Source organism: Brassica oleracea, chromosome C2 (assembly GCF_000695525.1).
Source record: "Brassica oleracea var. oleracea cultivar TO1000 chromosome C2, BOL, whole genome shotgun sequence".
Taxonomy (NCBI): domain Eukaryota; kingdom Viridiplantae; phylum Streptophyta; class Magnoliopsida; order Brassicales; family Brassicaceae; genus Brassica; species Brassica oleracea.
This window is the reverse complement of record NC_027749.1, coordinates 19,816,585-19,884,641: the sequence shown is the minus strand read 5'-3', so window position 1 is coordinate 19,884,641 and position 68,057 is coordinate 19,816,585. Positions and strand designations below refer to the sequence as shown.

Here is a 68,057-nt window from a genome sequence, read left to right as displayed (position 1 = left end):
GTGGGTACCCTTGTCCCTTATAAAAATATTAATTTCCCCCTCTAAACCGGATTTGTCGTCGTCTCGCAATTAGCATTTCTCTTAAGCTTCGCTCTCTCTCGGTTACGGTAAGCGTTCATGATCTGGATCTGAGCTTCTGCATTCTCCATTATAGATTTCGCGTAGATCTGAGTATGTGATTTGCTCCGGATCCGTTTCGATGGTTTGAGAATTGATTCCGTTTAGGCTGATTGATTATATTCTGATACGATAGCCTCTAAGATAGCGTGGATCTGTTATAATCTCTATTCACTTCCGATTAGTAGACGATCTGATCATGAAGCCTGGGGGCACGTTTCAACCTCTAAGATAGTGTGGATCTGTTAAAATCTATATTCGATTCTCGTTGTAATTGTTTCTGATAGCTTCCGATCATGAAGCCTGGGGGGGCAGATTTCAACCTCTGCCTCATATAGAATGTGGATGAAGTTTTTATACTCTTTTCTTATACGTCCTTGTGGTTTGTGTGCAGTAAAAGAGCACAAGATGGGGTTGAGTTTCGCGAAGCTGTTTAGCAGGCTCTTTGCAAAGAAGGAGATGAGGATTCTGATGGTTGGTCTTGATGCTGCTGGTAAGACCACTATTCTCTACAAGCTCAAGCTCGGAGAGATTGTCACCACCATCCCCACTATTGGTAATGCTTCACAGTACACACCATAATAATAATAGTACTGGTTTGCTTCTAGTTTGTGAATGTGTATGATAAACTCTAGGATCTTTCTTGCAGGTTTCAATGTGGAAACTGTGGAGTACAAGAACATCAGTTTCACTGTGTGGGATGTCGGGGGTCAGGACAAGGTATGTGATTATCCACTTCTTTCACAACAACATCCTGATGATTCTCTATCTTCCACACCAAGTAAACTAATCTTTTGGCTTCTTTTCAGATTCGTCCCTTGTGGAGGCATTACTTCCAGAACACTCAGGGTCTGATCTTTGTCGTGGACAGCAACGACCGAGACCGTGTTGTTGAGGCTCGAGATGAACTGCACAGGATGCTCAATGAGGTCCATTTCGATTGCTGCTATCCAAGATTAATTTTCTTCTTCTTTTTCTTAATCATATAATTCATTCAGGAAAGGCATTTATACTTGATAAATCCTTGGTTTCTTTTTTTTTTTTTTTGTGTAGGACGAGCTGCGTGATGCTGTGCTGCTTGTGTTTGCCAACAAGCAAGATCTTCCAAATGCGATGAATGCAGCTGAAATCACAGATAAGCTTGGCCTTCACTCCCTCCGTCAGCGTCACTGGTGAATAATGAAAAAAAACCTCGACAAGTCTCTGAAAATCAAAAGCCTTTCTTTTGTTCTAAATTTCTTGTCTTTGTTGCAATCTACCAGGTACATTCAGAGCACATGCGCCACTTCAGGTGAAGGACTTTACGAAGGTCTGGACTGGCTGTCCAACAACATCGCTGGCAAGGTAACTTCAGTTTCAAAAACACCCAATCTAACAAAAGATGGTTTCTTTCTTTCTTTTTTACGATGCTTATTTTATTGTCCTCGTGTTACTACTCTTTACGCAGGCTTGATGAGGGTGAGTTGCATTTGCATCGAGATGGTTCTATCCTCTGTGATGCAAGAAACAATTATAAATATTATCTGAACCTTTTTGATATTGGGTATGGGAATGTTTTGATTGTGCAAGTAGATGTCTTGTCTCTAAAACTTATTTTGCTTTCGTGTCTGAACCCGGGTTTTCAATAGTGGCCTTGTCCATTTATGTCTTGCACAGTATAAGGCAGTGTAACAGTCAAATGGTATCATGTTTAGAAAAGCTCAGCTTGTTCATCAGAAACAACAACAGTGAACACGAGCTCAAGCTAATTCAGTCATTAAGAAAAATAAACAAAAGTTATAAAAAAACCGACAATCCTCACCCAAATCGATGACCAATGACTTATCTAGCGTAGGATAGATTTGTATAGGGGTCCAAGCGTAAGGAAGCTTTTTGTTGGTGTTTGGTCACACAGAGCGTACAGGCGCTCTTCCATGGAATGAGAAGACAAATCATCCAGCCTTTAAATCCCAATGCGACGGTCCTAGAGTGACACCTTCTCACTTTGTATAGACAAAAGAGTTGAAGCCTTGAGAAACAAGATTCCCACGTGTCGTTTTCTAGTTAAAATTTGGGCAGGAAAAAGAAGGTTTCTAGCCACTGTTTCTCGAACTGCGTGCTGTTTTGGTGAAAACGATGGCTCCTTTTTGCTCCACTGTAAATGAAATTACTTTAGTTTCTCCCGTTCCTTTTCTAAATAGCTTTTCTGAGCTCCAGTAAGTTGGACCAAGTTCTTTCTAAAGATCTTATGATTCTTTTTTTCTTCTTCTGTATATGATTAATGTAGAGAGTAAGATTACACAGAAGTGAAACAAAGTACAAATCACACAAAATATATAACAAATTTTAACAATCAAAACATTTCTGTTAGTGAAAAATGGTAATAAGTCCAGTTGCGGAAGCGGCCCATTATGATGAACGCTTTCACGAACCTCTCCAGCTAAACCGGTTTCAGAGCACCTAACGAAAAGATATTGAACAAATACAGAAGCAAACCTCGAAGACGTGTTTAAAATTGGTTGTACACTTATCCTGGATAAATCAATTTTATCGTAACGGTAAACTCATTTTAAATATTCACTTATGCGATGTTTAGCAAAATTTTTGTAATTCTTCGGCTCATCAAGAGCCTTAAAGAACATATCATGCAAGGAATATTTTTCTTTCTTGGTGAAAAAGAAAAGCAAACAAAGAATCAAAATTCAAGGTCTAAAGTCTAAAGGTGTTCCCATTATGCCTCAAGAAGATATCATTGTAAACATTACAAGAAGATAGCATTCAAAGAGACATAAAGTTTGAAAGAAATATGGAAAAAGGAAAAGAAGAAAACAAATATCTGCGTGAAAGAACTCAAAATGTGCTCTGCACTAATCCCTATGTTGAATACATTCCAATTACACTCTCTTTTGTGGAACCCCACTCTAAACCTACAATTTAAAGTTGATAAATCCAGTTAGAAATTCACTAGAAAATTTAAAGTTAACACTATAGAAAATTTGATGGTGTATAAGTATTAAAGTATACTATTATGCAAAACTAGTGGATCCATATTCTCACCTTAAAAAAAACAGTTTTTTTTCTCCTGATATTTAGCAAACTTTATAACAATTATAAAGATTTGTATCATTAAAATATACACCTGCAGGTCCAGCACTAGGGAATTGAAAATTGGAGACTGAAGAACAGTGAAGAGGTGTATGAATTAATGGGTAATGGGAATTCAATAGAGTAGAGTCAATGATTGGTAAAGCAGCATCCGCACTCATCAAATCTTTTAATTAATCTTTATTGGAAACAATGTATTGTGTTTCATCTAAAATACTTCGCCACAGTCTCACTTTCTCTTCTTACAAAGCAATCAGAAAATATTCTAAAGTGCACCTCTTAAATAAACCCATATTGTTGATGACAAGCAAACAAGACAACCCACAGTATCTTTTCTTATAAAAATAAAGTTGCGCAACAAACAAACTGGCAATTTCCACAAAAGCAAGCAATATGTAACTTTATTTCAAAAACAGCACCATGTCTACCATAAACTTTATTTATAAATACTGATACTATTAATACATTGGCCAAATTTCAGATGAAGATGGCATAAACTGAAGTGATCTTCAACACCACAGAGTTCCCAGAATCACAATCAAAACCAAACCCACCCAAAATGGCAGATCAACCGCAACAGTTCCAGCAACCTCGCATTGTGTATCCATCATCATCTTCCTCATATGCACCGCCCTCGTCCTCTGGTTCAAGTGGCTCATTCGGTACAGCGTTCATAGTTCTAGCAGCCATCCTTATCCTGGCAGCACTGGCTTGTGTATTCGGAAGGCTATGCAACCGGGGCCGCAAGGACCACAAAAACAACAACAAAGCTTCAAAGCATGAGAAACCGTCTTCAAAGAAGAGCCGTGAGATCAGACCTGTGGAGCGTGAGCCGAGACAGAGAGGTGATGATTTGGAGCTTGGGTTCGATATAAAGCGTCCTGGTCCAATGAGCAAACCCTCTGGTCGAAACGGAGGAGACATTGAGTTTGGGTTTGATAACAAGAAAGGAGGAGGAAAGAAAGGACCAGCTCCTGTTACTAAACATGGCGTAAGGTCTAAGTAATCGAAAAAAGGAGTATGACTTCAGACACTGGTGGTTCCATCTTCAAGCTCCGGTTAGGACAATGATCTAAATAAGACAAGAGACTTACTCAAGCTTGTTTAACTTTATTTATTTATGTTTGTCGTTTTTCTTGTTTTGGATCAAGTTATTTATGAAAGCGAACAAAGAAAGAAGATAAGTAACATTACAAGCTCAATCTGTAAAAAAAAAAGTTACATATCTGAAGATGGAGTTCTTCATTATCCTCATCACACTCAGAAAAATAATCTGAAACCAAACACAGAGAAACAAAAAGCAAAACTAAACGGTAGCTATGCAAGAAAATGCATCTCCCAAAAAAAAATACAAAGAGCATAAATGCTGTACAGGGAGCTCAAACATGAGGTATGATAACATCACTTGTATTTGTATCAGAACCGCCGGTTATTGAAGTTTCTGTTCTCAGATTCACTCCTTGTGAACTCAGTAGATTCTCCATTGGATCCTTTCCTGGAGCTTCGGACAGAGTAGTCTCCACTGTGCATCCCTGAATCTGAACTATCGTCAAAACCAAAAGCCATTTTCCTGTCGTCTGAGTTATACTGACAAGAGTCATAAGCATTGTTATGTCCCACTTTGGATCCGTTGCTGATATCTCCCATGTCCCCTTCACTGTCCAATGCTCTCACAACCTAATTTCAACCAAGTTATATATGTTTAAGAAGATAAGTTTTCAAATTTGACCAACTAAAAACCGTGAGATGTGTAGAATTGTTAACTGTATTTTAATATTTTAACATTTTCAATATATATATATTAAATAAATTTCCAGTTTTACCATTTTTAATTTATTAATTAACAAGATCAAATACGAATAAAATTACTAGTTTCCTTAACCACATATGAAATAACTTTAAACTGACACTTACTATGAAACGAAGAAAGTAATATAAAAGATCAAATACAAGTAAAACATAAATTACTAGTTTCCTTAATCACATATGAAATAATTTTAAAGTGACACTTATTATGAAACGGAGAAAGTAATATAAAAGATCAAATACAAGTAAAACAGAAATTACTAGTTTCCTTAATCACATGTGAAATAACTTTAAAAAACGGAGAAAGTAATATAAAAAACAGCCATAGGCACATAAAGAAAGCTTCTCATTCATAAGGAGCTTATCAGAAAGTGTTATAAGAAAGTTACCTGAGCCATGCGTGGACGTTTTGGACCGGAATGTCTAATACATGCAGCAGCTGTTTCAATCATTCTGAAAACTTCATTCTCCACGTAATGTTTTTCGAGCCGTCTATCAACCAGATCGCTGAAATCACCGGTCTCAATGGCTTTATGAAGCAGTGGACGAGCCTGTGAGTTTTTTTATGGATTAGTAACTATAGCCAACCATACATAAGTGTAACTGAAGAATGTTAAGATGTCAAAAGACAGGAATGTTTGCAGATTTTAGTATTTACTTACCCATTCGACCAAACTCTCTTCTCCCAAAGGCATGTACTGATCAACTGGTTTGCGTCCAGTTATAAGTTCTAAGAGAACAACCCCAAAGGAGAAAACATCTGATCTATCTGTTAGTTTCCCGCTTTGTGCATATTCTGGTGCCAAGTACCTGAAAACAAAACCCAAATAACATAGAGGCTTATGTAACTTTGAACATCTTAAATGTTGTTGATTGTTAGCAAGAAAACATTTCAAACTTCTAACATATATCCCTATATAAACAAATTAGTTCATAATTTTCAGATCTAGAAGTTCAAGGACCTAAAACTACAAAAGACTGTTCTTCTCAAATTCTTACCCAAAGGTTCCCATAACGCGAGTTGATACATGGGTTTGTGTTGAATCACTGAGTTTTGCAAGGCCAAAGTCAGCAACCTAAACACCAAGAAGCATGAAAAGTAAGAACAAATCAAAGTTTCATCAACTAAGGACACAAGTGTTGAAAACAAGGATGATTGTCTTTATTGCCTGAGCTTCAAACTCATCGTCCAGCAGTATGTTTGCCGACTTTATGTCCCTGTGAATGATTTTTGGGTGGCCTATAAAACAAAACACAGAGATACACTCAGCTTACCTTTGTACTTTTAAGCTTTGCTTTCACACTTATAAAAGGAACTTACAGTCTTCATGCAAATACGCCAAACCCTTGGCAGAACCTATAGCGATTCGGACTCTCCTAGCCCAGTCTAGGACTGGCCTTCCCTTCCCTGTCCAAAAAAACACAAACCCCATGTAAGTAAAAAACAAAGCCACATGTCAGCCAATGAATGGAAGTGGTAAATGAACCTCACCATGCAAATGATGCTCCAAGGTTTGGTTTGGAACATACTCATAGATAAGCAACCTCTGGACATCCGAGATACAATAACCAACCAGAGAAACCAAATGACGATGGTGAACACGGCTAATGATCTCAACCTCTGCTTTAAACTCGCGGTCACCTTGTCCACTCCCAACCTTAAGCTGCTTCACAGCAACTAGTTTCCCGTCGTGTAGTTTACCTTTGTAGACACACCCGAACCCACCTTCTCCGAGTATGTTTTGCTTAGCGAATCCTTGCGTTATCTCCATTAGCTCTTCGTAGGCGAAATGCGTTTGACCACTTCCCATCACAGCTGAATCAGGTGTACTCCCTGACTGCGTATAACCTCTTTGGCTCCCAAAGCTGTTTCCTGTATTGGATTGTTGTTGTTGTGTATTGTAGCCACCAGGACCAGAGTACCCTCCTTTTGTCGTATTCTGTCCGTATAAAAATCCATCTGCATGATTTCAAAAGGGTAAAGATTTATGTTTTTAAGACAGAACACAAAGACGAGAGATTGATCAAGATCTGACCGTACAAAAAAAATACATCTGCATGATTTTAAAAATGGTTAAAATTTATATTTTTTAAGGCAGAACACAAAGACGAGAGATTGATCAAGATCTGACCGTACAAATAAATACATCTGTATGTTGTTTCACCTGACTTGATGGAGAAGTTAGAAGGAGGCAAGTACTGGGAGTCAGTATATACATCTACGTTTCTCTTTTTCTTTCTTCTGACTAAGAACACGACGGCGATTAAGGCGATGATTGCGAATCCGGCGACTGCCATTCCGGCCATAGTCTTGCCTTGATAGCCACCGTCATTGCTGGTTGGAGGAGGTGGCGGGAAGCTGGGGACGCCGCGAGAAGGGGATTTGAGAGGTCCTCCTGCACCGGTGGACTTGGGTGGTAGTGCGTGAGAAGGCGCATTTGGAGGAGCCGGAGGAGAATTGGTTGGTGGTGGTGATTTTTTCGGTTTTTTGGATCCTCCCTTTGGTGAAGGCGCCTGAGGAGGTGATTGTTCCGGAGGTGAAGGAGGAGAGGTGTTGTCTTCATTCGGCGGAGGCGGTGGAGATTCAAATTCCTCAGGAGGAGGAGGTGAGTTTGTGGGCTCTGGTGGTGGAGAACCGGAGTCAACCGGTGGTAGAGGATCAGATGGAGGTGGAGCATCCGGGGGAGGAGGGGGTGGGGAATCAGGCGGTGGAGGCGGGGGATTGGATTCCGGAGGAGGAGTCGCTGGCGGTGGAGATGGGATACTCGGCGGCGGTGCTGAGTCAGCCGGTGGGGAAGGAGGTGGTGAGGAATCAGTAGGTGGAGGAGCAGAACCACCGGTGGAGTTATCTGGCGGCGGACTGGAGTCGGCGGAGGGTGCGGGTGGGGAAGAAGTCGGCGAGTCAGACATTTTCTTGTTCTGATTCTGATTCTGATTCTTCCCCAGAAACACCACTCAGAAAGTCTCTAATGAATGAAACTATCAATCGATACAGAAGAACTATACCAGATACAGTTGAATAATCAGATGAAAATAAATTATATTTCCACTCTGCAACTGGAAACAACTAATAATTCAAAATCTGAAAATGGATCCCAATTTACAGAATAATAATAATAATAATTACAATAAGTCAGAGTTTATGAAAGCTAGGGCCTGGAAATAAGCTGGAGAGAGAGGAGAAATGCATTCCATTACGGACTTATAAATCTGACAATGTCAAATGTTAAAATAAAACGATAATGGAGGTCCTCTCTCTCTCTCTCTCTCTCTCTCTGTGCAATGTCAAATGTTTTCCAGGGAAAATAAAATAAAAAAGGAAAAAGAAAAATGGAAGGAATGTTGAGTATAAGAGGGTCTCCATGATCTTTCTTTCTTTTCTTTTTTCTGAATTTCTAGCGAGAGAGTTGAAGGCACGTCTTGTGTACCGTTTGATCTTCTCTCCTATTATATTATTTGTTTCCTTTTTCTGAGAGTTTGAGAGAGTCTCTCTCTCCTTTATACCCGGGTTACCGCGCAAATTTAATGGTTTCTTTCTTTCTAGCTATTCTTTCAAACCCGACCCGGTAACTCGTTTTGGGTTCTGCCACATCAGACTAATATGAGTGGGGAAAGAGACGACGTGTGTGTTTGGAGCTTTCTTATGATTACTTCCCAGATTGAGATAGTCATGGACCAGATTTTGTAAAGCCCATATCTTTGTGGGCCTATTCATTCTGGATTTGGAAAGTCGTTTTCCATTGAAAAGAAACAATGTTGGTAGGAGAATGGCAATTGAAGGAAGTGAGAATAGGAGAATCCTTGTTCTCCAAGCCTTTGCTTCTTAACGTTGCACTCACTAAACCTAACCTATAACTAACTGACTGTAAATTGTCAAACGAATTCATCTTCTGGTTCTTTTTTTGCTTTTTTGGTAGAAACGGAAGCTGGGGAGAGAGCAGCTAGAGAGCTAGGGAAGTAGTTGTAGACGGACCTCTTTTGTATATAATCAAGGATGGTATTTGAATATTTGATCATAGTAAGTTTCCTTGTTACCAACAATTCTTGTTACACATTAATTTTGCTTTATTACGTCAATATACAAATATTAACTGTTTTCTTGTGAAGCAAGGTCTTTCTTTCTCTTTGGGAAGGGTCTATACTCTATAGCATAAGTCAATATATATATACATACCTTAAAAAGGTTTGTGAAAATATAATCTAATTTAATTTATTTTGCAGAATAAAAGTGTGATTCTACGTAATTATGAATATTTATTAAAAATTGAATACACAAAAAGAATAGTCTCCCTCCTTCTCTTGGAAGAGACAAAAAGAGGATGGTTAATTAAGCTCCTGATCTGCTATTGCTCCTCCTGCTGCTGCTACTAGTTAGAGATCTGATCTGTTCTTCTAGCTGCAAAAAACAGATCAACATTTTTAGTTTTAAAGTTACTATTATGATCTCTAATATTCATTTGTGTTTTAATCCTTTTTTTTTTACCTGATCATTTATTTCTTTTCTTCTCTTCACTTCCTCTACAAGTATCTCAACACTGAAAACTCATAACCATACCTTATCTCAGCTTACTAATCAAATCTTAATCAAAACACAAACAAACAAAGGGACAGAAGTTATATGATTACCTTTGCTCCAAGAAATTAACTTGAGATTGTAGTTCTTTCTCCCTTGATGGATATATCTGTGAATATATCATTCATGCTCTTTAGTTTGTGATGATCAAGTACTTAAGACATCCACATAAGTCACATGAACATTACCTGCACTGCTTCGTTTTTCGAGGTTGGATTTTGAGTTTCTGCACAAAGGTCATCAAAAACTCATTAGTCCAAAAGACAGTAACTGAAACTGATAGAGATGTGTGAGACAGAGACATTACCGGAGACAGTTCCATCAAAAAATCTAATTAATCTTATTACTTTCTCCTGCAGAAAATATAATGTGAAGGCTCACAAGTTAAATCCCAAATAAAACCATTTAAGAGAGTCTATCTACAAGAAGCATTTAAAAATATAAGGCCACACACCCTCTGAATGTCATTCTGAACCAGGAGACTCTGTAACAGTGGGAGGACTTCATTTGCTGCGCAACGGCTCACAGAACTAACTGTGTAGCCATTTTTTGGTTTCTCCGCTAATGGTTCTACTTGATGTGACTCTTCAAGAGCAGGTGTCTGCTTGGTTTCCACCGCTAATGGTTCTTCTAGTTGATGTAGCTCTTCAAGAGCAGGTGTCTGCTTGGTATCCACCGCTAATAGCTCTAGTTGATTGGGCTCTTCAAGAGCGAGGGCCTCTGCAGCTCTTTGGCGACATGCATTGCTTTCATCAGAAAGGATGCCAACTTTATATCTGCGTCCACTATGTTTATTTTAAAGTTGTACAAAACAGACACAGCAAAGCAATGCAGGATCTAAGAATGTGTAGAGAAGATAAATGTTGTTAAAGTACCCAATAGCAGGGAGGAACTTGCGGCGAAATGAAGGAAGTAATGGACCTATTGTTAGACTATTACTCGCACTCATCAGATCCTGAAAAGTTGGATATTAGCAAGAGAGGTTTAGCCGGAGTACAGAATATTCACACAGAGATATGAAGGAAAAGACACTTTGCCTTGTCTGAGATTTTGAACATCTCCAAAGACATAGTCTTTGACCTTTGTATCATTGGGTTTCTCTTTGGCACATCAACCCCAACAACCTGACTCTCTGAACTGCACATTTCATTATCTGGATTCTGATATAGCAGAACACTGAAACACTGAGAGAGGATGCGAGAAAACTAGTTTTACTTTTACTACTTAAGAAGAGACGACCTTACTTACAAGTGATGCCTGCTTCCTCAAGTCTTGTAGATCAAAGTTCCAAGCACTAATCCCTCGCATATACTCGTGTTCTTTTTCACCATTTATGCCTTTAAACAACTCAGCCTCTGCCTCCTATAAAGACAAACATAAAGAGATGTTGCACAGCTTCAATCACAATCTAAATTCTTATCAACTTTACCTTGAGCTTTTTAAAACGTTCTCCAAGTGGAGAAAGACCATGCAGAATTTTACGGGACAGATAATCTGTGGACCGTGCATGTTTGAAGAAAGGGTGCTTCAGAAGTTTTGCTGCGGTTGGACGCTTCTTTGGATCTTTAACCAAACAGGCTGCGATCAACTCTCTAAACGACTGCGTACAACAGAAACAGTTCCTTTTTCTCAGTGAAAGAAAAATGGAATCTACTTCTTTATGTTGCAAATCAATTAGTCTCTCACTTACCTTTGAGAATTTCTTGTCTCTATCATAGTCAAGTCGAGGTGGAGCATTTTGTAAGGTCATTAATAGCACCTGAATTAGTAAATCGGGGTTTTGAGGCTACTATAAATATGAATCTAAAGGATTGTAAATTATTCATTTACATAATCAATATACAAACCCTAAACAAGTATTTGCTTCAAAAGCGTTTTTGCTCTTTAAAGTTTCTTTGCTTTCTTAAAAAGTTAGTTTGCGTTTGTTGTTCATTCACATCAATAGTGTAAGGACTAACCTTCATAGGTGGATATTTTGAAAATGGGGCATGACCATGAGCTAGCTCCAGTGCAGTTATGCCAAAGGACCAGATATCCGCTCTGTTATACAGAACAAATACATTCAAAATCAGTACGTAAACGCTACTCATGATTGTGATTGGTGTGCAGATAGACTAGAAAAGTTGCAAAAACATACTTGAAATCATATCCATCTACTTGCTGCATAACTTCAGGTGCCATCCTTTAAGACCATTCACAAACACACAAATAAGAAACATGAAAAAACTTATTGTAAAGAGAATATAAGCACACACCAGCAAGGAGTTCCAACGAATGTGCTCCTTGTACGCATCCTTTCACCGCTATCAAACATACATGCTGAAACTCCAAAGTCTCCTAGTTTAACTACACCTCTCGAGTGAAGCAGTATGTTCCCAGCCTATAACAAAGCATTTTAGATGGCAAAACTAATATAGTGTACCCGCAGGGCCGGTTCTGGACATAGCCAAGTGAAACCATAGCCCCAAAATTTTCGAAAAAAAAAGCATAGACATATAAGTCCTCAAATTTATTTAAAAAAATCTTTACTAAATCGCCCTAAAATCTGAGGACCAGATTTTTTTTAAAAGGGTGACTAACCTTAACATCTCTATGGATGTGACCTTGTCTATGAAGATAGACAAGAGCTTTAAGCACTTCCCTCAACAAAGTAGCAATGATAGGTTGCTCAAAACCTTGAGGATAAACAGTTTTCATCAAATGAAAACATGAGCCACCAGACATATAAGGCATCACAATCCACAAGGTGTTACGGTCTATGAAAGAGCAATGCGCTTTCAACAGATTCGGATGCTCAATCAAACTCATAATGTGAACTTCCTTCCGTATTGTGTCCTGTCATGAACAAGACAAGCAAGTAAGAAAAGAAAATTAAAAAATTGATTTTTATTTTCTTAAATTAATAAAAATGTAATATTTTACCAAATCATTTCTGCATTTCTCAAGATCCATAATCTTAATGGCGACATTCTCGTTAAGAGCAATGCACCTGGCTCTGTACACTGAGGCGCTTACACCTTCTCCCACCTCTTCGAAGAGCTCGTAGTCCTTAGCGTAGAGAGGAAACCTCTTGGTTGATGAACCAGCCATGTGTCTAGTATCAATGCACAAACATTGAAAGGAGAGGATAAGACTTTCTTCCTTCTCTTACGAGTTCAAAGCAAATGTAGCGAGAGAAAATGGAACCTGGGTTTTTGTTGTTAGACGAAGAGGGTGTCGTGATGAAGAACCCTTTGGGAGTGTAATGGTGATGAAGTTGGTCAAGGATCCATTCAAAGTTTGCTCCTTTTTTGGGGCTTTTGAGGAGGCAAAGGCTTGATTTAGTAAAAATCTAATCCGGTTTTCAATTGGATCCTCTCTTTAGTTCTCTTGTGTTTTTTGCCTTTTTTAATATTATCTTTTTTGAGGAAATTATTAAATAAATACCCATTGTTCTCAAGTAGATGACAAAAATAGCGATTGTTTTTTTCTTTGATACGTTGAAAATATTTTAAATTGGGTAATAATTTTTCTTTGAGGAAAAAATTGGGTTATACACCCTTTTTTTTTTTTGAGAAAGGACAAGTGGGTTATATACACTTCAATACAGTATTGGTTTGGATTTGGAGTGTTCAGCTGACCTTTTTCAAAATGTATAGTATTTTCTTACAGCTTTTGCTAAAAAGATTTTGTTTTGTCTAAATATATAAGAACCTAAACACACATGCTTCTTTTTTTTTACCAATTTCACATGGATGAAGATATGTAAATTTAATATTTAAATTTAATATGTATATATTATTATTACAGAAATATTTTTTTTATAAATTTAATAGGGGCATATAAAAACTTATACATAAATTAGTGGGTCAAATGCTATACTTTAACTAAATATTATAATAATTTTAGAAAAAAATACATTAAAATTTTTTCTCCAATTTTAATAGGGTCACCTGACCCCGAAATCTCCTCTCTACCTCCGCCCCTGTTATGATTTATGAGGATGCTAGTCACAACGTGAATATGCAATTTGCGAAGAAGAAGAAGAAAAAAACATGTTTTTATTTTAAAATATATGATTTTAGGATTATTTCCAAAAACAATTTCAGTATTTTAATATTGACATTGTTCCGATTCCCTATATTATTGAAGCTAAACTCTTTTAGTATAAAATAGTTATCAATTAATAAATGATATATTACATAAGAAGTATATTTAATATATGTATATTAACAAAATTATTTAATCTGCATGTAAAATATCAGAAGGACAATGTTTATGAAACAAAAAAAAATCATTTTGGTTATTGAAAGCACTAGCAATAATATAACTAATTAAAACATGATAAAATAATACAATGATTTTTAATGATTTCCTTGATAAATGATTTTAAATTTATTTCTAATAATACAAATGATTTTAAAAATTACGTTTCCATCCAAAACTCCCAAAAACAAATGCAAGTAGAAAACTTGAGTTTCATGTGTCACAAAACTGAAGTACAGCTATCTGCTAAGAGGGCCAAAGTTAGCAACCTTCATTGTGACGTCTTTATGGATTGGAAGGCTTTGTAAGAATCTATATTTTCATGAACATTTTTGTGTGCAAGTACTCAGTACCTGCATGCGTGTCTATGACTGCTTTCAGTAAAGGTACGACGTTAAAACTTAACCATTTAAAACAATGTGTTCCTTTGTGGAGAGTTTGGTGAATGCTCACTCTAGACATATATTATGTGAATACATTACATGATCAAAATCAAATCACATATTTCATAGCAGAAGAAAAACAGTATGATACAAATATCATAATATGATTATGAGCTACGGACATCTCAAATGTGTCTAGGTCAATTATCATGTAACTTTTGAGCCTCATGACATATTTCTTAGCTTGGTACAATCTAATCCCATTTACTTCAAAACCTCATATATATTTCAAACCATAACCTCCTTAGATTGTGGTTACATGATGGTAACCACACTAAATCATTATACGAATTAATTGTACCATATTAGTGTTTTTCATATTTACCCATCACAACAACATTGCTTTCTGAATGTGGATATACGAATTAATTGTACGATATTCTTATGCTTCATTTCCTTTGTTGTAGGGGGGTCCACCCTCCATTTCCTTTGATGCAGGGGGCACTTTTTAAGAAATAAAATATAGGCACTAAGTGAGAGGGAAGTGTGGCACAGGGCCCACCTTCCATTTTTACATTTTCTTAAATAATTAATCTATATTTTATTTACATATCTCCAATCTATATATAAGTTACACCATGTGTAGCTCTCGGTCCGCCCTTCCATTTCTCACAAAAAAAAATAATTCTCTCATAATTGACACAACCATTGAGAATAGCAATTGATACTAACTTTATTGTAATATGTCCATAAAAAGCTCCAAAAACATAAAGAACTCAAACTTTAAAATAATATAGTATGAAGATTGGACATTTGTAAAGTAGATCAAAGACACAAAAACTGTTTCTTTGTTTTATATCTTTCTTAACTTTCTTTTCTCTCAAATTTTATCGGATCATCTTACATTGGATTTCTTTATATAAAAACTTCTTAACTTATCTATTACATTTTTATCTAGGAATCTTAGTTTTATCCTAAACTTATAAGTTATTCTACTTAACTTAATGAATAACTTGTTTCCTAAGTAATCTTTATTGAAGATTATCCAACATTCTCCCTTCTAAACTGCAAACCATTTTCACTTAGATCTTGCACTTTATCAGCTCCCTCGTCTCTTTGAACTTGATCCTTGCAAGTGCCTTGGTTAGTATGTCTGCACGTTGCTCTGCTCCTGGTACATGCTCCACATCAATTAGCTATTGTTCAACACATTCTCTGATAAAATGAAACTGTTTGTGAATGTGTTTACTGCGTCGATGAAAGACTGGGTTCTTGGCAAGTACAATAGCTGATATGTTGTCCACGCGAATCAGCGTTGTTAGAACCTTTCTTCCTGTGATCTCACTCATTAACTCTTGAAGCGATATGGCATGTTTAGCAGCTTCTATTGCCGCCATGTATTCGGCTTCACATGAGGACAGAGACACCACTTCTTGTTTATGCGAGCACCAAGATATTGGCGTGTCACCGAGACAGAACAGATGTCCAGTAGTATTTCTTCCATCATCTGGATCAGTGTTGTGGCTGCTATCGTGGTATCCTACAACTTCTTGAGATCCTCCATGCTTAAACTTCAAACCGAAACCGTAAGAGCCTCTTAAATATCTCAGCACTTGCTTTAAAGCTTTCCCATGCGACTCTCTTGGTGACTGCATGAATCTACTTAGTATACCGACACTAAATGCCATGTTTGGTCTTGTATGCATTAAGTATCTCAAGCACCATATCCATTTTTTGTATTCGCTTGCATCTATTTCAGGCTCATCCATTGCTTTTGAGAGATGCAGGCCAAACTCCATTGGAATGCATGTTGAGTTGCAAGCATCCATGTCAGCCTCCTCTAGTATACGTCGAGCGTAAGCTTCTTGTTTGATCGTGATACCATGTGAGCTTTGTCACCTCTATACCGAGATAATAGGTCAATAGACCTAGACTAGACATCTCAAACTTCTGAGACAATTGCCTGCAACGAGTTCCCTGTAACAAACAGATCATCAACATATATAGCTACTATAAGTAGCTTATCTTCTTCTTCCTTGCAATACATGGAGCTTTCCTTAGTACACTTGATGAACTTTAAACTCTTAACAATTTGATCCAGCTTTTTGTTCCATGCCCTATGAGCTTGACGTAATCCATACAAAGCTTTCTTAAGCTTAAAAACTTTGTGTTCTTCTCCTTTCTTTTCAAACCCTTCCGGCTGGGTCACATACACTTCTTCAACCAGCTCTTCGTGCAAGAAGGCTGTCTTAACATCTAAGTGATGAATCTCCCATCTACTCGCAGCAGCTAGGCCTAATAACAGCCTTATTGTCTCTATCCGAGCCACTGGCGCAAAGACTTCATCGAAGTCGATTCCATGTTCTTGAACATAGCCCTTTGCAACAAGTCTTGATTTAAATTTGTTGATGCTTCCGTATGTGTTACGCTTGACCTTAAAGACCCACTTGAGTCCAATCACCTTTACACCTTGTGGCTTCTCAACTAGGATCCATGTCTGGTTCTTACATATATACTCAATCTCGTTTATACATGCAGCTTTCCATCTCTTATTCTTGAGTGTTTCTTATATACTTCTCAGTTCATCATTCAAAGCAAGTAGCAGAACTTCGCACTCAATCTCAGCTTGTAAGACATAATCTTTAAGGTAGCATGGTCTATTAACTTGACGGGTTGAACGTCTTACTTCTTGAATAGATTCTTGTTCTTCAACTCCAGACTCAGGACTGACCTCATCTGCTTCGCTAGGTTGAGCTACTAGTTCTGTCACATCATCTTCAACATTAGCTCCGACCACAAAAGGACCGCTTCCACTATCTTCTGTTAGTTCCCCCATGTCATATGAAACATTCCAGGCTCAGTTTGGACTTGCTTACCTTCTCCCTTCCAATTCCAACGAGCCTTTTCATCAAAGACCACATCTCTACTTACAATAATTCTCTTTGAAGTAGGGTTGTAAAGTCTATAAGCCTTGGATCTTGGATCAATGCCTAAGTGAACAGCAGCCTCTGATCTGTCATCGAGCTTTCTTAATTTACCTGAGTCTATCTTTGCGTACGCCATACACCCTAACACTCTAATGTGAGATAGACTTGGTTTCTTTCCTCTTATGCATTCATAAGGGGTTTGATTCCTTAAAGCCCTTGTGGGAACTCTATTAATCGAGTATGTGGCATGACGAACTGCCTCTCTCCACAAATAGTTAGGCACACTCATTGCTTTTAGTATGCTTCGAGCCATCTCCATTAGTGTGCGGTTCCTACGTTCAACCACATCATTCTGTTGTGGTGTATACGGTGCTGTCAAATGTCTCCTTATACCGTTGTTGTTGCAGTAGCTCTAAAACTCTTGTGAAGTAAATTCACCTCCTCTGTCTGTATGCAGTGTCACTATCTCCTTGTTGAAATCCTTCTCAACAAGTTTCTTGAACGTTTTAAACTTTTCAAACGCATCACTTTAATCTTTCAATAATATAGACCACATGTACCTAGTACAGTTGTCAATGATGACAAAGATATACCTGTTGTGAGATAGAGTTGCTGGAGAGATTGGACGGCAAAGATCTACGTGTAAGATCTCTAATGCACGCGTTGATCTAAACGTTGTTGCTTTTGGGAAAGATAGTCGATTTTGATTGCCAACCAAGCATGAATCACATAGTCGACGTTCTTCATTTATCTCCGGCAAGCCATAAACCATTCTTTGAGTTGCCATAGCTCTCATTGTCTTGAAGCTAATGTGGCCAAGTTTGGCATGCCATCTCTATGGTTCCTCTTCTATCTTAACTTGCAGGCAAGTTGCTCTTCCTACTTGTAACTTCAACTTGTAGAGCCAGTTTGCAGATCTAAGTACCTTCACAATCAATCTTCCTTCAGGATCTCTTAGAGTTAAGAAGTTGTCTTTCATTCGGACATCACAACCTTGATCGGTTGCTTGTCCCAAGGTTAGGATATTACTTCTTAGCTCAGGAATGAAATAGATATCCGTTAAAAATTTTTGCTCTCATGTCTTAGCTTCAAGAGAATCGAACCTTTTCCACTTATGTTAACGAATGATCCATCCCCAAATTATACTCTCCCTTTGATGTTTTCGTTTATCTCAGAGAAGTAAAACCTCTTTCCAGTCATGTGGTTAGAGGCGCCATTGTCCAGATACAACACACCATCTTCTTTCTTGTTAGTTTCAAGCTTCTTAGGCATAACTTTTCTTCGTTGAGGAACACTACCTCATGCATATATAGTGCTGCCTCCGCAACTTCAGTTTCTGCTTTGTTAAGCTCTTCATCATCTTTCTTTTTGGTACACACCGAGGCAAAGTGTCCCTTCTTTTTACAGTTGTAGCACACAATCTGAGAGTAGTCCCTCTTCTCTTTAGACGCAAGTTCCGATATCTTTCCTGATAACGTGTCAATCGTATTCGAGTCGTCCATCTTCAAACGATCAAATTCATTCATCAACGTCTGGAGACGAGCTGACTTAACACGTTCTGCACCTAGGTTTCTTGATCGTATGACTTCCCAAATCACTTTAGGAGAACCTAAATCGCCAACTTGCAAGATCAGGTTTCAGGTATTGACTGAAACAAAAGAGCTGTAGCTAGATCGTTCTTTTCTTCCTCATTAGTTTCAGGTTCAATTGTTTTCCAAGCCTTGTGCACGCGCATGAGCACCTTCATCCTCATTGCCCATACCATGTAATTCGACGTAGTCAGCATTGGACACACCACAGACCAGGCACACCATCTTTTATCTTCACCAGTGCTTTTGAATCTGCCATAGTCTTTGTATCTAAGCTCAGCGATTAATAGATAACCTCAACCTCTGATACCAAATAAAGTAGATCAAAGACACAAAAACTATAAAACTGTTTCTTTATTTTATATCTTTCTTAACTTTCTTCTCTCAAATCTTATTAGATCATCTTACATTGGATCTCTTTATATAGGAACTTCTTAACTTATCCTATTACATGTTTATCTAGGAATCTTAGCTTTATCCTAAACTTATAAATTATTCTACTTAATTTAATGAATAAAATAATCTTTATCGAAGCTTATCCAACAATTTGGAATAAAATACAAATTCACACAGCGCATGTTCATTCTCATCAACTATTAAACTTCGAGTCAATTTTCAGGAAATAGCTTTAGTTTATATACTTGACCTATCAAAGGTTCTTCATTTCTTGTCATATAAGCAGCAACCCACCTTCTATTTGCTTGTTCTTTTTGATCATTTTATTTGTTAGTGGAGAATAAACTATCCTTAAAAGTGAGGTTTGCCAGAATTCTATTGACATAACAAAGTCAATATGTTGCCAAAAAAATAAAAAACACAAAGTCAATAATCTCCTAAATTCTATTGAGCTACTAAGGTGTCAATTAGCTGTGTCAAAGTCTAAGAAAATAAATTGTTCGGTAGAGTAACTGTGATCTCTCATCAGTAAAACAACGGGCAGTACAAATGTGACGAACAACACCGCAAAGAAAAATTCCAAAAGGTCTTTAAACAATTTGGTCGAAAACATGTTAGCTTTTGCGGCGGTTTTGGGTGCGAAAGTGATATATTGTTTCAATTCAACCAAATGCATACAAAACAAATTATTGTACACGATCTTCCTGTCGGGTTATGGACTTATTGAAAGGCACATGTGTGGGACACAGCTCCTCTCTATTAAGACATTCTAATTTTGGATAAGATTGGCTGTTAAACCAATTATATGATGATGTATTACCATTAACTAAGATTTAAGGTAAATAAAAATTAAGATATAAGCTCTATTCAAGAAAATGAAATGTCTTAATGGCTTAATATCTAGGAAGTAGGAACTATATCAACCCATTTAATTAGGATCTGACGGATAGAAATAGAATGATAGATCCTACAAGAAAATTATGATTAATAGAACTTGAACTTTGATTAGTAATTTAATATTCACAAATTCAGTTGTTGTGTAGATATAGATTATCAGCAATATATATTTTTGGTTTTTAATTCAGATGATTTCGACATTATATCCTCGACGTCCACATTCTACCTATCTTCTCGAACATTAAAAATACTTTCTAAATTTGAACTCAAACGTTCTTCTCCATTGTCGAGAATTTTCTCCAACTCTTTGTTTAAAGAAAATTTTAAAAATTCTTCTTTTTGTCAACTATTTTCCCCGTTTATTAATATGAATACAAGACGTACTTACTTGTAAACTAGGCTATATGGACATTAATACGTTATTATACGGAGTAGATAATTTTTTAAGTTTCTTACTTAATTGCCCTAGCCCCTAAGTAATCAAACTCGTTTGTTTTTTTTTTTTTGAAACTGGCTTCATATATAAATGCAAAAAACGAAAATCATACTCGTTTGTTCATTTATGTAACATTCTTATCTCATCCATAATTATTTCACGTGGTGAAATTAATTCATTTCATTTATTGATGATACCCCCAAAATAGAGAGATCAAAATTCTTCTTATTTCACAAGAGATACAAATTAATGTTTTTATAATTATATGTAAAATGTTCTTATATTTTTATTCGACCAAGTTAAAAATCACATGTTTACCTGAAAATGTCCCCTTAACCGATTGCGAAACGCTTCTCCGGCGATAATGTGCCACGAGTAGTTGTGAAACATTGATACAATATTGTAATACACAATCCGACTAACAGCGACCAATTTTAATATACTAGTATAGTGATTAAGTTTGTAATGGTGAGCCCCCTTTTTTTTTTTTTCCACTGGATATTTATTAAAGGGACCAAAACCCAAAATGAGCAAAGCCCGAAACATAACAACACACAGAACCCAGACAAACGGGCCAACATTAAACAAACTTTTTGGACTTTAAACCCAGAAAGAAGAACCGTCGAGGAAGCAAAACGACTCCCGTCCACCACATGTACGATCGACGAACGATTCTGAGAACACGCGTCAAGAGAGAATCATCACCTCCTCCGGAAAGAGCCACGCCCGGCGGAGACAATTCAGTGAAAGACCAACTGAGCAATCTTCACGGAAGGCCAGGACGCAACCGGATCACCACTTCAGGAAAGATAACCACCGTCTTCAATCAATCTGAAAGAACTCCGATCTTCCTATTTGAATAAGCAGCCATCTTTAAAGATTGAAATTAGCTTAAAAATGGAACGACCTAATCTCTAGGAAAGGAAGGCGACAGATGATCAAATCGAGAGTCGGTGGTAGATCGAAGGACAGGAAGCGACGATCAAACAGAACCGGGAAACCCCGGTGAAGAGTCGGCGAAGACGGTGTGATGAAATCATCTCTTTCCGGAGATAAAAGCCGGCGAAGCTGGTGCTGAACGAGCCACCGCTACTTGGAGACAGAGCCGGCCGACCACCAATGGAGAAGGTGCAACGCCGGAGACAAAAACCAGTCAGAAAACTCTCAAAACTCTATTCCTTGTGAAAGATCTAAATTGAGAACAAGGACGATAGAAAGAAAATCATCTCTCTAAAAGAGAGGAGAGAGAGCCCTGCCGATACTTTTTTATAATGGTGAGCCACCTACAAGAGCCAACAGCTACCAATTTTCATTCATACCACCACGCAATAAATGGAACAATACACAGCTCAACACTTGCCACTTCATTTTCATAACTTCTCGTTTGTTCGTACGTGGATACTTAATGATACAACACATGTATAACATGATCAAAGGATTGTATTTGAAACGGTGATAACTAGTCGGACCGACTTGGGTCAGACCAAATTCAACCATAAAGCAACTTAAATAAATGTTTTAAATGATAAAAGATAAAAAAAAAAAAAATCATAGGATAAAGTAATCTTCTTCGTTTTATGGAAAAAAAGTTTCCTTTTAAATATCCAATACAAATTATTATTTTTTCTTTAATTTATTTTAAAAGAAAGTGATGTATTGTTCGTTCTGTGTGAGTAGTTATACCACATACAATATTATTACAACCTTATTATCTGTAGACGACAAAAGTAATGGAACGACCGAAAACCCTACGCATACGAAATCTCACAAGAACAAAGATATTACATAATATACATACACTATATAGAAAATCCCTTTAAGCAAATATCAATAAGATTATAATCTAATACCAATTTGAGAAACTAGAAGCGTGTTAGAAGTTGTAGCTTTCGTTATCAAGCAAAAAAGAACTATAAACTTGTAAACTACGAGTCCATGACCCGAGCTGAATAGTTCCATTCCTTGAATTGCTAATAGCCTAATACCGTTCACCGAATGCGAACCGGCCCTCAACACGAGAAAGCCAAAGTGAGCTTCTCGAGAATTAATTATCGTTTGTTTATCAACAAGGTCAACACGTGTGAACCTCAAACCACCTTCCACGTCAAGAAACATGTCAGGGGGGCCAATGAACAAGTCCTGTTTTGCTTCTCGAACAAATATTTTTGTAAATTACGCCCATTCCATCTTCACCTTCTTTTATTCATGTTCCTTTCCAGTGGCGCGCTTTCACATTGTTTTGGTTTTGTTTGGTCAATGGTGAAATAACTTTGTACTGTAATACATATTTGTGATTTGAATGGAGGAATTAAAGTCTTTTGAAACTGTTGAGATTTTTTATAGCTAAAAACCAATAACAGAACTGCCAATCATGTATGTCTTGTGTTTTTATTAAGAGATTTATAATTATTTGATTTACAAAAAATAAAGTTTTTATTAAGGGATTTATAACTAGTTGATTTACACAAAAAAAAAAAAAATATTCATGGCTTTTTGGGGTGAACTATTCATGACTTTTCTAAATTGGATCAACTGTAGTTTGGTTTGTAATGGTGTATTCAAGATCTAAGATGACGTTCAATTTTTGTTTGTTCTATAATCCAAATCCAGTCAACACAAAAATACTATATTGACTTATTTATATTTGTTTTGTTAGATTAGGTATGGACAAGAATTAAGCAGTACTAATTTATAGTGTAACCATTACATCAAGTTCAAGGTAAATGTTTTATAACAAACGCTTACTGCATTCTCATCATCTGAGGCTATTTCAGCTGAAAAGAAGCAAAAAAGAGTGTCTATAGCTAGAAACAGCTTATGACGAAGGAAGGAGATCAGAATACTTGAGATTCTTCTATGTCTTTGTAATACAAGATTAGACAAAACTAAGATGTAATGTATGCATAGCTGGTGCAAATCTACTTGATCAAGCATGTACGACTTACAGTTGACCTCCTCATCAATATTTTATAAATTTTGTGGCCGAAATTTATTAATATATAAAACAGCTGGAAGAACGGGTTTCATTGCCTGAAAGTGCTCGTATCCGCTGAGTGTCTATGACTACTTTCAGTATGGTATAACGTTAAAACTTAATCGTTGAAAACAACGTGTTCCTTTGTGGAAAGTTGGGTGGATGCTCCCTCTAGACATGTATTATATGAATACATTACATGATCAAAATCAAATCATATATTTCATAGCACAAGAAAACAGTATGATACAAAATAGGATTATGCAACGGACATCTCACACGTGTCTTGGTCAATTATCATGTAAGCTCTTTTGAGCCTTACATGTCTAAATATATATGTCATGACATATTTCTTAGCTTGGTACAATCTATCTCATTTACTTCAAAACCTCATATATATTTCAAACCCTAACCTACTTAGATTGTGGTTACATGACGGTAACGGTACTAAATCATTTTTCTAGTATAAAATTTAGTACTAATCATATTTACCCATCACAGCAACATTGATTTCTGAATGTGGATATACAAATTAATTGTATGACACTCTTATGCTTCATTTCCTTTGTTGTATCCATTTCTCACAAAAAAAAATTCTCTCATGATTGACACAACCATTGAGAATAGTAATTGATACTAACTTCTTGTGATATGTCCATATAAAGCTGCATAAAGAACTCAAACTTTAAAATAATATAGTATGAAGATTGGAAATTTGGAATAAAATATATATATTCACACAAGTCATATTTAGATGTCGCATTTTCAGCAATTATTAAACTTCATGTTGGTTTTCAAGAGACATCTTTGGTTTATACCTGAACTATCAGAAGTTTTTCAATTGATTGCCTTATAAACAGCAACCCACCTTATATTTGCTTGTTTTATTTTCTCCGTTCAGCTTATGTAGTTGCAGTTCTTTTAGTCATGTAGACTTTGGTGTCTTTCTTTTTGAACATTTTATTCATTAGTGGAGGATAAACTATCCTTAAAAGTGAGGTTTGCCAGATTTCTGTTGACATAATAACAAATTCAATAATCTCCTAAATTCTATTGAGCTACTAAGATGTCAACTAATTGCATCAAAGTCTAATTAAGAAAATAAATGGTTCGGTAGAATAGTTGTGATCTCCCATCAGCAAAACAACGGGCAGTACAAATGCGACGAACAACACCGCAAAGAAAAATTCCAAAAGGTCTTTAAACAATTTGGTCGAAAACATGTTAGCTTTTGCGGCGGTTTTGGGTGCGAAAGTGATATATTGTTTCAATTCAACCAAATTCATACAAAACAAATTATTGTACACGATCTTCCTGTAGGGTTATGGACTTATTGAAAGGCACATGTGTGGGACACAGCTCTTCTCTATTAAGACATTCTAATTTTGGATAAGATTAACTGTTAAATTCATAATATGATGATGTATTACTATTTAATTAAACATAAAGTAAAAAATAATAAGATATGAGGTCTATTCAAGAAAATGAAATGTCTTAATGGCTTAATATCTAGGAACTATATCAACCCATTTTAATTAGGATCTGACCCATTTTAATTAGGATCTGACTGATAGATCCTATAAGAAAATTGTGATTAATGGAACTTGAACTTTGATTAGTAATTTTATATTCAAAAATTTTATTTGTTGTGTATATATTATCAGCAATTTAGCATCATTACTTGAGACAACACTAAACGCGTTAATATATATTTTTGGTTTTTAATTCAGATGATTTGGACATCATTTCCTCGACGTCCACAATCTACCTATCTTCTCGATCATTAAGTAATACTTTCTGTTGACAAAAAAAAAGTAATACTTTCTAAATTTGAGCTCAAACGTTCTCCTCCACTGCTGAGAACTTTCTCCAAGTCTTTAGTTAAAGAAACTTTTGAATATTGTTCTTTTTGTCAACTATTTTCCCCGTTAAATAATGCAAGACGTAATTTACTTGTAAACTAGTCTATACATACGTTAACTGCTAAGTAATCATACTCGTTTGTTCATTTATGTGAAATTTTTATCTCATCCATAATTATTTCACGCGGTGAAATTAATTCACTTCAGTTATTGATAATACCGTAAAATAGAGAAATGCAAATTTTTGTTGTGGTTCACAAGAGATACTGATTAATGTTTTTTAACTTATAGGTCAATCTTACACTTTATACGACCAAGTTATTATCACACCATTACCTGAAAAAATGTCCCTTGTAACCGATTACGAAACATTTCTCTGGCGATAATGCGTGACATTACCCTTAAACATTGATACAATATTATAATACTAGTATTTTCATTTACTTTATTTTGATACACTAGTATAGTGATTGAGTCTGTGTTGGTGAGCCACCTATACGAGCCAGCAGCGACCAATTTTCATTTATACCACACAATAAATGGAGCGATACACAGCTCAACACTTGCCACTTCATTCTCATAACTCTTCATTTGTTCGTACGTGGACACTTAATGATACAACACATGTAGAACATGATCGAAGGATAGTATTTGAAACGGTGATAAAAAGTCGGACCGACTTGTGTCAGACCAAATTCAACCAAATTGAAGAAATGTTTTGTAAATGATAAAAAAGATAAATAAATAAGATAGTCTTGTTCTTTGTTTTGTGAAAAGTTTCCTATAACATATCGAATAAAGTTATTATTTCTCTTGAATTTATGTAAAAGAAAGTGATGTATTGTACGTTTTGAAGATGAGTACTAGATATATCATAAACCGCATATTATCACAACTTTTATCTATAGTCCACAAAACTATTGGACCCACCTAAACCCTACGCATACGAAATCTCACAATAACAAAGATTTTTTTTTTTGGTCTACCAATAACAAAGATATATAATTAACTGATACCAATTTGAGAAACTAGAAGCGGCTTAGAAAGTTGTAGCTTTCGTTATCAAGCAAAAGTAAAAAAAGAAAAGAACTATAAACTTTTAAACTATAAGCTGAATAGATCCACGCCTTACATTGCTAATACCGTTCACCAAATGCGAACCGGCCCTTAACACAAGAAAAGCCAAGTGAGCTTCTCGATAATTATCGTCTGTTTATCAACAAGGTCAACACGTGAACCTCAAGCCATCTTCCACGTCAAGAATCGTGTCAGCGCCATTGAACAAGTCCTGTTTTGCTTCTCGAACATGTATTCATGTTCCTTTCCCATCACGCGGTTTCACATTCTTTTGGTTTTTGTTTGGTCAATTGGTGAAATAACTTTGTAATACATATTTTGTGATTTGAATGGAGGAATTAAAGTCTTTTGAGACTGTTGAGATTTTTTTATAGCTAAAAACCAATAACAGAGCTGCCAATCATTTATGTCTTGTGTTTTCATAAAGGGATTTATAACTAGTTGATTTTCAAAAATTCTTTTTATTCATGACTTTTCTAAATTGGATCAACTGTAGTTTGGTTTGTAATGGTGTATTCAAGGTCAATGCTAAGATGACGTTCAATATTTGTTTGTTCTAGAATCCAAATCCAGTCAACAAAAAAATACTATATTGACTTATTTATATTTGTTTTTTGTTAGATAGATATGGACGAGAATTAATTTCAGTAATTTATAGTGTAACCTCAACAACGATGTTTGGCAATTATTTTAAAGTTTTTTTTTAACAAGTTTATCACAAATAAATAAATAAAAATAGGAAAATAAAAATAGAAGATACTTAAAATATCCGGTCCATATATAAAAAGAGAGAGCAAAGGATCTTCCTCTATTTTTATCAAACAAGACCCCCTCTCTCTCTATTTCAGATTGTTTTTTGTTTTTTTTTTCATAGAAAAGAGAGAAGTTTTGTGTGTTGTATCTGTTTTGCTCTATTTGATAAAAAAAAAAGAAGATGCAAGTTGTTTCTCCTTCGTCTCCGGCGGCGAGGTTCGTTGGAAAAGAAAGATTCGCCGAGCTTTACGGGAAGTTAAACGACGACTTCAGCTCCAAACTCAAGGTCGGTGTTACAGAGAAGGAAGAAGTCTCTAATGATGATGACGAAGGAGAAGGCGACGAGTTCTCGTTCGCTAGTGTAAACGGAGAGAACTCACCGATAACGGCGGATGAAGCTTTCGAAGGCGGTCAGATCCGACCGGTTTACCCTTTCTTTAACCGGAATCTCCTCTTCGAACCGGAGGCTAAAGAATCTCTCCGTTCTCCTCTCAAGAAGGTCTTCGTGGAAAGAGAGGAAGCCACCACCACCACCACCGCTACGGAAGAATCTGAGCCGATAGGTCCTTACTGCTCGTGGTCAGGTAGAACGGTGGAGGAAGCTTCGCCGAAGACTTGTCGGAAAAGTAACTCGACAGGATTCTCGAAGCTTTGGAGGTTTAGAGATCTTGTCCTGAGAAGCAAAAGCGACGGTAAAGACGCGTTTGTGTTTCTTAGCAACGGTTCTTCGTCGCAGTCGTCTTCTTCTACGGCGGCGGCGGCGAAACCGAGCGGCGTGAAGAGAGCGGAGAAGGCGAAGAAGATGAAAACGAAGTCGGCACACGAGAGGCTGTACATGAGGAACAGAGCGATACGAGAAGAAGGGAAACGGAGATCGTATCTTCCGTACAAACATGTCGGGTTCTTCACCAATGTCAGTGGTCTTACAAGGAATGTTCATCCTTACTGATCATCAGCTTCTTGTTGCTCTGACAAAACTTTGATTTCGTATATAGTTAAAAATCTAACCATGTCTTAATACTATTATAATAACCCTTTTTCTCTAAGCAAAAAAGTTATTTAAACTGTTTCGTATATTCGTATCACATTCCAGTTTACCGACAATCTCTTAATGACCAAAAACATCCAAGTACAACCAAATCCATTGATTGATACTTTGATAGTGACAACACACATCACACTAAAACACTCCAAACTCTAGATATGCGTCTCCTCACGTATGCAAAACTATACCTTATATGCTTAGAGGCCCATTGGGGCTTCGAAAACAAACCCAACATTAGAGGTAAATGCCGTTAATTAAGAGGTCTTTCCGTATTAGTAATATAAAAATGCAGCCTTGGTAAAATCGAACCACGCTTATGAATGAAGGACTCCTGGCTCCAGGCTGACAAACACCATTATAAGAAATCGATAGTTTGTATTAATGTAGATGATAGACCCATCAAGCCCAATAAATTGACCAATCCTCGGCCCACTTTAAGCTAAGTTTAATCCATATGTATGTTAGAGCACCCTCGGTTAAATGATTGCAACTCAAATTTAAACGTATGCATAGAAGAATATTAATATTAGATTTCTTAAATAGGTTCTCATGAGTTTGAGATATACAACATAATAATTTATATTTAACATTTATATTTCATTGTGTTTTTTTTTTTAAATCACAAGATACTTTCAATGAAAGTGTTCGTATACCAAAACTTTTCAAACTGAACTTAATGAAAACCAAGTGTTAAGACATTAGCTTGTGTGAACATTTTACATCATTAGCTTGTGTGAACATTTAATATATCACTAGATCTCGACCCGCGCAACCGCGCAGATTTTTGTTTTCATTTATTTATATATAAATATTTTGTTTTCAATTCTAAATTTGTATATGCGTCTATCAATTTTTAAAACATAATAAGTTTACTGTATATTTTTTTGCATTGAATAGATTGTTTCAAACTTTCACATGTATTTGTATCTTCTTCTATATTTATATTTTTGGATTATTATTTCATTATTAAAATCGTAACTATATATATAAAGATTAGTAAAATATTGTTTTATTATCATATTCAAAGATATTGTAACATTTCACAAATTTAGAAATTTTAAAAAAAATTAAATTTTTCGCTTCATAGATTTATATTATCGAGTAAATAACTAAACATTTAGTTTTTGTTTAATTTTTAAAATAAACTATATAGTTTAAAATTTGTTTTAATTGATTTAAGATAGTAAAGATTAATCATTGTTAGATAATATGATTTTTGTTATTTAAAAAAAATCTTTAGAATTTAAAAAGTTAACATCGACAAATATTTAAATATTTAGCATATAGAAGTATAGTATTACAACATTAAATTATATCTATTTAATTTATATTATCTATAAATCCAATAGATTATCTATTGTTTAAATCCAATTATTGATAGCCCAATAAAAATTTATGGTTGACCCAAAATTTAAAAGATAAGATTATAAATTAAATGTAACATGACTTTCTAGGAATACGTCCATTTTAAAAAAAAATCACACATGAATCAAGGTTATAACTTTTGTTTTAATATATAAGATTAGTTTTTAGGATGTCATGTCTTCAATAACAACTTGTTGACTCAAAACAAAAACAAAAACAAAAACTAATAATAACAACTGAAATTTTGTCATAGATGAAACTTGTAAGAATGACACAAAACTGATTATTGTTCACATATTTTAAGTCAGTGAATAAATAAATAAGACACAGTTTGAATAAAAAACTTAAATAATTTAGAATTTATAGATTTTTTTGTAAATATAAATTTTGATTTTACATGTTTGCTTTTTGCCAAATAAGTTAATTTCAATAAATCATTTACATATTTATTTTATATTGGAATGATTAGTAGAAAAATAAAAAAATGGGAAAATCTTATGAGATTATCTTCTATTACTTCCTATATTTCATAAATAATGTCACTCTAGCTTTTTATTTTGTTTCAAAAAATGTCATTCTACATTTCAATGTAATTTTTTCATATAAAATCTCTTTCTTATCTTTTTAAATAACCAATAGATTGTTAGTTAAATTATTTTCAATTAAAGAATTGTATAATAAATAAAGATACATTAATATATTTTATTGTTTTTTTTAGTCCGCATGAAATATATCTAAATGATAATTTTTATGAAACAGATGGAATATTAATTTAGTATAACTTTTAAGTATTTGCAGATCTTATATTTAGTTGTGATTTTTACTAGATAAAACCTAACAGAAATAAAATATTTAATTATGATTTTACCAGATAAAACTTCTATAAATTCTAAAATAAAATAAAAACTTAATAAAAATAAAATAATTGCAAGAAGAAGAAGGCCTGTTTACCCGCAGTTCGAGTCCCGCTGGCCACCCGGGCTAGGGTTAAATCCCAAGAATACGTGGAGTGCCGTGGGCCTCGCGGGAATAGTCGGTTGACCACGGTCGCCGGAAACCCGCAGTTACCTAAAAAAAAAAAAGAAGAAGGCCTGCTTCACTCACCTTTCGCTTTCTCTATCCCTTGCATTGCTCGTACGGTCGTCATTATTCCCAAAAACATTGAAATCCAAACCCATATCCAAATAAAATATATAAATTTCGTTTTCTTTTTGCGGAATTTTTATTTCAGTTCCCAAAATTTTCTGCATTATCGTCATCACCCGTAGAGGATTTCGAGGAGCTATCAACTGGCCAACGAAGAGCAATACTAAGTCCTCCTTCATCCCTAACCATTTGGTATCTCGTTTCTTCCTCTTAATCTTATCACCTTATGTATGGACCCTTCGGTCCTAATGAAAAGCCAGCTTGCTGTTCTTTAGCATGTTAGGCCAAGAAAAGCTTGCAAATATGGTATACATTATATATATATAAAGATATAAATGAATCTAAAGAGTCGAGAACCATTCAGTTATGGACCATCTATCTATTTTAATATCCGAGCTTCGACTATGGCATATTTTCAATTCAAATATAGTAACATATAAATCTGCTATGAACAGAAAAAAAATGAATGCCGACGTGATCAGTGATCAATAATGTACAATGGGACGTTATCTCTAAAATATTCAAATCTAAATAAATAATACTAAAATCAATACGTATTTGGGCAGATTGCTTGGGCCTTGGAGAAGCAGAAACAAATTACTTAATGGCTCCCACATTCGGCAAATGTTTCACGTTCTGCTGTGCAAAGACCTCTCCCGTAAGTTCGATCAAACACATTTTCAAGTAACACAGAAAATATGAATACTGTTTATATGTTTATAAGAAAGAAACTATATGCTTAGGCTCTTGTGCTATCTTAAGAGTTACATTTTGTATTTTTGTTTAATTAACAAAGGGTCGACTAACTCGTGAAGCCATTTGTTTATATGTATATATATGTATATAGCTATTTTAATAGTGATGGTATTAGTTTACACAGTGTACCCACTATACGGTGACGAAATTGACCTTGAAATAACAATAACAATGCAAAATGCTGACCTGTGATTGTCAGCTGGCGAGTGCGGTTAAACCTTTTAAATCATTACGCGTTAGCCCATAGGCTTGCCTTCGTTGACTTTATCTTCAAATGGGCATCGTCCACCGCCCCTCGGAAAAGACGAAGACCATTTGCTTTTAACAATATAGGAAAATAAAAAAACTTTATCATTTGCTTCCATTTTTTAGTTCCCTGCGTAACTGCGTCTACTTCTGTTTTACTGCGAGTCGAAATCAGTTTTAGGGTCCGATTGTTTGAGACTCTGAAGACTTTTGCCTAAAACTTTTGCTATCAACGCTTTAAGACAATTGATTTCTATTCAATTTTGATGTTTGGCTGCGTGACAACTTCTAACTGGTGTTTTAATATATTGAAAAATGTAAACCACACAAAAATGATGTGTTTATTTTGGTAAGTAATCAATAATGTTAAAATTATTTAATCGATTCCTGGATAGGAAGGAAAAGCTTGTCACGTAATACTATTTTTTTACCCATACCCCCAAATGGAATAGGAACATGAGGAGGAAGAAATGGATAGATGCTCGAACATATAATGATTAACTACAGAGAATATAGAGACACTCATTAAATTCGGCATGTTCACAAAAACCCTACATTATTCATAAATCACCATTTGGCCCCCACACTTATCCTTAATTTTTAAAAAATGATTTGTCTTTCCCATTTTTGTGGAGTTTTATTTATTTTAATACCGCGTGTAAAGAAAACAAAGTTGTGATTTCTTTTATTATAAAGAAAATGTAAGACTTGAGCCAAAGGGGCAAAATATAGATATCTCTCTCTCTCTCAGAGTCTATAAATACCGGTTCTCATAATCTCTCAGCCTTAAGTGATTTCACATTCCTCAATAACAACTTTCTTATAATAAAATCATCCTCTGCTTTTGAACCTTAAGGTAGTAGTATCATTGTATTTCCTCAGATCCCAAAGCTCATACTCATCGTTTAATCAACTCCTTTGTTATAAATTGAACGTATGATCTTCAGGTTTTTTTCTGGAATTTAAACCGATTGTTTTTTAAAATAGGAAGGAGACGAAATGGCCACGGAATCTTACGAAGCCGCCATCAAAGGACTTAATGATCTTCTCAGGTACGACCAACGAGACATTCTCTCTCCTCTGCTTCAAAGGATAGAAACAATCATTACATTGAAAAAAAAAAACTGTCGGCATATTCGCCTTCCCCGATCAAACTACTTTTGTTTACATGAATCCATCATCGTTTGATTAAATTTCTGAAATTGCAAAAAGTTTGATGTTGAATCGGAAAAAGGTCTTTTGATATCTCTGTTGTGTGTGTGTTTTTATTTGGCCATGAGCCCCCGACATTTAGGATTCCGTACTCGTACGACTGATCCTAACCGTCGATCACGCTTTTACTTTATTTCCCTTTTTACCCCTATTTTCGCGTTTTTAATCTTCTTTTCTTTTGGGGCAGTAAGAAAACAGATCTGGGGAACGTCGCCGCGGAGAAGATCAAAGTGTTGACGCAGGAGCTCAAGGAGCTTGATTCCTCCAACAACAACGCCGTTGAACGAATCAAATCCGGTTTCACCCACTTCAAAACCGAAAAATACTTGTGAGTCTTTTCTATATTTTTTTTAATTTATTAATATATAATAATTAATTGATTTTTTGTTTGTTCGGTTTCACTAACTTTTGATAAAGCAAGTCCATTGGTTAATGACGTAAAATCTTACCTTTATTATACGTATTTCCCCCGTGTGTTACGGTTTTATTTTTGGGGCCCTTTTAAGTTTCCACATCAATCATCGGATAGTGCTAATAAAAGTTATTAAACGTTACAGTGATTCAATTAGTGGGTTTCGTTGTAAGAATTAAAAAGTGAGATCCAATTAGTATATGCGCGTAAACAAAAATTCTGGAATTTTTACCTTTGATCTCTGAATTTAATGAAATATAAATGTTTTTGTTTTTTTTTCTTAACAGGAAGAATGATGCTCTATTCAGTGATCTCGCCAAGGGTCAGAGCCCAAAGGTTTTAACTTTAACGTCTTTCTCAATGTGTTCTCATTTACTCGTCTTGGTTTGATGGGTTTTGACTTATATCAATTAACTAGTGTGTTAAAGTTTGATTAATAACTTTGTCGGAGTCAAAATTAGGTTTATGTTAGAGGATCACGGTCAAAGTTGTAATAGATACTAGTAGTATAAGATTTCTGGTTTGGACTGGTTTTTATAATTAATACTAATATATATTTTTGAAAGCGATCAATAATTGAGATGGAATAAAAGGTGTATGAAACCCTTTTTTTAATGCAACTGTGATGTTTGTTGACTTTATGAATAATCAAAAATCAAGAACACACCACTTTCTTGATATTGAAACAATCGAGTATTTATTTATTGAAAACTTTGAATCTTTTTTTTTTGTTGTTGCAGTTTCTGGTATTCGCTTGTTCGGATTCTCGAGTTTGTCCATCTCACATTTTGAATTTCCAACCTGGTGAGGCCTTTGTCGTCAGAAACATTGCTAACATGGTTCCACCTTTCGACCAGGTTCTTAAACAAACCATAACCATTTCATTAGACTTTCGTCCGAGATCAAAACTAACTAACCGCTAAAAGCTTTGTTGATATTATTTCAGAAGAGACATTCTGGAGTTGGTGCCGCCGTTGAATACGCAGTTGTACATCTCAAGGTATATAAAGCCACAATGATAGGCACTCACAGAGTTTAATTAATAAATAAGGAAACTTGCTTATCTTCTAATCAGTTATCATAACAAAATTTTAGCTCTCTTCGATTATGCCAAACTTTGGTTTTGAAAAGTCGTGTGATGCGTTCTTGCACATGTCCCTAACTAAAAGAGTAAAAGTTAATGTCTAGTCACAGCACTGTAGCATTTGTCCCCATTGCATTCACCAAACCTTTTTCTTTTTGCCACTAGGAATTTCATTCCACTAATTATCTTTTATTAAAAAATATAAAGATGAATCATTTTGGATAATGTGGAAATGGGTTTAAATGCATCATGTTGCAACTATTTTTAATCACAATCAAACACTTCTTTAATGATCATTTTCGGCAGGTGGAGAACATTGTGGTGATAGGCCATAGCTGTTGTGGTGGTATTAAGGGACTCATGTCCATTGAAGATGATGCTGCACCAACTCAGAGGTAACTAAAAACTATATTTGACTTGGCGCATCGAAATAATTGCAAAAGAGAAAGGATTAGTATAACGTTCTTGTGGATTTTTTTATTTTATAATATGGCAGTGACTTCATAGAGAACTGGGTGAAGATAGGTGCACCAGCAAGGAACAAGATCAAGGAAGAAAATCAAGACCTAAGCTACGACGATCAATGCAACAAGTGTGAGAAGGTAACACAACAAATTTTAAAAGTGCACAATGACACAAACAATGATTGATCTGTTATTAATGTTTTATCATATCTCTGTCTCATTGCAGGAAGCTGTGAATGTGTCGCTTGGGAACTTGCTTTCGTACCCATTTGTGAGAGCTGCAGTAGTGAAGAACACACTTGCAATAAGAGGAGCTCACTACAATTTCGTGAAAGGCACATTTGATCTCTGGGAGCTCGATTTCAAGACCACTCCTGCTTATGCCTTCTCTTGAACATATACTCTTTGCTGTTATCTTCTCACAAAAAGCTTTGATTCATATTTTTCTTCTTTCTCATATGTTGATTCTGGTCTCAACTTCTTTTCTTGTTTCAAACTTTCAACTTTTGCTGCTTCTGTTTCGAAAAGATGTAAACAATAAAACTATCAACAACATTTGAATCTTTTTTAATTGCAATCAAGAAAGACCCATAAATATGGGGATTATATATCTCTGTGTGAATGAAAAAACTTCTCAGCATCATCATAAGTCTTAATAGATTCTTTTGAGACAAGGACGCATATAACTTAAATAGAAAAAAAAAAACAATTCTTCTGGTTCTCTCTACCTGTGCTTCCTGTCTGGAGGTTCTGAAGACTAACCTTGCAATGTACACAAGTCATCCATTTTTTTTTAATAATTTCCAGTACCAATTCTTGAAAAAAACAAAGCATACCTGAAATGACAAAGAGACTCAAATAAGAGAAGACCAGATGACTAACCGGTTACTCACTCCCGGTTGAACCAGATTCTAACCGGATTGTTTCCAAAGTCAAGGTGAAAGCGGTCTGGTTTTGAATATTTATGGACCAGCTAGCGGTTGGTTTGCAGTATGGGCCGAACTAGGCTTTTGATGGATCCAACCAATCCGAGATCTAACCCGACCCGACCCGGGTATTAAAACCCCAGTTTCGTAAGTAAAATCAGAAAAAAGGAGAGGGAGAGTTGAAACATGGCGGCCAAGGGCGTGAGAAGGGCCCTTAAGCTATCAGGAAAAGCACTCTTCGGTCGTTCAACAGCTGCGTCTTCTGGTCCGAATGTCGGAAAATCAGCAGGATTTACTTTCGCGAATGGGTCATCATCTACTTCATCTCGTTCGTCACTTGGCAGGCTCACATCCTCCAGGTTAGCTTCAAGAACCTTATAACTGAGGGTATAAAAACTTTTTATCTTTTAGGTGAATTTACACTAGAAGCGGATAGATCCACCCTTTGCCACTGGAGGAAGGCATTAGGTTTTGTGTATGAAATGTATAAAATTAATTGGGGTTGGTTTGTGTGTGTGTTTCAGGGTCCCTGTGGAACTGAGTGCAGGGGTTTCGCTTATACCTTTACATAGCGTTACTGCTTCAGCTTTACTCACTTCGTTGCTGTCTCTTAGCAATCAAACCTGGGGTTGCTTATCTGAAGGTATTCTTACTTACTTGTCTTCTTAGTCTGATGATGATGTTCTTGACTGGAAACGAGGAAAGTTTGCATCTTTGCTTTAGAAACGAAGCGGATTCCATAAAAAAGTGTATTGGGTTTTAATAAAGGATCTGCCATATCAATTGTTGGGACCCTTGTTTCTATTTGCATCATGTTTTATCAATAAAGACCATTCATTTGGAATAACTTGTTCTTCTTTAGTGATCCATTGTGTATGCATTTTGGTGTGTATTTGCAGGATTCGGAACGACACTATAACATGCCCCTGCAAGTTCTTACTTGTCAGATTCCAAGAAACTTGTTTCATCACCGGTGGCATAATTTGCAGTTTTTTCCCCCAAAGGTTTTAAGATTAACATTTCTTCAAAGGGCTTCTTTGTTCTGTTTATTTATACTATTGTCATCTTCAGTCTGATGATTCCCATCTGCCTTGAAATTAAACTACTCTTTTTTTTGCTAGAGTTTTACTTAAAAAAGAAATCTATTGAAAGAGTTGGACTTTCTTGTAATTTGACGTATGTGTTTTAGTCTTTGAATCTCATCACAATTACCAGTTACACCAATTTGTAACAGTCAACCACCAAAAGTATAAGCTTTACACTATTAAGATTCTTTGTCACAATCTGGTTCTTCAAACTGGCTAACTACTCATCAAATTGACGCAACTCTAAGCTAATCACCCCTCCAATGACCTTTACTCACCGTCGCATTCATTGTCTGTGTAAACCCTAAAACGTTCATGGATGATTTCAATCATACAACTCAAATAGAAACAAATATCTATAGCATCATTCGATCGTTACAACGTTCCAAAAAGCCATTCTCTGTTTATCTCTTTCTCTTCTTCTTACCGTTTGCCTCCTTAAGATCATCTCACCTCAGCGAAGTTCATCAAGTGATTCAACACTTCTTGATCAATCCCACTTCTTTGCTTCTCTTCTGAATCAATGTTACAGCTCACCGACGGAGAAGAATTTGTCCCCCAAAAAGGGTTGTTCCTCCTCAAAGTCTCAGACTCATCTCGCTCACTCTACGACACACTTCACTCGGACCAAGACGACGACATTCTACGCAACAAGATGCAGCTTGGTCAGCTCAGAAGACTGCCCTTCGAGCATTGTGAGAGGCTACTGGAACTGAAACATGTGGTTTTCTTGGGACAGGACATTTGCTAACCTGAGCAAATCGCCAAAACCTGATTGCCCTGCGGCTTGCTTTGAGAATTTCACCAACAAATGGCACAAACCATATCTGCAATCACCATCCATTGAAGCAGAGAAGGGCATAAACACAAGAACTGAGAGTCAGAAACGAAGAAAAAAAGAGTCTTCCACCATCCTTCATGAAATCGAGTATAAATTCTATTGATCAGATCAAAGAGGCAGATTGTCCTGAAGCAGCAGAGTGAAGGGAAAACATTGAGATCATCAAATCATCAGAACCATATCCCGGTTTTGTGGTGGAATAGGCAACACAACAAGGCTGGCAGAGGAGATTGAGAACGAAGCTGCAAACTGGTTTATGGAGTTTAGGATCACTAGAAAGCTTAGGATCAAACTCAAGAATCCTTCAACCTTCATTACACTTATACTTTTGTCAGCTTTCAGCTTAAAGTCTAATGTGTTCTTGGTGTAAAGAAGGTACAATAAGAGTTTTTACTGAAGTAAAAAAAAAACAAACGATTCACAATTTAATGAAGCTTAGTTTCTTGAAGCTTTAAAGAATACAAATACAGATACCAAACTAAAGCATTGGTAGAATCAGATAACCCAGAACCAAGCCAAGACAGACCCAGAGGCCAAACCAATAACCAAGAACAGCACACTGACAATACCTGCCGTCTCAGAGTGCTTCAATGGAACAGACTTCGGAGCAAGAATCATCAAGACGCTAGTCAAGTACCCATTAGTAAGCCCCAACAAGCACGTCAGTAACGCCACAGGTATCTCAGTCCTCAGAAACATCGGACCGTGCAAGCAACCCCAGAAGAGAGGGTAAAACAACAGCCTAGCAATGCACCCACCGACCGCAATCTTCTCATCCGTAAACATGTAAACAGCAGTCAACGACTTCCCAACCAAGTCAAAGACATTGAAAGCTGCAATGAGCAGGACAGGGAACCAATCTCCGAGAAGATCAGAATGAACATCCTCGGTGATGTAGCCAGGGAATATAGACAGCGTCACAATGTATATAAGCACGATCCCGAAGCCGTGAGACTTGATCCTCGTCACGATCTGCCAGAGCGTCTTCCTCCACATTGGTCCCGTCAAGGAACCGTTCTCCTGACTCTCTTTGAGTGATTGAGCCTTACGCTCTTCATGGAACTTGATCACAGGAAGCTTGTGAGCTAAGTTGTAAGACACAGCACAGATCACCATAACAACAATCCCCACAGCAAAGTAAAGATTCGCGCTTTTTCTCAACCCATCAGGATCTTGAGGATACACAGCTTTAGTCAAGATCCTCAACAGAGACACAAGCACACCTAAAAAGAAAAAAAAAATCAAACCTTTCTAAATTAACAATCTAACAGTAAAGGTTGAAACTTTCTTAATCAAGATCCTCAACAGAGACACAAGAACACCTAAAAAAAATCAAACCTTTCTAAACTAAGAATCTAACAGTAAAGGTTGAGACTTTCTATTAAAGGTTGAAACTTTTTTAGTCAAGATCCTCAACAGAGACACAAGAACCCTAAAAATCAAACCTTTAAGTCAACAATCTAACAACATCCAATAAAGGTTGAAACTTTCTTACCGGAGCCAGCAGTTCCGGCGATGACAGCCTGCGTATACCTCTCAGGCATCTCACCAGCCACACCGATCAACCCTCCCTGCATAAGCGCGTCAGCGACACCGGAGAGCCCAACGGCGACGGAGGTGATATCGAACCCAACGTATAAACCGACTCGCCCCTTGACGTAGACGAGATCCAAGACAGGGATCACGAGCAATGAGATTGCGAAGAGCACGAGGCCGAGGTTGATCCTGAAGCTAGCGAGGCTCTTGTGCGCGTAGAAGACGATGATCACGAGGAGGCAGAAGAGCCCGACGAGCATGTAGACGACGGCGAAGATGCGATCGACGGCGGTGGAGGGGTAGAGGTAGGAGAAGTAGTCGACGGCGGTGATGAAGGCGTTCCATGGGAGGAGAAAGCCGACGCCGAGGGTGAAGTAGATGATGTAGGCTAAGTGGAAGGAGTCGGGTGGGGATTTGGGGGTTGATCCTCCTCCGTGGAGGAGAGAAGTCTCCGGTCCTGATTCCGGGTCGGTTGAGATGTCTTCGGCGGGTTTTCCGGCGGAGCCCATTTGGAAAGTCGTTGACTTTTGGGGAAGTTATTGCGTAACCGTAATGGAGAGAGTTGCTAAACGGTGTGGTTTTGTCTGTATGCAATCGGCTAAACGGTGACGTTTGGTTATGGCTATGCAATTATTGGTGAGGAGGACATGGCCAATTGTCCACAAGGGTTAGCTTACACGCATAAATAGTGCTATATAATATTTGTTGTCTGTCGCACAAAAAAAAAAAAAAAAATATTTATTGTCTTCTATATCTGTTTTATAGATGAATATAGTACAATATTTTTTTTTTGTCAAATTTAAAGTAAAATCTCTTGACAAAAAAAAAGAAGTAAAATCTCAAACTCGATTTGTAGGTTAGACAACATATAATAATATCTAAAGTGGTTGATAATTCAACATCTTATTTTCTTACCTTGTGATACTTGATATTACTTTTTCCACTTTCGGTACAAATTTAAATTTTACTAGATCTCGATCCGCGCAACCGCGCGAGTTTTTGTATTCATTTATTTTTATATAAGTATTTTGTTTTCAATTCTAAATTAGTATATATTATAATATATGTGTCTATCAATTTTTAAAACATAATAAGTTTACGGTATATGTTTTTCATTGAATAAATTGTTTTAAACTTCTACATGTGTTTGTATCTTCTATATATATATATTTTTCGGATTATTATTTCATTATTAAAATCGTAACTATAAATATAAAGATTAGTAAACTATTGTTTTATTGTAATATTCAAAGATATTGTAACATTTCACAAATTTAGAAAGTTTTTAAAAAATTAAACGTTTCGCTTCATAGATTTATATTATCGAGTAAATAATTAAACATTTAGTTTTTGTTTATTTTTAAAATAAACTATATAGTTTAAATTTTTTTTCATTGGTTTAAGGTAGTAAAGATTAATCATTGTTAGATAATATGATTTTTGTTATTTTAAAAAAATCTTTATAATTTTAAAAGTTAACATCGACAAATATTTAAATATTTAACATATAGAGGTATAGTATTTGTTTTCATTTATTTTTATTTAAATATTTTGTTTTCAATTTTAAATTGGTATAGATTATAATATATGTGTCTATCAATTTTTAAAACATAATAATTTTACGATACTATCTGATAATAAATATCTTATTATTTTTTCTTTAAACAAATCTTGGTTATCTCGTAAGTAGTCCATAACTGTTAATATAAGTGAAACTTATATTTTTGTCAAGCACCGCAATAATATAATGTTACCATTTTCCTTCTTACCGCAAGAAAGATGCATAAAATGAAACATATACTATAATCCATGTTGCTAAAAAATATTATAATCCCTTTCTAGTATTATTTGGCAATGACGTTACATGTAATTAGTCTAGGCAAGAGATAACTATTTAATAAAGGACTAGATCTCGATCCGCGCAACCGCGCATGTTTTTGTTTTCATTTATTTTTATATAAATATTTTGTTTTCAATTCTAAATTGGTATATATTATAATATATATGTGTCTATCAATTTTTAAAACATAATAAGTATACAGTATTTTTTTTCATTGAATAGATTATTTTAAACTTTTACATGTATTTGTATCTTCTTCTATATATATATTTTCGGATCATTATTTCATTATTAAAATCGTAACTATATATATAAATATTAGTAAAATATTGTTTTATTGTCATATTCAAAGATATTGTAACATTTCACAAATTTAGAAAGTTTTTCCAAATTTAAACTTTTCGCTTCATAGATTTATATTATCGAGTAAATAATTAAACATTTAGTTTTTGTTTAATTTTTAAAATAAACTATATAGTTTAAAATTTGTTTTCATTGGTTTAAGGTAGCAAAGATTAATCATTGTTAGATAATATGATATTTGTTATTTTAAAAAAATCTTTATAATTTTATAAGTTAACTTCGACAAATATTTAAATATTTCACATATGGAGGTATAGTATTTGTTTTCATTTATTTTTATTTAAATATCTTGTTTTCAATTTTAAATTGATATATATTATAATATATGTGTCTATCAATTTTTAAAACATAATAAGTTTACGGTATATTTTTTTCATTGAATAGATTGTTTTAAGCTTTCACATGTATTTGTATCTTCTTATATATATATATATATTTTTCGGATTATTATTTCATTATTAAAATCGTAACTATATATATAAAGATTAGTAAAATATTGTTTTATTGTCATATTCAAAGATATTGTAACATTTCACAAATTTAGAAAGTTTTTAAAAAATTAAACTTTTCGCTTCATAGATTTATATTATCGAGTAAATAATTAAACATTTAGTTTTTGTTTAATTTTTAAAATAAACTATATAGTTTAAAATTTGTTTTCATTGGTTTAAGGTAGCAAAGATTAATCATTGTTAGATAATATGATATTTGTTATTTTAAAAAAATCTTTATAATTTTATAAGTTAACTTCGACAAATATTTAAATATTTCACATATGGAGGTATAGTATTTGTTTTCATTTATTTTTATTTAAATATCTTGTTTTCAATTTTAAATTGATATATATTATAATATATGTGTCTATCAATTTTTAAAACATAATAAGTTTACGGTATATTTTTTTCATTGAATAGATTGTTTTAAGCTTTCACATGTATTTGTATCTTCTTATATATATATATATATTTTTCGGATTATTATTTCATTATTAAAATCGTAACTATATATATAAAGATTGGTAAAATATTGTTTTATTGTCATATTCAAAGATATTGTAACATTTCACAAATTTAAAAAGTTTTTAAAAAATTAAACTTTTCGCTTCATAGATTTATATTATCGAGTAAATAATTAAACATTTAGTTTTTGTTTAATTTTTAAAATAAATTATATTGTTTAAAATTTGTTTTCATTGGTTTAAGGTAGTAAAGATTAATAATTGTTAGATAATATGATTTTTGTTATTTTAAAAAAATCTTTATAATTTTAAAAGTAAACTTCGACAAATATTTAAATATTTAATATATGGAGGTATAGTATTACAACATAAAAGTATATCTATTTAATTTATACTATCTATAAATTCAATGGATCATTTATTCTTTAAATCCAATTATTGTAGTCCAATAAAAATTTCTGGTAGACCCAAAATTTAAATGATAAGATTATATATTAAATGTAACTTGACTTTTTAGGAATATGTCCATAGTCCATTATGTCCATTTTTTTAAAAAATCATACATGAATCAAGGTTGTGATTTCTGTTTTAATATATAAGATACTTTATATTGGTTTTGTTTACTAAAATTAAATATCATATCTCATCATTTTTGATTTTATATACTTTTCTTTTTATGTTTGTTCTTGTGATCATATATCATTAATCATTTTAAATAAAAACTAAATTAAATAATTAAAAGCTGAATAAATTTTGTTTATCTTGTCGAAAATGTAACTAATAAAATTTTAAGTGTTAATAGAGCTATTGTTAAAATTTATTTCCCAGAATATTTACAATATGTTAATATGTCCAAATTAAATAAATCAGATTTGTATCCTCTATTTGTAAAATATGAAAATGATCATTAAATATGAAAATATTTTATCATAAAATAACCAGTATTAATTATGATGAAATAAAATGCTGATTTTGGAAACTAATAATGAAATAATATGTTGTGTTGGTCTTTGTCTTTTGTTTATTTAATATGGTGAATTTTTATTGTCTTATAATATGGTGAAATGTTTTTAACTATGTTTATTTCATATCATTGTTTATTTTTCAGTACTTTTGTTATATCGATTAAATCGTTGAATACACATAATCATTGTATGCAGTCTTTTTTTTTATAGCAACAATCATTGTATGTAGTCTAAATTAAAAAAAAAATATATGATTTCACCTATTTGCAGGGCATTAAACAATATAAATAGTCTTTTTCAAAAATAAATGAACCCGAATGACAATCTTTATTAGACATTTTTTACCACTAGACCATCAGCTCGTCGGTAATCTAACTTCAAAACAAACATGTTACGAGCAAGACCTACTGGATGTACGCAACTTAGATACAACATCGCATGTGTTTAGTATATCATGGTAAAACTTTGCAGATTCTATTATACTACTGCATGCCATACCATATTTTGGATTATTTTTTTATGACCACAATCTGTTAAAACATATATACAAACCTTCGCAGAGTATGCCAAAAAGGGTCTCCAACAATTTACTAAGATATAATCTTCAATATTGCATCAATGGAAAATGGTGTTTTTCTTCAAATTTATATAAGATAGAATGTTGATGTTTCTCTTCCCTAGTGGAGTTGAAAACAAATCACAGAAGAGCTATTTGAGAAACCATTTTTGAGCCAGTGAACATATATAGAGCTCTACATCCAAGTGGAGCTGTGTGCACAGAAGCTGAAAGCATATGGCCTCATATGAACATCGTCGAAGACATTGTTTCTAAGTTGGGTTGATTTCAAGAAACCACTAAACCCAGACGATGCTGATGAGAGCGCTGTCAAATTACGGTTTTACAACTTGAGAGGTAGTAAAAAAATAATCGCTACGCCTACTATAGCAATCAGTTCATATCATGCTTGTGTTAAATGACTAATCTTTTTAACGATTTGAATCTTTTTGTGTGCAGTTACACTCAGTTGCTTTGCCCTATTTGGCCAATAGTGTGATTGATGCAAAAACTTGTTAGGACATCTCCAACTCAGCTTTTTAACTAGATGATAACCCTCGCGGCGCATGCGCGGAGTGAGTTTTTATAATAATGTTTGTTTATTAAATGATTTTAACATTTTGCAACACTACAATCTTTATCGATTATAAAATGACGAATAAAAATGTTGATCTCTTAAATATATCATCGTTGTTGAAGAGTTAATGTATTACATCTCATTTTAATTATTTTTAGGACTTCATATGCACAAAAAGAAATTAAGTTTTGCGGCTGGCACTAATCACCAAAACCAAATAGGCAACATCAATTGTATAATGACGAAAGAGGATTAGGTTTTTTGCTCTTGATTTGTTTACTATTGACTCTCCATAAGTGAGTTCATTTTCTACCTCTATAAAATTGTGCTTTCATTCTCGTCTTTGTTTCATTGATATGAGTTAAGTTTCTTTTTTTAACTTCTTTTACGAATTCGGTGAATTAAATAAGTGTCAATTTAAAAAAAAATGGACATATGTAAAGTTTAGTTTCACTCCATATACATATGTAAGAATCAAAATTTTGAAAAAATCATCGGCAAACTATATTAACAAATTAGTGTTCAAATTTAATATATCAAGCTGTTATAGAATATATAAGTGCATACTCAAAATATAAATTTTTGTCTAGTATATATTAACCAGCTCGGTCTAAAAATCATATAATTCTAGAACAACAAAACAAATTACTTATTTCACCAGTTCGGGTAATATCTGAATCCGAACGGGTAATATCTGAACCCGAATGGATATCCAACGATAACCAAACATAAGTTTACTTAACCCTATATTTCTAGTTTACTTCTCTTATTTTATTCAAAATATTTATATTATTGATGTTTATTGCTCAAAATTAGATAATATACATATAATTATGTACAAAATTATTTGCTACTCACTTAAAATACATATCAAGCTCTTGTTTCTTGGATTAACAAAAGTTGCATCTAAAATTTCAAAACAGCAACTAAATTAGTGTCTTTCTATTTTTAAAGTTTTGTCTCCAAACCTATTAATAGTCTAATCTTTTAAAAATTAGAAAACCTGATAAGTTAAAATATATTTTTAATACAAAAAATTAAACAAGAAATAATTTATTTATTTTTTTTTCAAAATTTAAATATCCGAACTCGACCCAAAATATCCGAACCCGAACATAAAATACCCGAACCCGACTCGAAGTGTAGAAAACATGAATGGGTTTTATATCTTTATACTGAAATATCCGATATGAACCCGAACTTGTATCCGAACGCACACCCCTACGATGTATGATCACCATTTGTATTTTACTTTTACAAATGATCATCATATGAACGCACACCCCTACGATATATGATCATCATATGAATCCGAATGATCACAAAATTTTCACTGCGGAACTTTTACCATTTTTAGTAATTTATAGTCGTTTTAAAAAATTCAAAATATAACATATAAGAAAAAATCTAAATTTTTTTATTATATGCTTAATGTGATTGTTTAATTTCTTTTAATAGTATAAAATTAAACAAAAAAAAAGAGAGAGGTTAGAAAAATTGTTATCAAATCTCCTATATATTAATTGAGAAGCATTTAAAAAATTAGAACCTTAATTTTGAATTAATTACAAAAAACCTCAATCCTAGGTGGCACTTCTAAATGCCTTCTAAATTTTATTTCAAAGAATTCTAGAGCATCTAATATAAAATATATTTTAAAATATTCTAACAACATTATATAACCCAAAGTATAAGAAATGTGTATTCTTTCCTTAAATAAAAGCTACGAAATTACCTAATATGATTAACATATATATGACAATTAATGACTATGAATTATAAAGATTTGATAACAATTTTTGCATTCTTCTTCATTTTTGTTTAATTTTATATTATTAAAAAGATTAAACAATCACGTTAACCATATAATAAAAAATTAGATTTTTTTCTTATATGTTATATTTTGATTTTTTTTTTAAACTTTGAAATTACATAAATGAGGAAACTTTATATGTTATATTTAAAAAATTTAAAACGACTTTAAATTACAAAAAATAAGAAAACCTTAAATATTTTATTTTTCTTATATGTTAAATTTTTTCTTATATGTTATATTTTGAATTTTTTAAAACGACTTTAAATTACAAAAATGTAAGTTTTTCTTAACCAAACAACTAAAAACATTAAAATAACATGTATCAGTTCGATGGTTGATTTGAAACTTTTCAAAACCATATGGAAGATAAATGTCAAAATAATTCAACTGTGGAAACAATACTGTTCAATTTTTCAAAAATGTGTTCGGTGGAAAGTAATAAAGTTTTTGTGTCATAATTTGTTTAATGTCGTCCAATCTGATCAACCCATATTATATTAATCATAGTTTAGTTCCACCATTTTTAATAAAAAAAATGATCCGGTCTATCTAGGGGTGTTAAATCCGGATATCGGTTCGATATTTTGGTTTATGAAAAATAGCTACCATATTAAAACCATATTTACTTTGGTTTGTTTGGTTTATATACCGTCGGTTTTTGGTTTATTCGGTTTTATATCAAAATACCAAAATACCATAAATTTGTTTTAAAAAAAAGTATTTTATGGATTTTATTTATATTATTAGATATTAGTTTTTATATAACATGAAGATATTTCGGTTTTTACTATTTAAAATATTTAGCAAACATATTAAGTTAATAATTATATTAGTTTTTACATAATAGAAATTAGTAATCCATAATATTATAAATAACTAAATCTAAACACTCATATTTGTTAACAAAAGATTAAACGTTATGTTTTATTTAATTTGATAAAAATAAAACATAATTTTTAACTTAAAACAAAATATTAAGTTACTAAAAACAACGTTTCAATATAAAAATCAAATTGATAAAATAAATTATGTATATATTCTTAATTATATTATAAAATTTACATATAATTATACTACTATATTTTAAATGATCGGTTTATTCGGTTTATTCGGTTTGATCGGTTTATATACCAAACCATATCTATATACCGCGGTTTTCAAAAATGACATCCATTCGGTATATTTGGTATTACCAAGTCCAAACCACTTTCTCTAATTTGGTTCGGTTTGGTTTTAATTGGTTCGATTTTGCCGGATTGAACACCCCTAGGTCCGTCCATCGGAAATAAATTATATAATAACAACAAAAAATATTGTATATGTATAAATAAAATAATTAAATATTTAAAAAAATTATCGATAATATATACAAATAAATACATATTAGGTAATTTCGTAGATTTTATTTAAGGAAAGAAAAAATATTCTTTTGTACACTACTAATTACTTTGATAGTTAGTTTAATAAAAATCATATGATATGTTTATATGGACCAACATATTTTTCTAACAATTCTAAGAATCATTCTCGTGATGATATGTGGCTACGAAAACATGTTGTAATGCTCCAGGATTAATATATAGGAGATATAAATTCTTAAAATAGAAAAAAAAAATAGAGATATAATTTTTTGCTCTATTGTGTTTTCGATAATAGAAGAATGTTATATTTGTCTCTATAAATATCATTCCTCTATTTATAAAGGTAAATCTAGCATTCATCTATTATAAATGAATACATTAGAGAAAAAATTTCATTTCTATTTTAGAAATCTACATTATAATAGGACAGTTTTATCACTCATGATGCAAGACGTCATCACATTTGTGGGCCCCGCCTTTAGTTTTTTTTTTCTTCTGTCGAGTGGGCTTCGTTTTAAAAGGCGGGGGATTTGCTGGGTGTGTTCGTCGGGGGTCGATAGGGTTGCCGTTTTCCGCTAGATCTTTCAATCGAGGGCTCTTCCTCTTCCCCTTTTGTTATTACTCCATCATTATGAACCGATCTTCGATGTTGTCGCGATTCCTCTTCCTGTAACGTCTTTCCGTTCCTATATATCAAGATCGTCTGCGGTTCTGAGAATCTAAGAGAGGTTTTCGAAATCTTAAAGGCAGGGGAGGTTTTCGAGTCTCTGGCGATCCCTCTGATGAAGCTGGTATGGTTGAAAACTTTGGAGATGGAGAGCGAAGGGAGACTTTCCAGTTTCATCTTCAATACTGTAAGTCATTCAAACACCTTCCCCGGTAGAATCATGCGTCTATTCTGATCGTACTGTATTTTTCACCAGTAAAGACATCATCATATGGATACTGCCCAAAATGGCGCATCAAATCCGCCGTTCAAAGGTAATACACATCACGATTCTTAGAACAATCTAATCCTTTGCTACTTTTGTTTGCTTTGTGCGTCATTGATATAGATTTGAACGAGCTAACCATGGTTCTCATGTTATAAAGACTCATTTTATAAAGAGTCTTGCTTTCTAACTTAAGACTCATGTTCCTCTGTTATGGTTTCTTTTTGTGCAGTTCCTTGTCGGAAGACAAACACTTGATTTAGATTTTACAAGTTCAATTTTGTATTTATAAAAACTTTATAGTTTTGTCTGAGAAAAATGATCTTCTACTGCTGATCAAATCTCTGTGTATGTTTGGTTTTGTGTTTGCTCAACTTTCTCTTCTTGTCTCTGTTTTTTTTTTCCTGCAATGTTTTGTAGTCTAACTAAAACGTTTCGCTTTGCAGATTAAAACCTGCCCCATGATTGATTGATTCTTTGATCTTTATATGTTTCTACCATACCAACAAGATGGCTATCTCTCCATCAAAACCTCAGACAAGCTCACGGAGTTTCACCAGAGCTTTGGCATTAGCATAAGAATTATGTTAGGTGACTTAATTCGAGTTGGTACTCATCCTCATGCTCTTCATCAACTCCATCTTCTCCTACGTGATCACAAGATTCGCAGATCACTCCGAGCTCCAATCTCCATGTCTGATGTGCTCTCAACAACAAATCCGCCAAGGAATAGGTTTACTTCCACTTTGGGTGAGAGTCTTGTGTATGATAAAGAAGAAGCTAGAGAGCTGTTTGTTTAGGATCTCCGTTTGTTATTGTTCTACTTCTACCATCGGCGTACTTGTCTAATATGTATTTGATGATTATCTAAACCCATTTCTGAGTACACTACCTTTTGGATCATCTCATATGATAACTTGATTATCTCATTGAGTGCTTCATCCCAAGCTTCTAAACATATAGAAGCCTGTAATAACCCACAAGAAAAGTATTAAGTTAAGGTAACTAACTCCTTTAGTCTCATTGGCATTATGTATGGTTATAAATGGAAGTAGATTTTACTTTGTAGAGCATTATCACACCATTCTACGACCAAGCTGCTGAGACAGTTCTCCCACTACACGTCTTCAAGAGAAGACAACTCCTCCAAACCCAGGGACTTGAACTACACCAGCACTCTCATTTCTCTTAAGATCATCACCAAGATTTATATGATTCATATCATCCTTATTGAACGAGCTAATGTGTAGCTGGATGACGCTAACAGAGGTTCATATGACAAGGATCCATGTGGCTGAATGGTGTAGCTTTGATGCAACTATTTTACACATGAGAAAAAACATGAGAATGAGTTTATTTCCAAGCTCAAGAGAGAAGCTATTAGGTTAAAGAAACAACGTAGCAAATATTTTACTGCTTCATGGTCAATTATGTGGTACATGAGCTTCGTTCTTAGTCCACAAGTCTTTCGATAAGCTGCCACGATATGAGCTACACCGAAAACCGTTGTTGATTTGTTACCGTTTTATTCTTCCTTAATAGAAAAAATAAGTTTAGATATTATTTTAAACTATATACATATTTAGGGAAAATTCTGTTTTAAATGTTGAGTCAGCTACTAAATATTCTTGTGGCATAAAAATATTTTAAGGGAATATTCATTTTTTTAAATGTAATAAATAGACATGACTGCTCTAAATATTCTTGAATGTCGTTTAGTAATTTTAAACAATTGGTTGCTTAGTTTAACCAAATAATATTTTTTTTTTTTTTTTTTTTTTTTTTTTAAATGTTGAGTCAGTTACTAAATATTCTTGTGGCATAAAAACAATATTTTAAAGGAATATTCATTTTTTAAAATGTAATAAATCGACATGACTGCTCTAAATATTCTTGAATGTCGTTTAGTAATTTTAAACAATTGGTTCCTGGGTTAAACCAAATAATATTAATACTAATTCAAGGGAATGTAAAAAAAAAGTCTCTAAATTGATAGGTAAACTTGTATTTATTTGGGGTTTAAGGTTTGTTTTTGCATGGTAAACGATATATTATATTGAGGCAACACTTATAGTCAGGTTTTCACGGGTTTGGGGATTGTTTTGCAAGGTATATATATATCAATTGTTATTCAAATAACTTGCGATGATATCATAAAATGTTTTCAAAGACATCTTAAGCAATGGTTATATATACTCATTTTAAATAAATATATATTCATTATATATACCCATTTTAAATAAATATATATTCAGGTTAATTAAGTGGTTGTATATGATTATTTAAGAAAATGGATGAAAATCGTTTGGCAGATATAAATAATTTCCATAAATTTTTATTTTAAGCTAAAAGCAGTGGTAGTGGCAGTGCTGTAAATGTTTTTTTTTTAAATAATGGGACCTCCAAAAATGTCTTCTAGACCGTACGATTATATAATATGACCGAAAGCTAGATCCTCCAGTCAATTATCATTATCAGAGACAATTCAGAATTACATATATTGCAAGTTGACCACAAACTCTTCACTATCGTTTCTTTAATTGACTTACAAACCCAACATTTTTACATGCCAAATATATTATTATTTTTCTGCAACAATATATTTCATTTTCAACCCGTTAGAATTCATAAAAACAGGTGTAAGTTTCCAAATTTCACACCAGTATAATTTTCAAAAAATAATTTATTTGAGAACAAAAATTAAACGAAATAAAAAAATATAAAATTCGGAAGAACGACCATTGTTGCAAAAAAAATAAATATCAAATAAACACCACCAAATATACCACTCTGTTTTAATAACGAAAATGGTTCACAAAACCAAAACAACAACCTCAAACGCATACGAATCTTGAGAAATCAAAGACCAAACGAAAGCACATCAGCATTTCAACACATTTATAAACGAAAAAACGTCAACGACCCCGCGCTTGCGCGGGGACAACGCATCTAGTCTCTATAATAGAGGTGAATCGTAGATGGTCACGAGGAGAGAAACCGTTTGCTATTAAATAGTGGTGATATTATGTAATGGGACTGTTAGTAAAACAAACGTTATCTGGGCGTATATCATCCATCCAAACCAATAGGTCGTCCAACAGGTCATGAATATCAATAACTATAACAAGACGTTCACCGTCTAACTACACATGTGTATGATTTCACATCGATCGTCACATCAGCAATTAAAACATAACTATTTTTTCATCGTAATAATCTTACGTAAATCATCAATCATGTTTGATTTCCAGTCGTGCACCTTAGATTAACTTTACATGGTGGAATTGAATGCAAGATGAGATAGGAATGGTATAAAGGTGTTTGGTTCACCAATTCAACACCTAAGTACTCATTCACAACCTGGGGTTGGCTATTCATAATAGATTAGCAATAGGAGATAGGCTCCTCCTTTGGAATAGTACTGCTGATGCTACTTGAGTTCTATGTCAGGAGGCACAGAAAATTTGGCAACACCTATTTTTTTCTTGCACCTACTCAGAAAAAGTCTGGAAAGATGTAGCATCAGGGCTGCTTCAGGATAAGTTTACAACTGAATGGAATGCTCTCATTGATCTCCTATCAGGTTGATCACTAGACCAAACACACTTGTATCTTGCAAGATACGCCTTTCAAACTGCTGTCCATAGCCTATGGAGGGAGAGGAATCAAAGGAGACATGAAGAGACACCACAAGATCCTAGCGACTAGGCAAATTCATTGATAAGGCTGTGAGGAACAGATTGTGTTCTCTAAAGGAAATGGGAATTCAAAGTCTCAAGTATGGCCTAATTACTTGGCTTGGGACGAGGATACATGTCTCTTAGGAGCACATTCTTTGATTCAATTATAGTTTCATTTTAATCCTTTTATAATATCAGCAAACTCTGTTAAACATGTTTTTTTGTCTGAATAAATTTTACATTCAAAAAACAAAATGCAAGATGCAAGATGAGGATGAGGTTTCATTTTTCCCACCGGTAAGAAGTAACGAATATATTTTTCAACTAATTATCCTAGATTGTTTTGTTACGTAACGATGTGACAAACATATCGAGGGTGATTGTAAATTGTGAATGTCTCCATGACCTGATGGTAGTGACTATTGATCCAAGAAATATTGTTGTCGGATGCGATTACATCATAAGATTTGTAGGCTCAGAGGATTTCAATACAATTATAACTAGATGATAATCCGCGCGGAATGAGAAGATTTAAAGAAATTTTTGAATCAATAGGTATTAGAAAGTTAATAGTCTTAAAAAGAAATATTACATGTTATATAATAAGGGGAATTCAACGAAAGTGTGTATGTCTCTATATAAATTAAGCTTGGATTTTAAAAAAAAACTTGTGTATTTGTTTTGTTTAATTGAAGTATATTTCGTGGAAATGAATCCATGAGAGTAAGCAAAAAACTTATATAAAATAAATTATGAAGTAAAGATAAAAATGAAACAAAAGCAATAAAATTATTCTTTTCAAAAACTAAATTATAAATATAAAATAAAACGAAACATAAGCAAAATAATACTAAAATATGAAAGAAACAAAATATAATATAGGATACTACTTTACGGACGAGGAGATGTAGGGGGGGGGTTATTGGGAAAAGAATTTAGAGGAGTTATTAAATTTTGAGTAGGGCTGGGACTTCGGATATTCGGTTCGGGTTCGGATAAGATCCGATCGGGTCCGGGTTTTTCGGATAAATGAATTCTATACCCAATGGGTACTTAGTAAATTTCGGTTCGGGTTTCGGATCGGGTACTACCGGTTTCGGGTCGGTTCCGGGTACCCGTTTCTTATGTGAATTATATAAATATTTACAAAATAAAATAATTATATACCAGTTTTTTATTTATTTATTTTATTTTTTAAAAAAAAGTTAATAGAAATCGTATATATATTAGTAATATGTATTAAATACAACGAAGTTGAACTAGTCTAGTGGTATTGCAGTTGTTGCTTTGCCTATCCAACCCGGGTTCAACCCTCGAAAGATACAAATCTATGTTTTTTAAGCATAGAATTCGGGTTAAACGGGTACCCGTTCGGTTTCGGGTAAAAACCGGAACCGAACCGATACCCATGGATAATTAACACTAATACCCATCGGATAAATTGCCTAGAACCGAAACCGAACCGAACCGGTCCATTTCGGGTCGGTTCCGGTTCGGGTATTCGGTTATGGATAAAAATCCCAGGCCTACCGGTGACACCTACTTTAAATATGAATCATCTCTCTCCTCCAATTTAGACTTCTCTCTATCTCTCTTCAGTTTTTTTGGTCCATCTTCATTATTTTTCCTATCTAGAGGTTTGATTTCTGTGTGAGAAAGTACAATGAGAATAGATCAGATGATGAGATAATAACTGCAACAATATGATCTTCATGAGTCTTGGTATTTAAGTCTCTAATAAGTCTCTGATGTTCAGTATTTTTCTTTTAATACAATGTTATCTTCGTTTTCAAAATTTGTATTGGTTTTGATTTTTGAGGATAAAAGAAAGAAGAGATATGATGAGCAACTAAATTGGTCCGTGTTTCAGATTAACCGTGACCGAAAACTTTCTTAACCAAACTCTGATCTCTAGCTAACATCTATCTTCCTTTTAAACAATAATTTGATTTTATTTATTTATCTTGCTTGGTTCCTGCGGTGATGATTTTATGAAATATTCATATTTCTGAGCAGAAGACTAGTGTTTTTCCAAGCCTCGTAGAAAGTTTTCAACCGTTGAAGAAATTGGACAAGAACAATTACGAGTTAATCACTTTAAGAACATGATAATTGCCGCGTCAGAAAGAAGAAGAAACAAAACTTAATATTGCTGAGTTGTATCATCTTGAAAGTCTAATAAAATTATCTAATACGTAATTGCTTGAAGTACGAGCCAATCACTTTAAGAACGTGACAATTGCATTTGTTTGATAAAGTTTTCAATAAAGATCAGAGTATTTTTTTTGTCTTTTATGTTAAATTATAATGTGTCAACAAAGATTTACAAATCTCCAAAGATGATCAAGAGCCCGTTTGTTAAGAGTCTAAGACCATAGCGGAACAACTAAAAAATACCCTATGGACGGTTGTGGTCGTTTATGGATCCAAAATGCTGTCCTGTCTTCAAAGCAGCCACTGATATGATGGTATAATTAGGGGTTCCAAATATTTCTTGAATAACAAGGCACCTGCGTGTATAACATTTTAACAGGGTTTAATTGTTATGAAACTCAAACTACATTTAATTTGTTTGATATCAAGTATTCTTTCTTTTTGGGAAAATTGGAAAAATGCAAAATATAACCAGATCCTTCAAAACATTATTAGGTTTCTTGCTTAACAAGCTACGTGTGATTCATGATATCTTGTGATAAACATGATAAGTAACACAGAATGTGAACAAATTTTACTGAACAGGTTTTATATAACATTTCTTTAAGTCTAGTTTAAACCTGCTTTTAGACACTTGCATATTACAAATCTAAAAGTGTACAAGTATAACTAATTAGGACATCTCCAATGGTACACAGAAATTCGCTCTATATTTCACTCTAAAACAGAGTAACTCTATTAGACTATACACAATAAGGTTGTTGAAACATGTATTCAACTGTTGAATATGGTGCAGTGGGTTTGTTGAATTTTGAGAGAAACCAACGTGGATTAAACACATTTGAATTTTTTTTCTTCTAGTGGGTCTGCTTTGACACGTGGCGTATTCTAAATGGTGGAAATGTTAGACGCTTGCTGACACACACATACAAATATTTGTATTTAATAAAAAAACAAATAATAATTCTAGATAATATGCAAGTGTCTTATTTTATGTACGGATCAAATCGGATATTTTTTAAAATTCTAAATCATTTCGGATATTAGAGTCACCGACTATCCAGGTGGCTAAAGATTGAATCGACGTGAATGCCTCCAAATATCCGGATATTCGATATGTGTCCACCTCTATTTACGGATACAATTTTTGTTCTTTATAAGAAAAAAAATCACTTATGTCAAGGCCTTTTTAATTTTTAATTAATTTAATTTTATCTTTCATGTATTATTTTGAATAAAAATATCATTTAATATTAATTAACAATATATTTATATATTTGTCAATTATTTTTATATACTTTTACATACACATATATGTGCATCTTGATGTGAGCACCTTGTGACTAAGTATTTATCACAACTGAAGTATCTTTTTTTTTTGAAGTTGAAATATTTTTTTCTTAATGCTTCTTTCACTACTGACCAAATTGTAATAAAATGATTTGTCTTAATAATTTTCTTTTCTTTTTCTTGAACTATTATCCATTTACAAACTATGATATGAAACCATTGGTTCGACATAACGACTATTTAAAATTCATAACATGAAAATAAACAAATAATAGTAATTTTTGGTTTTTACGAAAAACTAAAAAATCAAACATTCTAACCGAATAAACCAAAATAAATATTAATTTAAAATAATAGTTATATTTTAGGAGATTAAAAATCAAAAAAATAACTTAAAACCGAACCAAAATCCAGATTAAACAGATTTAATGTGTTTTTATTAAAAATAACGAAACTAATAATCACATTCCACGCAAAGCACGGATTATTATCTAGTTGCTACTATTATATCTAGGATCCTTGTTTGTGGCTCTAAATGCTTCCCACTTCTTTTAAAAGGAGAAACCAAAAGGGATGGAAGATAGTGTATATAATCGTTAAGCGACAATATTGTCCAACAATATGAATGAAACATATGTTTTATATATCTAGAGGGAGCAATTATCGTAAGGGATCCATCTATTGGGGAAGAAAACTCTTGCAAATAAAAATCAAACACCTGAAATCTTGGAAATACTAGTGTTGTATTTTTGAAATGTTTTGTAAGTGCCCAGATTAGACTAACGAAGACAATATAGAGATACGAAAATGATCGAGTTAAAAAAGGTTATCAAAAACTGGTGATCTAGTATAGTAGTTGTAAATAAGGGTTGCTTCTTCTTTTTTAATTAAATAACGGTTGCTTACATTCTTAATTCAAATTTTAAGATGTAAGATGTCCGCCCTGAAGTAATCGCTGACGTAGTTGCTGAAGCAGACATCGTGTTGAGTGGTGAAGACTATGTGGAGTCAAAGTGCTGAGCTGGAGTCGTGTAGACTTGGAGTGCAAGAAAGTATCTTGGAGATAAAAAAAGAAAAATAAACTTAAGCAGCAAGTTTATGACTTAAAGAAAGAGGAATAAGTGCATTCCAAGAAAAGAAAAGTTGCAATTAATGTTATGGAAGATGTTCATATCCATGTTGCCTTGGAGACTAGAGTTTTAGGAACGTGGAGAATAATATAAGATAGCTATGAATCGTATGTAGAGACACAGAGACACAGAGGCTGATCTTATAGAGAGAGATAAGCTTTTGGAAGTGTTCTTGGGTCGTACTGAAGTAGTGGCTAAAGTACTTGACGAGAGAGAAACATAAGTGGGTAGCTTAGGAATCCTTCAATGTCGTGTGTTAGGGTGTTAACACTAGACGAGTAAAGCTGAATAAACAAGGTCTTGTAATAAATTGTTTAAAGAAGATTCCTTGAGTGTTTGCTTGTATTGTTTTGTCTCTTGAGTTATTTTTTCAGTACTATTGTAGTGTCATCTTGCACTTACAAAATCTCTTTTGGGGACAGATGATTACCAGTGCCTGTCCAACATTTTCAATTTTTTTAACTCCCTAAGCTCAGTTAAAACTTTCAATTTTTTTTTATTCTCTAAGAGCATCTCCAAAAAAGAACTCTAATTTGAAATTTTCAAAACTCTATATCTAAAGTTTAAAGGTGTTCTTCTCCAAAAGCACAACTTCAAACTCAACTTCAAAACTATTTATATTTTATAATATGGACCTTATATTTGTCATAGCTAATTTGAATTCATAAAACTTTTGTAAATAACTAGCACATATATAAACATATTACAACAATATTAATTAATAAAATATTCTATTAAAATATAAAAATTTAAATAAAAATAACTTGATTAATATTAAACTTCAAAAAAAAAATACCATATTGTTCCATAAATTGATTTTCATAATATATGATCTACTAGTGCATGTCGAAGTAAAAAGGGCTCTCCCCATTTTTAAACTGAATTAGCACTTCTCAGATCAGACTAGGCCCCAGCAGATAAAAGTTGTTGAAATTGGGTGATATTGATACTTGTAAATACATTAGATCGGAACAAGAAAGTAAAAGAGAAACATAAAATATTGCTAAAGGACTAATTTTTTTCCGATGATATTAATACTCATAAATATATTCGATATGAAAAATAAATAATTGTACAGACATCAAAAACAACAACAACAACCATCTTCATACACAAAAAAATTGGAAAATATTTGAAAATTTTGAATGTTCCGGATCAAATTCATCTGACTATTAGTATTGTTGTAATATTTAAATTTGTGTAATAGTTATGTCTTCATGTAATTTAAATAAATATGTTTTTGTTAAGTTTCTTTTGTATATTATTGTTGTCTAAATCTAGTTTAAAATATTTTAAATCTTATTTTAAAATTTTATTTAATTTTATGTGTAAAATTTAAAATCTGTAAACAAAAATTAAAATAATTATGAGGTATATTTTTTTTAAGGATTAAAAAAATAAACAAGAAAATATTTATGAATCATAAATGTGATGTATGATTGTAGGGACCAAAATGCAAATAAAAATATGAAGTTTCAAATTTGAAGTTTTGAGCAGTGAAACTTCAAATATAGAGTTTCACTATTCAAAACTTCATATTTGAAATCATAGAACGTCTTTTGGAGATGCTCTAAGCTCACTTAAAACTCTACGTGTATGTTATTCATGTAAAATTTTTGTTATGTACTATATACAACCAAAATTTTAGCTTAAAATATGAAGCTCCAGACCGGCCCTGATGATTATACTAATAATACTATATTATAAATGCTGAATTACAGAAGATTATAAGATAATTTTTTGGAATTTTAATGGTTTCTCAAAACAAAATTTAAAATGATATGATTTTATTATCTTTAAGCTTTTCCGAATAAAACAGAAAAGAAGAGATTTTAAGATAACGAGATTCGAGTCTTCTCTCGGTGAAAAAATTTGATTAAGATCAAACTTTTATCGGATCAAGAGTAAAGTTAGATAAGATAAGTTCAGAATACTCAGAATCTCATTATCTATTTTCATTCTGGTTTCTGATATATAGCAGGTCGAGAAAAAAATATTTTTTTATGTATAATGTTTTTTGAAGCAGTTATACGCACTCTTAGATTTTATGTTTTCATCTTTTTATTATTTTAAATGGCAAATTAATGAAGTTAGTCTTATTCAGTTAATTTAACCATAGGTAGGATTTCAAATGTGAAGAATAAATTATAAGTGCTGACTATATGAAGTGTATGACCTCTCTAAGAGCATCTCCAATGTAAAACACCATTTTTTCCTCTAAAATGGAGTAAAAGTGAAAATGAAGTAAAATTGCTCCAATCCTACTCCATTTCCCACTCTATAATGGAGTGATGAACAAAAAAAAATAGATTACTCTATTTATGGAGTAAACTTCATTATGGAGTGAGATATGGGGTTGGGTTGGAGCATTCTTTACTCCATAATCACTTTTACTCCATTTTAGAGAAAAAAATGGAGTAGGGATGGAGATGCCGTAAGGGTTGGTGTGGTGAACTTGGCTTCTTGAGATCATCTCACCATTCATCAGCAAATGTTTAATGTGATTACCAGGTAACATGTCGGGAAATACAAGTAAAAATAGTTTTAGCCATCAAAGTGCTATAACGTTTATCACAATGGTAAATAATTACTACCCAACCCCTTAAAGTACACAGTAGCTACCTAAATTATAAAAACCAAAAACATAAAGTATAATAGTTTGTGTTAGTGTCATCATAGTATGTTTCAAATGGAACATTACAGTCTCCTCTATATTTTATTTTGAAATAGAGTAATTTTATTATATAGTTCAATTTGTTACGATGTGTTACTTTAAATTAGAGTAAATAATAACATTCTTCTACATTATACTTTATAATAAAATAATTATATTATATAGTAACACAATTAGAACAAATTTATATAGAATTACTCTATTTTATAAGAAAAAATAGAGGAAGTTATAGAGATTCATTGGAAATGTCTTAATGGACTAAAAAACACTAAACAATGATGTCACGGGCGGCTAAATAAGTCAATATCTAACTAATTAGGTATCAAAATTGTTGATATTAATGTAATGACATGTGTAAAATGGCAATGACGCAAACTAGGGGATGCAGCGACAAAAGAACAATTATCTAACAAAAGTAGGAAACTATATAGTGATTTGCAGAATCATCAAATAGTTTATCATCCCACTATGAATAATTTTCATATACAAATTTACCCACGCATTTATGGTGTTATTATTATATTATCTTATATGTACGATTTTATATTATGTAGTAGATCATATGTGATACACTATAATAATTCTTAAAAATGGATTAACTAACAAAAATATATAATTGTTATCCAAGCAAGGTGAAAGGTAATTATTTTGCTTGTTTACTTCTATAGTTCTGTCGTTTATAATTACCGTCTTTTTCTACTGGATATGTTGTTTATTAATTCATGCAATGGACAGTTTATGTTGTCTTGGAATATGACATATGAGGGAGATAAGAAAGAATCAAATCATTGACAATTATCTGTTTGTGATTCTGCAGGAACTGGAGGGCACTTCACGTTCTTTACACACGTGTAATGTCTAATATCGCACTCCATATTAACCGGGATTCCGAATTTGTCCAGAGATGACCACGGGGAATCCGGTTAGTGACAAACCGGGATCGTAATAATCGCTTCTAACTGTCGTGACCTTGATATCCCATGCGCTTAATTGTAGATTTGCAAGTGTTGTTCTCTCCTTTTTTTTTTAATAAGAATGTGTAAGTACTCTCATTCGCTTCATCACCCCCAAACAACAACACAAGTTAAAATTGATTTAGAAAAAAGGTTTCTATAAAGCTGATGAGAATATGATTCAGATTATTATTATTATAAGCTTTGCCATTCCATGTTTGAAAACGAATCAAATTGACAAAAAGAAGAGGGCTAGTTTTTTTTGAAAAAATACGCGAATACTTTGTTAGAAAGCGAAACAACAACAACAACCTAAAGGAAAACTTTTAACCAAAAAAAAAAAAAAAAAACTAAAGGAAAACTAATCAACTTAGATAATAAAGAAGAGTTAAAGACAAGTTCAACATGTATGGTCTTAATAATTCCATACTGCTTCAATTTAATTTCATAATTTCAATACTACATATATTCACGAATATGTGGATCTCTATATTTGGATGATAATGTCGTCAGCTTGTTTTGGCATTTTTCGTAACATATAAAATGGAATAAATGTAAAACTTCAAATTAGAGAGGACCCATATATGTCTCCATTTCTGGTCATTTCTCTCCACACAAAACCTCGAATAGATTTATGTATTTGCATGGTTTATTTCTCTAGTGCAGTAATATATAAATATACCTCTTTAGCCAAAAAGTGGCTACGAAAGAGAATTATTCTGTTATAGATTCCACCACCGGACCTAAAAGCAAATAGATATGAGAGTTTTTTTTTTGGAATATGAATTAAAATTTCAAAGTCAAGCACAGAAATAACCCTTTTTTTTTGAATTTTTTTTTCTATTCATCCTAAAAATTCGAGTTATTCACAAAAATGCCATTACATTTTGTTTTTCTTTCTTTTTTTGAAAATAATTCTTTTACCTTATCATTTTCATCTTCACCAAATATTTACAATATTGTCATTGCCATCAATACACTAACCACCATGAACAACCAATTTGAAGCTTTTAATGCACCAACGTTTCGATTTTTACTCTTCATATCTCATTAATTATGCACACAAATCACATCTTTTTCACTATCTCTTTAAATTCATCCAAAAACTAAGATTTTGATTCCTAGCTTTATAAGGTTCATAGATAGGTTTTGTGCCATTAACGACTTGATAGGTTTTGTAGTGAAGTTCTGGGTGCTTGGAGAAGCAAATCAAGTAATCTCACAGGCTCAAAGTATGAAATCATTTTTTTCTCATATCTGTTCGTGAAGACTTTCAGAAGACTTCGAGAAAACTTTCAGAAAACTTTGCTAGATGTGTTCTCCACCAAGAAGACTTTCCTAGAAGTCTTCTAATTTTCCTTTATAAAGAAAAAAATGAAAAATCCCAGAGAAGACTTCTCGGGAAGTCTTCTCGGATAAATAGGTTAGTTTTACAATTTATCGAAGTTTGTCAGAAATTTGACTTTTATAGAAAACTTCTCGGGAAAAACTTGTATAGAAGTCTTCTGAAAGTTTTCCTGAAGTCTTCTCACTGTTGAAAGAAGTATGTGTGGGTTACTTTTGCAATTAAAAATAATAGCGAAACATTTAATATTAATGAGAAGACTTCTTGATTTTATTATGGGTTTTGGTTAAACCTTTGGTCACAAGAGAAGACTTCTCTAGAAGTCTTCTTTGGAAAAGTCAAATATAGTCAATTGCAAAAATATTTCAGGTAGACTTCTTGCGACATTGAGAAGACTTTCAGAAGACTTCTTCTCCGAAAAATCTTCTATAAAAAGTTAAGTTTCTGAAAAACTTTAGTCAATTGCAAAACTAACATATTTATCCGAGAAGACTTCTCGAGAAATCTTCTCTTGTATTTTCGAGAATTTTTCAAATTTAAAATTAAGCCAATATTTACAAAGGAAGACTTCTCAAGATGTCTTCTGTAGAGTAGACTTCTTAAGAAGTCTTCCTTCGAAAATTTGCAATAGCAAAAATTACCTAAATAGAAGACTCCTTAAGAAGTCTTTAGGGTGAAGACTTACGTAGAAGTCTTTTCTGAGAAGACTTCTACGTTAATGTTTAGTAAACTTTCATTTTCTCTACAATTAAAATGACTTTTTAATATTTGCTTATTAATTCATGTGTATTAGTCAATATTGGAGCTTTTGGATGAAATTCATAACTTATTTGGTGATAATTATGAGATTTCAAATATTTATGCTTACTAATGTTTCTAGCTAATCTGAGAAGACTTCTGGAAAAGTCTTTTGGAGAAGTCTTCTACGTTAGATTTTCAAGAGTGTTAAATAACTTAAGGTATGTTTTTAACTTTCAAAAGTGTTAAGTAATTTCAAAAATATCAAGTCATGTGGTTTAATGTGTCTTTTTAGATTATAAGGTATAATTTTTAACTTGCATGAGATTTAAAATTTCAACTTTCACTTAAAATTCAAGTTTGATCTTTTGTGAATTTTACTACGCTTTCTTGTGAATTTTTTTCTCTTAGTTTTAGTAAATTTGACTAAATATTTTTGTTGTTGTGTTTTGTTACGAGTGGGTGGAATGATTAAAAAACTTTCTTGGTATGTTGTATCAATAATTTCAATAATATCAAGTACTTTGGGAAAAACATGAACATATATACCAAATTCTTTTGATTAACATCTCTTCAAGTTTACAAAAGAATTCAAAACTAAAATAGTACACATACATATCATAAAACATATCATAAACAAAACTATTACATATGGAGCTAGATATCATTCCTCAACATATATAAGCTTAGACTCCACTTGACATCATTCCCTTGTACCACTTTGGGCAGAAGACTTCGTGGGAAGTCTACTATCATAAAATACATCAGAAGACTTCGACTTCCAAGAGTCTTCCGAGAGTCTTCCAAGAGTCTTCTGAGAAGTCTTCCAAGAGTCTTCTGAGAAGTCTTCCAAAGTCAGACTCAGATCTGAAAAAATCTGCATATTCAAAAACATTCAAATGGCTTCAAATACATGAGAAGACTTTTGGAAGACTTCGCTTTAAGCAGAAAACTAAAATTCTACTAAAATTTAGGCGGGATTATGTCAGAAGACTTCTGGAAGTCTGCCTGAGAAGTCAAAAGTCTTCTAGAAGTTTTCCAAACCATAGCCTAATTTAATAACTAACTAAATAGCCAAAAACAATTCATCAAACTTAAAATCAAACTTATATAACGTTTAATACGGTCAATTTTTTTTAAAAAAGTTAAGATTCTAAAATCAAACATAAATACAAACAATACTATAACATATGTTACTAAATCCTAAACCAAAGTCTTCTCAGAGACTTCAAGACCTTATAATCATATAACTAACCAAAAACACTTCATTAAACTTAAAAGAAACTTAAAAAATGTTTAAATCAAGTAATTAGATAGTCACTAAACACATATATGTCAAACTAAAAAAAGGGATAATATTTCAAAATCTAACCCTAAAAATACCAACAATACTATAACATATGTAACCAAACCCTAAACCGAAGGCTATCATGACTCAATCTATATTCATTCATCTATGTTAAAAATAATTCAATTTCAGTAAAACTAAATTTCCATCATTTAGAAATGTTTATTAATACATGATTTTGATTTTTTCTCTTTCAAAATATTTTTTATAAAATTTATTAATTACTTTTAATATCTAATACATGTGAAGACTTCTGGAAGACTTATGGAAGACTTCTGGAAAACTTATGGAAGACTTTGATTTAGGCGGGAAACCAAAATTCTTTTAAAATTTAGGCGGGAACCCTAAATTCTACTAAAATTTAGGTGGAATATGTCAGAAGACTTCTTGGGAAGTCTTCTGTGACCCTATAATCAAATGACTAAACAAAAAACACTTCCTTAAACCTTTAAGATACTTAGAAAGTGTTTAAATCAAGTTATTAGATAGTCACTAAACACATATATGTCAAAAAAAAATTTTAAAAAACAAAAGATAAGATTTCAGAATCTAACCCTAAATATATTAACAATATTATAACATATGTTACCAAACCCTAAACCAATGACTGTCATGAGTTAATCTTCTTTCACTCATCTATGGTGAAAACAATTCAGTTTTAATAAAACTAAGTTTACATCATTTATAAATGTTTATTATTACATGATTTCATTTTTTTTCCATAAACATATTTTTTATAAAAAAATTGAATTATTTTTAAGATCTACTGAACGACTTACAAAAAAGTCTTCTCACGCGGATGGTTATAATGGTAGAATTCAATACATGTTTTTTGTTAGTCATAAGGAGGTTGTTATAATTTCACTAGTCTTTTGGGTTACTTTTGTATTTGATTGAATTTATGATTGAATTTGGGGTACACTTTTGTATTATATATACTGTTGATAATTAGATGGCTGCTCAAGTGAGAAACGCATGACTGTTTTTGAATATCATATAACATCTATATGTTAGGTGAATAATATTAAAGTTATTGTGTAAGTTGATTTAGTTAGGGCACCAATTCGTGGAGAATGAATATTAAGGGGAATGTTAGATATTATAAGGCTTGGGTGTTTATTACGTTTCTTTTTGGTTATTGGTTAAGAGGAATGGTAAATATATGATCATATGTTGTGAGTTGATTTTAAAATTACAATGCTCATAATTAAAAAAGAAACATATTTCAACTACACAAACCAAATATGTTATAATAAATTGTTTCTAAGTATTGGGGTTCAAGGCCAAAACATGTTAACGAGTCTCTTTCTACAGCCAGTTGCTGTAAACTAAAACATGATATCTCAACTACACACGTGTTTTTTACCGCTGCATTAACAACCATTACAACAATATAACACGTTTATGACCACAATCGTCCACTTTTAAAATTACAAGGCATTTTCAAAATTAGGTGACAGACAAATCATGTGTCCAAACTCTAATTACCTGAATTATGGCAAAAAAGGGAAAATCAAATAAGTTGAACCTAACTTTTCAGAATAAGATCAGCAGAGTTTGAAGCATTTTCATGTTTTACATTCAAAAATTCTAATAAAAATATTTTACATTTTTGTTCTACTGTCTCTTAATTATATTTAGAGAAAAACCAAGGAGGTATAACTTCAATTTATATCTTATTCTAAACTATATATTTAAAATGGTTTAGTTACATAATAATGAATCATTATATGCTAAGTGAACTAGTAAAGTTGGGGTTTGATTAAATAGAGCCAACATTAGTAATTATTATTATTATTTTTGTTATAAAAACAAAATAAGAACTATTTTTTTTTAAAAGAACTATTTTTCTTTTCTTCACGCTTTATAATTTGTCTTCAAAGTTGAACATAACATTTTCTTTGAAGTTATGTGATAAATTCACTTTATAGAAAGCTTAAACGATAGAATCGACATCCCACTTATCAAAACACCACACTTTTCTCGTTTCCTTCACTCTCAACGCACTCTGCTTTCACATTTTAATTTTCCTCATAATATAATTACACCTTTTTAGTTAATTATATAGTAACAATACACATTCGTTGAATCAACTTATTACATGCTTATCCAGACCCAATTACTATAAGTCTGGAAATTAGGCAACACCTTTTCTTTTCTTGCACCTACTCAGAAAAAGTCTGGAAAGATGTAGCATCAGGGCTGCTTCTGGATAAGTTTACAACTGAATGGAATGCTATCATTGATCTCATATCAGGTTGATCACCAGACCAAACGCACTTGTATCTTGCAAGATACGCCTTTCAAACTGCTGTCCATAGCCTATGGAGGGAGAGGAGTCAAAGGAGACATGAAGAGACACCACAAGATCCTAGCGACTAGGCAAATTCATTGATAAGGCTGGAGGAACATATTGTGTTCTCTAAAGGAAATGGGAATTCAAAATCTGAAGATGGCTAATTACTTGGCTTGGGACGAGGATACATCTCTCTTAGGAGCACATTCTTTAATTCAATTATAGTTTCATTTTAATCCTTTTACTATCAGCAAACTATGTTAGAATAGTAGCACTTGATGTACACATGTTTTTTGTCTAATAAATTTTACATTCAAAAAACAAAATGCAAGATGAGGATGGGATGAGGTTTTATTTTTCCCATAGGTAAGCAGTATATAACAAATAGATACATTGCACCCTGCACACAAAACTGTTTTCCTAATTAGGTGAATATCTGAAATCCCACGTGACGGTGCCTTGATGGTTAGACACTAAAATTTACTGTTATAGGTAAATTGCTAATATCCATGTTCTTTTTGTATTATGAGCCAATTGACTCTAACAAATATATGTAGAATTTTTCAACTAATTATCCTAGATTGTTTTGTTACGTAACGAAGTGACAAACATATCGAGGGCGACGGTAAATTGTGAATGTCTCCATGACCTGATGGTAGTGACTATTGATCCAAGAAATATTGTTGTCGGATGCGATTACATCATAAGATTTGTCGGCTTAAAGGATTTCAGTACAATTATAATATCAATTAGGTTAATATATAATTGCTACTATTATATCTGGGATCCTTGTTTGTGGCTCTAAGCCACTTCTTTTAAAAAGGAGAAACCAAAAGGGATGGAAGATAGTGTATATAATCGTTAAGCGACAATATTGTCCAACAATATGAATGAAACATATGTTTTATATATCTAGAGGGAGCAATTATCGTAAGGGATCCATCTATTGGGGAAGAAAACTCTTGCAAATAAAAATCAAACACCTGAAATCTTGGAAATACTAGTGTTGTATTTTTGAAATGTTTTGTAAGTGCCCAGATTAGACTAACGAAGACAAGATAAAGATACGAAAATGATCGAGTTAAAAAAAGGTTATCAAAAACTGATGATCTAGTAATAGTATAGTAGTTGTAAAGAAGGGTTGGTTCTTTTTTTTAATCAAATAAGGGTTGCTTACATCTTAATTCAAATCTTTTTTTGGGACGGATAATTATACTAATAATACTATATTATAAAGGCTGAATTACAGAAGATTATAAAACTTTTGGAATTTTAATGGTTTCTCAAAACAAAATTTTAAATGATATGATTTTATTATCTTTACACGAGGGCAATATTCGTTGTAAATTCGTCGTAAACGAGGTTTTACGACGAATTAACCTCGAAATACGTTTCGTTGTAAAACGTCCGTCGTAACGGAGATTTCGTCGTAAACGACTTGTTATGTTTACGACGAAAATAATTCCTCGTAAAGCGCAGAGCAAGGTTTCGTCGTAAACGAGACGTAACTTTTCGTGGTAAACTCCACGTAACTCTTTCGATGTAAAGCAGACGTAAATATTTTCGTTGTAAAGAACACGTAAACCTTTCGATGTAAAACCCTCGTAAATCTTTCGACGTTAATCACTCGTAAAAATTTACATGAAGTTTACATTGATTCTTATTATTAATATATATATTGAATTTAATTTAAATTTATTTAATATTCAGAATTTAAAATAATTTAAATTTTAAAACGAAATATGAAAATGAAAAACACATTTTAAAAAAAGCATTTAAAAGTCATACAATAATATATAAATTCATAATACAAATAGAAATATAAAAAAAACTACATATTCTCG

General features: G+C 33.1%; 8 protein-coding genes and 1 long non-coding RNA gene across 14 annotated transcripts; 6 read left to right on the top strand and 3 right to left on the bottom strand.

Annotated features, from left to right (window-relative positions):
• On the top strand, positions 1-1,815 carry LOC106321958 (ADP-ribosylation factor 2-B). Of its 2 annotated transcripts, none has more exons than XM_013760169.1 (7): positions 1-107; positions 512-673; positions 767-837; positions 927-1,046; positions 1,171-1,289; positions 1,380-1,461; positions 1,565-1,815. In XM_013760169.1, the coding sequence occupies exons 2-7, from the start codon at positions 526-528 to the stop codon at positions 1,568-1,570; spliced, it is 546 nt and encodes a 181-aa protein (XP_013615623.1). In that variant the 5' UTR covers positions 1-107; positions 512-525; the 3' UTR covers positions 1,571-1,815. The 2 variants fall into 2 exon arrangements, with proteins under 2 accessions (XP_013615623.1, XP_013615630.1); XM_013760176.1 differs by having other exon boundaries at positions 96-171.
• A 1,695-nt stretch (positions 1,816-3,510) lies between these two features.
• LOC106322707 lies at positions 3,511-4,365 on the top strand. The gene is made up of 2 exons (XM_013760819.1): positions 3,511-3,596; positions 3,683-4,365. The coding sequence occupies exon 2, from the start codon at positions 3,761-3,763 to the stop codon at positions 4,205-4,207; it is 447 nt and encodes a 148-aa protein (XP_013616273.1). The 5' UTR covers positions 3,511-3,596; positions 3,683-3,760; the 3' UTR covers positions 4,208-4,365.
• A 24-nt stretch (positions 4,366-4,389) lies between these two features.
• LOC106322706 (proline-rich receptor-like protein kinase PERK13) lies at positions 4,390-8,416 on the bottom strand. The gene is made up of 8 exons (XM_013760818.1): positions 7,173-8,416; positions 6,500-6,967; positions 6,329-6,415; positions 6,177-6,247; positions 6,007-6,083; positions 5,670-5,817; positions 5,397-5,558; positions 4,390-4,878 (listed from the first exon to the last, which is right to left on the bottom strand). The coding sequence occupies exons 1-8, from the start codon at positions 7,915-7,917 to the stop codon at positions 4,618-4,620; spliced, it is 2,019 nt and encodes a 672-aa protein (XP_013616272.1). The 5' UTR covers positions 7,918-8,416; the 3' UTR covers positions 4,390-4,617.
• An 845-nt stretch (positions 8,417-9,261) lies between these two features.
• Positions 9,262-12,944, bottom strand: LOC106325457 (serine/threonine-protein kinase BLUS1). Of its 3 annotated transcripts, none has more exons than XM_013763503.1 (17): positions 12,767-12,944; positions 12,503-12,674; positions 12,161-12,415; positions 11,836-11,960; positions 11,718-11,762; positions 11,539-11,620; positions 11,271-11,339; positions 11,010-11,180; positions 10,820-10,942; positions 10,618-10,740; positions 10,456-10,535; positions 10,035-10,356; positions 9,888-9,933; positions 9,769-9,806; positions 9,634-9,689; positions 9,491-9,542; positions 9,263-9,403 (listed from the first exon to the last, which is right to left on the bottom strand). In XM_013763503.1, the coding sequence occupies exons 2-17, from the start codon at positions 12,668-12,670 to the stop codon at positions 9,335-9,337; spliced, it is 1,824 nt and encodes a 607-aa protein (XP_013618957.1). In that variant the 5' UTR covers positions 12,671-12,674; positions 12,767-12,944; the 3' UTR covers positions 9,263-9,334. The 3 variants fall into 3 exon arrangements, with proteins under 3 accessions (XP_013618958.1, XP_013618957.1, XP_013618959.1); XM_013763505.1 differs by having other exon boundaries at positions 10,829-10,942; XM_013763504.1 differs by having other exon boundaries at positions 9,262-9,403; positions 12,503-12,938.
• A 14,252-nt stretch (positions 12,945-27,196) lies between these two features.
• Positions 27,197-28,177, top strand: LOC106325413. The gene has a single exon (XM_013763464.1). It carries the CDS (start codon positions 27,301-27,303, stop codon positions 28,066-28,068), a length of 768 nt encoding a protein of 255 aa, XP_013618918.1. The 5' UTR covers positions 27,197-27,300; the 3' UTR covers positions 28,069-28,177.
• Positions 28,178-30,758: 2,581 nt separating this feature from the next.
• On the top strand, positions 30,759-35,412 carry LOC106327057 (beta carbonic anhydrase 4). 3 transcript variants are annotated; one of them, XM_013765067.1, is made up of 10 exons: positions 30,759-30,867; positions 31,242-31,333; positions 32,665-32,729; positions 33,077-33,217; positions 33,589-33,637; positions 34,042-34,158; positions 34,248-34,301; positions 34,692-34,780; positions 34,882-34,987; positions 35,076-35,412. In XM_013765067.1, exons 2-10 carry the CDS (start codon positions 31,280-31,282, stop codon positions 35,241-35,243), a joined length of 843 nt encoding a protein of 280 aa, XP_013620521.1. In that variant the 5' UTR covers positions 30,759-30,867; positions 31,242-31,279; the 3' UTR covers positions 35,244-35,412. The 3 variants fall into 3 exon arrangements, with proteins under 3 accessions (XP_013620521.1, XP_013620523.1, XP_013620522.1); XM_013765069.1 differs by lacking the exons at positions 30,759-30,867; positions 31,242-31,333 and adding an exon at positions 32,350-32,536; XM_013765068.1 differs by lacking the exons at positions 30,759-30,867; positions 31,242-31,333 and adding an exon at positions 32,358-32,533.
• Positions 35,413-35,938: 526 nt separating this feature from the next.
• On the top strand, positions 35,939-36,993 carry LOC106327058 (protein NUCLEAR FUSION DEFECTIVE 6, chloroplastic/mitochondrial). The gene is made up of 3 exons (XM_013765070.1): positions 35,939-36,134; positions 36,300-36,418; positions 36,675-36,993. The coding sequence occupies exons 1-3, from the start codon at positions 35,962-35,964 to the stop codon at positions 36,692-36,694; spliced, it is 312 nt and encodes a 103-aa protein (XP_013620524.1). The 5' UTR covers positions 35,939-35,961; the 3' UTR covers positions 36,695-36,993.
• A 995-nt stretch (positions 36,994-37,988) lies between these two features.
• On the bottom strand, positions 37,989-39,915 carry LOC106327055 (equilibrative nucleotide transporter 1). The gene is made up of 2 exons (XM_013765066.1): positions 39,197-39,915; positions 37,989-38,924 (listed from the first exon to the last, which is right to left on the bottom strand). The coding sequence occupies exons 1-2, from the start codon at positions 39,744-39,746 to the stop codon at positions 38,197-38,199; spliced, it is 1,278 nt and encodes a 425-aa protein (XP_013620520.1). The 5' UTR covers positions 39,747-39,915; the 3' UTR covers positions 37,989-38,196.
• An 8,287-nt stretch (positions 39,916-48,202) lies between these two features.
• On the top strand, positions 48,203-49,493 carry LOC106325153. The gene is made up of 3 exons (XR_001266825.1): positions 48,203-48,527; positions 48,597-48,654; positions 49,052-49,493. It is a non-coding gene; the product is annotated as an uncharacterized LOC106325153 (long non-coding RNA).
• The last annotated feature ends 18,564 nt before the right edge of the window (positions 49,494-68,057 follow it).

Bases quoted from the DNA above. Each gene is read 5' to 3' on its own strand.
- LOC106321958 (XM_013760169.1), top strand. From the start codon at position 526: ATGGGGTTGAGTTTCGCGAAGCTGTTTAGCAGGCTCTTTGCAAAGAAG. The intron at 674-766 runs GTAATGCTTCAC...TCTTTCTTGCAG, and splicing joins CACCACCATCCCCACTATTG to GTTTCAATGTGGAAACTGTG. The intron at 1,047-1,170 runs GTCCATTTCGAT...TTTTTTGTGTAG, and splicing joins TGCACAGGATGCTCAATGAG to GACGAGCTGCGTGATGCTGT.
- LOC106322707 (XM_013760819.1), top strand. From the start codon at position 3,761: ATGGCAGATCAACCGCAACAGTTCCAGCAACCTCGCATTGTGTATCCA.
- LOC106322706 (XM_013760818.1), bottom strand. From the start codon at position 7,917: ATGTCTGACTCGCCGACTTCTTCCCCACCCGCACCCTCCGCCGACTCC. The intron at 6,416-6,499 runs GTGAGGTTCATT...TTTTTTGGACAG, and splicing joins CTTGGAGCATCATTTGCATG to GGAAGGGAAGGCCAGTCCTA. The intron at 6,248-6,328 runs GTAAGTTCCTTT...TTTGTTTTATAG, and splicing joins GGCGTATTTGCATGAAGACT to GCCACCCAAAAATCATTCAC.
- LOC106325457 (XM_013763503.1), bottom strand. From the start codon at position 12,670: ATGGCTGGTTCATCAACCAAGAGGTTTCCTCTCTACGCTAAGGACTAC. The intron at 11,763-11,835 runs GTGTGTGCTTAT...ATGGTCTTAAAG, and splicing joins TTCGTTGGAACTCCTTGCTG to GATGGCACCTGAAGTTATGC. The intron at 9,690-9,768 runs GTAATGTTCATG...ATATATTCACAG, and splicing joins CGAAAAACGAAGCAGTGCAG to ATATATCCATCAAGGGAGAA.
- LOC106325413 (XM_013763464.1), top strand. From the start codon at position 27,301: ATGCAAGTTGTTTCTCCTTCGTCTCCGGCGGCGAGGTTCGTTGGAAAA.
- LOC106327057 (XM_013765067.1), top strand. From the start codon at position 31,280: ATGGCTCCCACATTCGGCAAATGTTTCACGTTCTGCTGTGCAAAGACC. The intron at 32,730-33,076 runs GTACGACCAACG...CTTTTGGGGCAG, and splicing joins GGACTTAATGATCTTCTCAG to TAAGAAAACAGATCTGGGGA. The intron at 34,159-34,247 runs GTTCTTAAACAA...ATATTATTTCAG, and splicing joins TGGTTCCACCTTTCGACCAG to AAGAGACATTCTGGAGTTGG.
- LOC106327058 (XM_013765070.1), top strand. From the start codon at position 35,962: ATGGCGGCCAAGGGCGTGAGAAGGGCCCTTAAGCTATCAGGAAAAGCA. The intron at 36,135-36,299 runs GTTAGCTTCAAG...TGTGTGTTTCAG, and splicing joins GGCAGGCTCACATCCTCCAG to GGTCCCTGTGGAACTGAGTG. The intron at 36,419-36,674 runs GTATTCTTACTT...GTGTATTTGCAG, and splicing joins CTGGGGTTGCTTATCTGAAG to GATTCGGAACGACACTATAA.
- LOC106327055 (XM_013765066.1), bottom strand. From the start codon at position 39,746: ATGGGCTCCGCCGGAAAACCCGCCGAAGACATCTCAACCGACCCGGAA. The intron at 38,925-39,196 runs GTAAGAAAGTTT...TTTTCTTTTTAG, and splicing joins CGCCGGAACTGCTGGCTCCG to GTGTGCTTGTGTCTCTGTTG.